General features: G+C 40.3%; 3 protein-coding genes and 1 long non-coding RNA gene across 5 annotated transcripts; 2 read left to right on the top strand and 2 right to left on the bottom strand.

Annotated features, from left to right (window-relative positions):
* Positions 1–10,459: 10,459 nt before the first annotated feature.
* Positions 10,460–28,298, top strand: trmt1 (tRNA methyltransferase 1). Of its 2 annotated transcripts, XM_080879763.1 has the most exons (17): positions 10,460–10,639; positions 10,766–10,822; positions 11,548–11,913; positions 14,288–14,477; positions 16,733–16,920; positions 17,146–17,261; positions 18,004–18,116; positions 20,141–20,289; positions 20,559–20,642; positions 20,946–21,015; positions 23,991–24,125; positions 24,313–24,398; positions 25,534–25,642; positions 25,828–25,904; positions 26,015–26,134; positions 27,198–27,312; positions 28,035–28,298. In XM_080879763.1, the coding sequence occupies exons 3-17, from the start codon at positions 11,561–11,563 to the stop codon at positions 28,107–28,109; spliced, it is 1,980 nt and encodes a 659-aa protein (XP_080735889.1). In that variant the 5' UTR covers positions 10,460–10,639; positions 10,766–10,822; positions 11,548–11,560; the 3' UTR covers positions 28,110–28,298. The 2 variants fall into 2 exon arrangements, with proteins under 2 accessions (XP_080735889.1, XP_080735888.1); XM_080879762.1 differs by lacking the exon at positions 10,766–10,822.
* Positions 28,299–29,280: 982 nt separating this feature from the next.
* On the bottom strand, positions 29,281–42,810 carry man2b1 (mannosidase, alpha, class 2B, member 1). Its single transcript, XM_080879778.1, has 23 exons — positions 42,693–42,810; positions 41,829–41,931; positions 39,907–40,080; positions 39,637–39,830; positions 39,070–39,202; positions 38,818–38,963; positions 38,081–38,280; positions 37,830–37,950; positions 37,233–37,311; positions 36,794–36,903; positions 36,521–36,628; positions 34,654–34,770; positions 34,279–34,461; positions 34,089–34,186; positions 33,883–34,003; positions 33,560–33,678; positions 32,995–33,096; positions 32,712–32,799; positions 32,208–32,288; positions 31,878–32,102; positions 31,108–31,257; positions 30,864–30,966; positions 29,281–29,747 (listed from the first exon to the last, which is right to left on the bottom strand). Exons 1-23 carry the CDS (start codon positions 42,801–42,803, stop codon positions 29,644–29,646), a joined length of 2,970 nt encoding a protein of 989 aa, XP_080735904.1. The 5' UTR covers positions 42,804–42,810; the 3' UTR covers positions 29,281–29,643.
* Positions 42,811–49,716: 6,906 nt separating this feature from the next.
* LOC308395770 lies at positions 49,717–51,301 on the top strand. Its single transcript, XR_013971455.1, has 2 exons — positions 49,717–50,201; positions 51,037–51,301. It is a non-coding gene; the product is annotated as an uncharacterized lncRNA (long non-coding RNA).
* A 43-nt stretch (positions 51,302–51,344) lies between these two features.
* Positions 51,345–53,443, bottom strand: LOC308395768 (uncharacterized protein). The gene is made up of 3 exons (XM_080880758.1): positions 53,309–53,443; positions 52,801–52,977; positions 51,345–51,911 (listed from the first exon to the last, which is right to left on the bottom strand). The coding sequence occupies exons 2-3, from the start codon at positions 52,935–52,937 to the stop codon at positions 51,641–51,643; spliced, it is 408 nt and encodes a 135-aa protein (XP_080736884.1). The 5' UTR covers positions 52,938–52,977; positions 53,309–53,443; the 3' UTR covers positions 51,345–51,640.
* Positions 53,444–67,269: the final 13,826 nt, after the last annotated feature.

Here is a 67,269-nt window from a genome sequence, read left to right as displayed (position 1 = left end):
TACGTATTTTAATGGTTTTACATATGAGCACTGGGAAATGGCTCTAGAGCGCCACCTATGCCTTGTTAAATGCAGCCCTACGACCACATCGTTTCAGCTACATGTATGAAATTTGGCACACATGTGTATCATGCCAAGACGAACAAAAAAGTCTGTGGGCCCATTGACGCAAACCCAACAGGAAGTCCGCCATTTTGGATTGAAGGTGACATTTTGGCTCTGATTTTACCGTTTCCATGCCTTGTACTTTAACGAACTCCTCCTTGGGATTTGGTCGTATAAGCTTCAAATTTGGACAGTGTCAACTACACCCTTGTGCCATGTTAAATTGCGGAGCTTTTGAGTTTTCACAATACTATGAGGCCGTGGCGCCATGGCGAATTTCGATGACTCGCCATGAAAATCTTATTGCCTCTCATTCTGTCATACATGTTCCAATCTGGACCAAAGAGCACACATATGATAAGGCTCCACCCCTGAACATATTTCAACTGCCATATTTGACCTCAAGGACAGCGCCACCTAGTGGGAACAGGAAATGTCATGTTTTACACTTTGGGGTACAGTATAGTGAAGGGTGACATCTGCAGCCTCAAATTTCTCCAGGAAAGCCTTAAGGAGTTGGTCTTGGGTTACAGTGAAAACTGTGAGTTTTCGCGAAAGGGTGTGACCCCAGCAGCATGGCGAACTTTGATGTCACGCCATGAAGAAACAAATTAGTATAACTCAATGAAATCCAGTCTGATCAGTACCAGACTTTACAGGCATGATGTCAGACCCGCCCTGAACAGATTGATGTGCCCATTGTCGGAAATACGGACAGCGCCACCTAGTGGCAACAGGAAATGTCATGGCTTTAATTTTGTTGTACTGATTTTCACAGGTTCATCTTGGCCACCTCAAAAGCGGTGAATATCACCATCAGTCCCTCGTGATGCTTCAGTGCAAAAATTGTGAGTTTAAACTGAACGGCGCACCCTGGTGGCAACGCTGTTCAACATGAAAGATGAAGTGGCTTTTGAGGGTCTTGGCAAGTTTATAGAGGCTTGAAATTTGGCACACACCTCCAAATGGATGAAGGCTTTGTTGGCATGTGATCATTTTCATTGAATAGCGCGAAATTGCTCCACAGCGCCCCCTACAAAATTTCAAAACCACAGCCCCTGCTCTGTGTTCTATGTATGATTCTGAAACCTGGTAAGCTTATAGGAGATATCAAGATGTACAAAAAAGTCTCTTGGTGCAATATCCCAAATCCAACAGGAAGTCAGCCATTTTAATATTAATGTGTAATTTTGGCAACATTTTCCCCTCTTTCCAGGCACCGTTCTTTGACGAACTCCTCCAAGGGATTTCATCATATTGAACCAATCTCCAGTGTGTGGAATCTAAAGACCTTTGTGATGTTAAATTGCGAAGCTTTTTACGTTCAGTGAAACGGGGTGGTTATGGTGGCACTTAGAGTTTGAATCACTCGCCAAAAAGCAGTAATCTGCTGTCACTCAAAAACACAATGTCCAATCTCTCCCAAACGTCTCAGGTGTGATGAGACTCGAGCTAGGAAATGTTTGTTATGCCATTTGTCAGTAATGGTTAGAGCTCCACCTAGTGGGACAACTATAATCATGATTGAATGAGATGAATTGTTAGCTGGTGGTTAAATGCATGAATTCCATCAATGTGACATCAGATCGGAGGTGCTGGTTTTAGGTGTTGGGCGTGGCTCGACGCGCCGGGGGTGCGAGGGCCCTCATAACGCTGCTTGCAGCTTTAATTATTATTATTATTATTATTAGGGCCCGAGCACTGATAGTGCGAAGGCCCTATTGTAATTGCTCTGTTTATTAGGGCCCGAGCACTGACAGTGCGAAGGCCCTATTGTAATTGCTCTGTTTATTATTAGGGCCCGAGCACTGATAGTGCGAAGGCCCTATTGTAATTGCTCTGTTTATTATTATTATTATTATTAGGGCCCGAGCACCGAGAGTGCGAAGGCCCTATTGTATCTGCTCCGTTTCTTATTATTATTATTATTATTATTAGGGCCCGAGCACTGATAGTGCGAAGGCCCTATTGTAATTGCTCTGTTTATTATTATTATTATTATTATTATTATTATTATTATTTCGGCAAATGAATTGGCCGTTTGAGGGCCTAAACATGCTCGAAAACTCATGAAATTTTGCACACGCGTCAGGTCTGGTGAAAATTTACGTATTTTAATGTTCTCAGACATGGCCAGGGAAAATTAGCTCAGTAGCGCCACCTAGAAAATTGAAAAACGCGAGCCCCCGGTATGGGTATGGCCTACAAGTTTGAAAGTCGGTACACCGTTATAACGTTCAGAGTCGAACAAAAAAGTCTATTATGGCAATGTCCTAAACCCAACAGGAAGTCCGCCATTTTGGATTGAAGGTGACATTTTGGCTCTGATTTTACCGTTTCCATGCCTTGTACTTTAACGAACTCCTCCTTGGGATTTGGTCCTATATACTTCAAATTTGGACAGTGTCAACTACACCCTTGTGCCATGTTAAATTGCGGAGCTTTTGAGTTTTCACAATACTATGAGGCCGTGGCGCCATGGCGAATTTCGATGACTCGCCATGAAAATCTTATTGCCTCTCATTTTGTCATACATTTTCTGACCTTGACCAAAGTGAACACATATGATAAGGCTGCACCCCTGAACATATTTCAACTGCCATATTTGACACCAGGGACAGCGCCACCTAGTGGGAACAGGAAATGTCATGTTTTACACTTTGGGGTACAGTATAGTGATGGGTGACATCTGCAGCCTCAAATTTCTCCAGGAAAGCCTTAAGGAGTTGGTCTTGGGTTACAGTGAAAACTGTGAGTTTTCGCCAAAGGGTGTGACCCCAGCAGCATGGCGAACTTTGATGTCACGCCATGAAGAAACAAATTAGTATAACTCAATGAAATCCAGTCTGATCAGTACCAGACTTTACAGGCATGATGTCAGACGCGCCCTGAACAGATTGATGTGCCCATTGTCGGAAATACGGACAGCGCCACCTAGTGGCAACAGGAAATGTCATGGCTTTAATTTTGTTGTACTGATTTTCACAGGTTCATCGTGGCCACCTCAAAAGCGGTGAATATCACCATCAGTCCCTCGTGATGCTTCAGTGCAAAAATTGTGACTTTAAACTGAACGGCGCACCCTGGTGGCAACGCTGTTCACGATGAAAGATGAAGTGGCTTTTGAGGGTCTTGGCAAGTTTATAGAGGCTTGAAATTTGGCACACACCTCCAATGTGACGAAGGCTTTGATGTCATGTGATCATTTTCATTGAATAGCGAGAAATGGCTCCACAGCGCCCCCTACAAAATTTCAAAACCACAGCCCCAGCTCTGTGTTTTATGTATGAATCTGAAACCTGGTAAGCTTATAGGAGATATCAAGATGTACAAAAAAGTCTCTTGGAGCAATATCCCAAATCCAACAGGAAGTCAGCCATTTTAAAATTAATGTGCAATTTTGGCAACATTTTCCCCTCTTTTCAGGCACCCTTCTTTGACGAACTCCTCCAAGGGATTTCATCAGATTGGACCGATCTGCAGTTTGTGGAATCTAAAGACCTTTGTGATGTTAAATTGCGAAGCTTTTTACGTCCAGGGAAACGGGGTGGTTATGGCGGCACTTAGAGTTTGAATCACTCGCCAAAAAGCAGTAATCTGCTGTCACTCAAAAACACAATGTCCAATCTCTCCCAAACGTCTCAGGTGTGATGAGACTCGAGCTTGGAAGTGTTTGTTATGCCATTTGTACATAATGGTTAGAGCGCCACCTAGTGGAACGACTAACTAATCATGAATGAATGAGTTGAAATGTTAGCTGGTGGTTAAATGCATGAATTCCATCAATGTGACATCACATCGGACGTGCTGGTTTTAGGTGTTGGGCGTGGCTCGACGCGCCGGGGGTGCGAGGGCCCTCATAACGCTGCTTGCAGCTTTAATTATTATTATTATTATTATTATTTCGGCAAATGAATTGGCCGTTTGAGGGCCTAAACATGCTCGAAAACTCATGAAATTTTGCACACGCGTCAGGTCTGGTGAAAATTTACGTATTTTAATGTTCTCAGACATGGCCAGGGAAAATTAGCTCAGTAGCGCCACCTAGAAAAATGAAAAACGCGAGCCCCCGGTATGGGTATGGCCTACAAGTTTGAATCTCGGTACACCTATATAACGTTCAGAGTCGAACAAAAAAGTCTATTATGGCAATGTCCTAAACCCAACAGGAAGTCCGCCATTTTGCATTGAAGGTGACATTTTGGCTCTAATTTTGCCATTTCCATGCCTCGAACTTTAACGAACTCCTCCTTGGGATTTGGTCCTATAAGCTTCAAATTTGGACAGTGTCAACTACACCCTTGTGCCATGTTAAATTGCGGAGCTTTTGAGTTTTCACAATACTATGAGGCCGTGGCGCCATGGCGAATTTCGATGACTCGCCATGAAAATCTTATTGCCTCTCATTCTGTCATACATGTTCCGATCTGGACCAAAGAGCACACATATGATAAGGCTCCACCCCTGAACATATTTCAACTGCCATATTTGACATCAAGGACAGCGCCACCTAGTGGGAACAGGAAATGTCATGTTTTACACTTTGGGGTACAGTATAGTGATGGGTGACATCTGCAGCCTCAAATTTCTCCAGGAAAGCCTTAAGGAGTTGGTCTTGGGTTACAGTGAAAACTGTGAGTTTTCGCGAAAGGGTGTGACCCCAGCAGCATGGCGAACTTTGATGTCACGCCATGAAGAAACAAATTAGTATAACTCAATGAAATCCAGTCTGATCAGTACCAGACTTTACAGGCATGATGTCAGACCCGCCCTGAACAGATTGATGTGCCCATTGTCGGAAATACGGACAGCGCCACCTAGTGGCAACAGGAAATGTCATGGCTTTAATTTTGTTGTACTGATTTTCACAGGTTCATCTTGGCCACCTCAAAAGCGGTGAATATCACCGTCAGTCCTTCATGATGCTGCAGTGCGAATATTGTGACTTTATACTGAACGGCGCACCCTGGTGGCAACGCTGTTCACCATGAAAGATGAAGTGGCTTTTGAGGGGCTTGGAAAGTTTAAAAAGTCTTGAAATTTGGCGCACACCTCCAATGTGCAGAAGGCTTTGTTGTTATGTGATCATTTTCATTGAATAGCGCAAAATGGCTCCACAGCGCCCCCTACAAAATTTCAAAATCACAGCCCCTGCTCTGTGTTTTATATATGAGTCTGAAACCTGGTAAGCTTATAGGAGATATCAAGATGTACAAAAAAGTCTCTTGGAGCAATATCCCAAATCCAACAGGAAGTCAGCCATTTTAAAATTAATGTGCAATTTTGGCAACATTTTCCCCTCTTTTCAGGCATCGTTCTTTGACGAACTCCTCCAAGGGATTTCATCAGATTGCACTATTCTTCAGTGTGTGGAATCCAAAGACCTTTGTGTTGTTAAATTGCGAAGCTTTTTACGTTCAGGGAAACGGGGTGGTTATGGCGGCACGTAGACTCTCAATCACTCGCCAAAACGCAGTAATCGGCTGTTACTCAAAAACACAATATCCAATCTCTCCCAAAGGTCGCAGGCGTGATGAGACTCGAGCTCGGAAATGTTTGTTATGCCATTTGTACATAATGGTTAGAGTGCCACCTAGTGGAACGACTAGCTAATCATGAATGAATGAGTTGAAATGTTAGCTGGTGGTTAAATGCATGAATTCCATCAATGTGACATCGATCGGACGTGCTGGTTTTAGGTGTTGGGCGTGGCTCGACGTGCCGGGGGTGCGAGGGCCCTCATAACGCTGCTTGCAGCTTTAATTATTATTATTATTATTATTCCGGCAAATGAATTGGCCGTTTGAGGGCCTAAACATGCTCGAAAACTCATGAAATTTTGCACACGCGTCAGGTCTGGTGAAAATTTACGTATTTTAATGTTCTCAGACATGGCCAGGGAAAATTAGCTCAGTAGCGCCACCTAGAAAAATGAAAAACGCGAGCCCCCGGTATGGGTATGACCTACATGTTTGAAAGTCGGTACACCTATATAATGTTCAGAGTCGAACAAAAAAGTCTATTATGGCAATGTCCTAAACCCAACAGGAAGTCCGCCATTTTGGATTGAAGGTGACATTTTGGGTCTGATTTTACCATTTCCATGCCTTGTACTTTAACGAACTCCTCCTTGGGATTTCGTCCTATAAACTTCAAATTTGGACAGTGTCAACTACACCCTTGTGCCATGTTAAATTGCGGAGCTTTTGAGTTTTCACAATACTATGAGGCCGTGGCGCCATGGCGAATTTTGATGACTCGCCATGAAAATCTTATTGCCTCTCATTCTGTCATACATGTTCCGATCTGGACCAAAGAGCACACATATGATAAGGCTCCACCCCTGAACATATTTCAACTGCCATATTTGACATCAAGGACAGCGCCACCTAGTGGGAACAGGAAATGTCATGTTTTACACTTTGGGGTACAGTATAGTGATGGGTGACATCTGCAGCCTCAAATTTCTCCAGGAAAGCCTTAAGGAGTTGGTCTTGGGTTACAGTGAAAACTGTGACTTTTCGCAAAAGGGTGTGACCCCAGCGGCGTGGCGAACTTTGATGTCACGCCATGAAGAAACAAATTAGTATAACTCAATGAAATCCAGTCTGATGAGTACCAGACTTTACAGGCATGATGTCAGACCCGCCCTGAACAGATTGATGTGCCCATTGTCAGGAATATGAAGAGCGCCACCTAGTGGCAACAGGAAATGTCATGGCTTTAATTTTGTTGTACTGATTTTCACAGGTTCATCGTGGCCACCTCAAAAGCGGTGAATATCACCATCAGTCCCTCGTGATGCTTCAGTGCAAAAATTGTGAGTTTAAACTGAACGGCGCACCCTGGTGGCAACGCTGTTCAACATGAAAGATGAAGTGGCTTTTGAGGGTCTTGGCAAGTTTATAGAGGCTTGAAATTTGGCACACACCTCCAAATGGATGAAGGCTTTGTTGGCATGTGATCATTTTCATTGAATAGCGCAAAATTGCTCCACAGCGCCCCCTACAAAATTTCAAAACCACAGCCCCTGCTCTGTGTTCTATGTATGATTCTGAAACCTGGTAAGCTTATAGGAGATATCAAGATGTACAAAAAAGTCTCTTGGTGCAATATCCCAAATCCAACAGGAAGTCAGCCATTTTAAAATTAATGTGTAATTTTGGCAACATTTTCCCCTCTTTCCAGGCACCGTTCTTTGACGAACTCCTCCAAGGGATTTCATCATATTGAACCAATCTCCAGTGTGTGGAATCTAAAGACCTTTGTGATGTTAAATTGCGAAGCTTTTTACGTTCAGTGAAACGGGGTGGTTATGGTGGCACTTAGAGTTTGAATCACTCGCCAAAAAGCAGTAATCTGCTGTCACTCAAAAACACAATGTCCAGTCTCTCCCAAACGTCAGATCGGAGGTGCTGGTTTTAGGTGTTGGGCTTGGCTCGATGCGCCGGGGGTGCGAGGGCCCTCATAACGCTGCTTGCAGCTTTAATTTTTATTTTTCCTCTTATTTACAGTCAACCATGTCCCATTTTGTGGAAGCTGGCTGCAAACCGCTCAATAAGCAGATGGTAGATATTTGATAGTGAATACGAGAAAGCCTGCTGTATATACAATATATTGCTTTTCAGTGTAACTCATTCGCTCTACTGTTCAAGTTGTAACCTATAAAATATTTGTAGCCAGGTGAAATTCCAAACAGCACAGAAAACAAAAACCATCTTTAGGTAATCAGGTATAACTTACACTTCACCAGGAGAGCTGGAGCTCTGTTTCAGGAATAAAATGGTAACCATTGCTGTACTTATTTTATTTTAATTTCAGGTTGTTGGGTCCCCCGCCCCCCCAAATTGCTTACATTAAAACACAGCGTGAGATCTGTGCCAAAAGCGCACATGCCCTCTCTGCATGTCAGCTAAAGGACAATCTCAGGATTGAGTTTGACAGTGTGTTCATTTAGACTGATGTAACAGGGAAATAAAGGAAATGTTCTTCTACCACACAATATTAAAATAATACAGGTTAACCCAAAATACAAGCTGAATCTAATCTGAGAAACAAGAACCAATTTTACTGTATATAAATAAATAAGATTGTGGGAATTGTATCAGATATTTATATATGGCATAGATGTTGCCCGAGGCAGTGTTTATGCAAAGTTTCATCAAGATTGGGCACTTGTCTAGGATGCAATAGTGAACACACAAACATACATATACTACAATCATCATTATCATAATTATTTATATTATTTATATTATCTTCATTATCATCATTATTAGTAGTAGTATTAGTAGGATTGTTGTACAATGTATTACAATGCAAAATGTGCAATACTGTAATAATTCAGTTCAGCTATTTTATTGTTAGCACACGCAGAAGACTTGTTAATGTAAAAAAAAATATAGTGAGAGAAACTGTACTTAAACCAGTAATGGCTTTAGCAGTTGTTACAGTACTCATATAGCTACAAGCTACAACTGTGGTTTCCCTTCACCAGTGTATGAATGTGAGAGTGAATGAATAGTGGTATTGTAAAGCACTTCGAGGGGTCCCGAAAAGCGCTATATAAATGCAATCCATTATTATTATTATTATCATATAGAATGCTGTAGTGTACATTTCCATACATCTTATGCTTCAGTAGAGCTGTAGGTGTAGCAGAGCACCTTGTTGAAACCTGAAAAAAACATGCAAGTATTTTATCAAAATAATCTTGGCCTCAATGCAGGCTCGTAGTAAGACTCATAAAAGTTGCAATCAGCTGATTTTGAAGGCATTTTCTGTGGCACACATTCAACAACGTGTGGAAGCATTCCTCTGAGATTTTGGTCCATATTTGACATGACAGCATCACACAGTTGCTGCAGATTTGATAGCTGCACATTCATCTTGTCAGCCTCCCATTCCACCAATCCTGAAAGTTGTCTACTGGATTGGGATCTGGTGACTGTGGACACTACTTGAGTACAGTGACGGATCTGAAGGATGGATCCATGCAAAGATGCCTCACACCAGACAGCATTTTTCCAATCTTCGCTTATCTCATTTTTTTTGAGCCCCTGTCAACTGTAACCTCAGTTTCCTGTTCTTAGCTGACAGCAGTACAGTCTGCTGCTGCTGTAGTGCACCTTCTTCAAGGTTTGACATGTTGTGCATTCAGAGATGCTCTTCTGCATACCTTGGTTTTAACAAGTGGTTATTTCATTGCTGTTGCCTTCAGCTTGAAGCAGTCTGGCAATTCTCCTTTGACCTCTGACATCAACAAGGCATTTTCACCCAGAGAACTGGGGCTCACTAGATATTTTGGACATCAAACGTGAGCAGGCTATCTTGACCATATCTACCGGTGTGAATGCACTGAGCTGATGTCATGGGATTGACTGATTCAAAAACTGAATTTACAAGTAGATGAAGAGGTGTAGCTGATAAAGTGTCCAGTGAGTTTATGAATCACAATGTTTTCAGCATGTTTTATGCTTTTAAATAATGAGTACAAAGTGATAGGATTTCTGCAGTGGCAATAAAAGATAATCGAATAAAGGACAAGCATCTGAAATAGGACATAACTGTCTAGGAAGTCGGGCTTATTGTAGGGGAGATCATGCTTGCTAGGAACTGCTGGGTTCTAATGTTCGCCACATTATCTGAATAAAAATGTCGTTTTTATCTACTGGGATATTAACAGACCCGCGTTTGCTGTGTGGTAATTAGATTGCCACAGAAGGACAAAACAGAGACAGTGACACAGTGACCCTCTTCTGGACTGCACTGCTGATATTGTGCAAAAAGCCCTTGTAGTTGGTGCGGCTACAGCTTTCCAGCATTGTTCTCTATAATAAAAATAAGACAGGAAATACATACTCACAGTACCCTGGGTGTGACAGCATTGTCATCTGCAAGAAAATGGCAAGAGCAGCACAAATGCAAGCTTTTAATTGTCTCATCATTGTCACGCAATAACGACCTACATTTCATTAACCGCTCCTGTACAACGCGTACAGCCGCACGGCACTGACCCGAGCTGACCTTATTCTCTCTAAGGCAGTTTTTATCTCCTCACATCATAGGTCTGAGTTAATCCATAGGCTATGTTTAGCCTTTTCATCAGAATGCATCACTAACTTCGGGCACGGTGAGATTAAATTAGATTATTCATGATGTGTTTTCCAGTTTCCTCGCATGTTCACTGCGGGGGAAAGTAGGCCAGTTTGCGCAGCGGCAGAGCGATAGACCCTCTCTCTCATGTGTCCTCACGTTACACTGTTTCCCTTACATTACATGGCTGTAGGCGGAGGTTAGGGGAGGGGGCGGGGAGCAAGCCTTTTTAGCGCTCTATTTTCTGCCCGCGCGGGCCTCCGTAGAGTCGCTCGCTTCAAACATGGCAGCTTCCATGTGTTAATGTGAGAGCGAACCGCAAGCGGTGTGTAACAGAGAGTAAACAGCTAGCACAGGGGTGCCCGTTGCTTTGGAAACAAAATAATAAAACTTCTGAGAAAACAGGAGAGCCAGTGTCCACGCAGAGGAGGTGACACGGGTAAAAGCACTTAACCTTTGCTTATTTAGCCTAGCTAGTCAACATGCTAATTAGTTTGCGGCGATAATGTGTGTTGTATGCAGAAACGTTACCGTAGTAACATCCGTTTCTGCTCCGTTTCAACAGAGCAGAGATTTACTCACTGTTATTTTATTGAACGACTGAACTGTAGAAGCTACAAAGGTGAGTTAAAAGTACATTTTAGAGGATATTTCATATTCAAGTGCTGAAGGAGTCTTAATCCATCAGTGACTGGGCGAACCTGTACTCTGCAGCAGCTGTGTAAGCCATTTAAAAAGTTAAAACTTCTTTGGGGACTCAAAGGATACCATTAACGTTTTGATGAGCACGATAAACTAGTGTGCTAAAATGCATATGAATGTGTTCATTCACACTCCAGTGAAAGGAAAGGCTCGGGTATGTGGCTTTTTGTCACATCACAAATGAAATATGAGTTTCCAAGTTCGGTCAGAAAACCTATTTACCGTTTAAAGCTTTTCTAAGAACACTAAGAAAATTGCACCTCTCACTTTCATTTATTTTTATTAATCAAAAAAAGTGATTAACAGCTGCTTAGCTGCTCATTCAAAGAAATCAGCTAGAGATCATCTGGTTAATGGTTAATGGCAGAACACCCATTGATTCTTCAAAAGCATGAACTCCAGACGAGTCAAGCTCTACTGATGTGGTATTGTCATGGTTGTAGTGTGTGCTGTCTCACACAAAATAACCCATATTTTTTGAGATCTGATGACTGCCAAGGCTGTAGTGTACCATTAAGAATTGCATGTAACTGCTCTTTATTGAAGGTGTGCGTGATTCAAGTCTGTGTTGAGGAAACTGTGAGGTTGTTCTTTTTTTAAGCCAACATATTACTTAAGACATTTTAAATGTGTGTTTCCTTGCAGCCATTGTGGCTTTATGCTGGTGCGGACAGCCCGGCTGTTCCCCTTCATCATCTCCCATCACCTGCATCCCTCTCGCACGCATTCAGCCGGACACGGATTTCGGTGGAGTGCAGCTGCTGCTAGCAGGGGAGTGAGATTCATGGAAACTGAAGTTCCTGCCTCTAACCCTCCAGCTGCATCTGCTGAATCTTCAGCAGATGGCACGGGCCAGTCCGCCACTATCTCTACAGGTGACCAGGAGAAGATGCCTTCTGTGGGACTGTTACCAGGAGAGACAGTGGTTAAAGAGGGAAAGGCAGCCATCTTGTTCCCCAGTGCCAATGAGGTGTTTTATAACCCAGTGCAGGAGTTCAACAGAGATTTAACGTGAGTATGAACTTCGCCTTTATTGCCACTTGCAAAGTATCCACAACTGTCTCCATGTTAAAAGAAAAACTGATGGAACAGTAACAGTCAAAGTGTGATTTAGATAAAATAAGGTGTCTAAATCCAGGTTTTTCCAGGCTCATTGAGATGTGATATAAGCATGTTTTGACTATGTCATTGACACTTTATGAAACATATTAAAAAGAGACAAGGCCCTACTTGTTGGGTCTATATGTCAGAGAGTTGGACAAGCTAAACTCTGTAGGTATGTAATTAAGACTGATTTTTGTAGCTCTGATTAAATCTAATAATAATAATAATAATTGATTGGATTTATATAGCGCTTTTCAAGGCACCCAAAGCGCTTTACAATGCCACTATTCATTCACTCTCGCATTCACACACTGGTGGAAGCAAGCTACAGTTGTAGTCACAGCTGCCCTGGGGCAGCCTGACAGAAGCGAGCCTGCCATATCGCGCCATCGGCCCCTCTCACCAACACCAGTAGGCGGTAGGGTAAAGTGTCTTGACACAACGACCAGGACACAGAGCCCGGGGATCAAACCGGCAACCTTCTGGTTACAGATGCGCTTCCCAACCCCCTGAGTTGCGGTCGCCCCTAGAATGCAGCTCTGTACCCACTCCTGTAACCTGTGCGGTAGCCTTAAGTATACCCTCCTAACATTAACACTAAAGTGACTCAGTGAACTGTGACATGTGCGTTTAGTAGGAATATGTGGTGTAAATAGAGCGTTTTGTTTAGCACAAGGATATTACTTCTGTAAAACAAATTACAGCAGGTGGTAATTGTGTCTAGCATGCCCATTATACTAATAAAATAGTACGTATTCCCCAAACATATGCACTGTGAACATATGCAGTTTCTTTATTTTCATGGCTCAGATGATCCATGCATTGACTCTGTCCTGAAGTCTCACTTCTTCCTGTGTTTCTGTTATAGTAACTCGTGTTTAATTAATTATCCAGAGCAACACAGACACAAACCAGTATATAATCCCAAGTGCAAAAAGTTGGGACCCTGTGTAAAATGTAAATAAAAACACATTGCAGTGCATAAACTGAGACATTTTATTAAATTATTTGCTCATTTTGAATTTTATGGCAATTGCACGTCTTAAACGTTGGGCTGTGGGGAATAAAGGCTGGAAAAGTAAGTGATACTATAAAGGATCACTCGGACAAACATTTTTCAACTAATTAGGTTATTTGGCAACAGGTCAGTAACATGAAGGAGAATCAAAAAAGCATCTTAGAGAGACAGTTTGTCAGAAATAAAGTTGGCCACAGGTTCACCAATCTGAGAAAAATCAAAATCCAAAAATTCTGTAAAATTACAGAAATCTCTGTGCGGACTGGACAAGGCCATAAATCATTACTGGATGCCCTCAGGCAGCACTGCATTAGAAACAGGCATGTTTTGTTTTAGGGGCCAAAGCCCATTTAAAATGGACTGAGCCAAAGTGGAAAACTGTTCATAATGTGCAATTCTGTTTGGGAAAACGTGAACACTGCATCATTTAACATGGTAGTAGAAGAGTCCCGGTGGTGAAGTGGCCTGCCTCGGGGCAGGATTTCACTTTCATCAGACGGTGACGTCCCTGTGGCTTCATCCATCCTTTATGTACAGTAATAATCTGCTTTTCCTGTCATTTCATTAACAAAAGTGTGTTAATTAATAGAAAAAAGTCACAAAAACCCCTGAAATGCTGGTGACTTTCCCTGGTCAGGGAGAAGATTGTTAGAAATCACTTCTACAGTGGCCTCAAAAGTATTTGCATTGTTAAACAATCAACAAACTTCCTGAGCTTTGTTGACCTTTCTTTTTTACAGGATGAATTTTTAAGAACTTGCCATTAAAACAAAAAACAAACAAAAAACGAACCATAACATATATTTTTTACTACTGGCCACATAGTGGCACAATCGAGACCTGCTCTTTGTTCTCAAGAAACCATCTAGATTCATTAAATGTGTCTTTTTGCAAGGTAGTTTTGAGAGACGAACACTTCAGAGCAACACTCAAGACTGAAAACCTAAAACCTTCAGCAGGACACGGCTGCTCTCTTTACAAAGAAAACTCATCACTCAGTTGCTGTTTGACAACCTTGTTTGAGCATCTTTGGAAAGATCGAGCCACAACTACAAGAAACTACAGAGCAGGATTTGTGATTTTTTTTTTTCGCTCTCTAATTTTCTTATTGGTCTTTCATCTGTGTGGACACATCTCCCGTGTCACAGGAGATGTGTCTGAAGGAGAGAGAAAGTCCTGAGAGTTACTGCTCTGCCTGGACCCCGTTCTCATTTTTCTCTCACGTGTGCGTTTATAAGTAAACATTCCCTTTCTTCTTTCCAGATGTGCTGTGATCACAGAGTTTGCGAGAGAGCTGCTGGCTCAGCGAGGGGTGAAGGTGGTGGTGCCAGGCGAACAGGAGAGGGTGGTGGTCTCTCTGTCAGAGGAGACAAACGAGGCCGAGGCACAGACGGAGGAGAAAAACGGATCAGAGGAGCCAGCTGTAACGGCAGCTGCGGGGGAGAGATGTGAGGTATGTAAGAGTGATTTATTTATGTATTTTTTAGTGCAGTGGCACACCAACAGGCTTTTATTGCTATGTATGAATACAAATGCAGGATTTTAATGGTACATGTATCCAGCTTCTAGTTTAGAAGGTTTTGTTCATGCGTACGATCCAGAACCTGATTTATTCACGTGTGGAAGTTAAATTAAATACCATCTGAAGACTTTAGGATGATAATGAACATGAACAAGGCAGAACAAGTGGTGTACTTGTATTTCTATGTGAATGGTTCTGTATCTAAAAGCCAGGTATTATTACTGCCCAGAGGGACCTCCCATGCTAAAATCATATGCACTGGTTCCAGTGGAAAATCCTTCGATAGAGGCCAATTTCACACTTTGGGGGCCACAAGTGGTCGAGAGGCAATTGGATCATTTTCAAGAAACTTCAAAACATGTTATGAAGTTGATATAATCTCATTAGTGTCATTAGACTGAAGGTTTTTGTCTTTGTTTTGTTAATTAGAACAGTTGCTGGTGATCCCAGCTTTCCCTGAATACAGCTCTCACATTTTTTTAATTAGTTTCAGTTCCACTTTGAGTTGATTAATTCTCAATAAGGAAGGAAAAACATGAGAGCAGCGACCAGCTTCAAAATGAAAATGTTTTTTTGGCTACGTTCACACTGCAGGCGAAAGCACATCAAATCCGATTTTTTTTTTTACCCTATGCGACCCATATCCGATCATGGTATGACAGTGTGAACGGCACAAATCCGATATTTTCAAATCCGATCTGGGTCACTTTCGTATGTGGTACTGAATCCGATACATATCCGATGTTTTAGAAAGCGACTGCTGTTTGAACGGTCAGGTCGCATTAAATCCGTCTTTTACGTCACTGACACAAGACAGACGCCAATTATCAGCGCCAGAGAAGCGCCAGAGAAGACATCGCGAACGCTTCTCTGGCCATCCAGTGTAGATGTCAGTGAAACTGTTGGGAAGACAATGTTGGAGAAACGTGAACATTTTATTTGTACTGTATAATCTGCAGATTCTGACAGAAATCTGCAACTATCCTTTGAAGCACCGCTCCTCTCTAAAACAGCAATAAGGATCATTATTAGGTTATTTACATTATTATGTAAATAACAAAATAACTTAAAGCAAAAATTGGGAAATGTAAAGTCCGAACTCTTTATATTAAGGGCCATCAGTCAAACAATACTGTTTGCTCTGGGTCTAAACAGAGCGCGTTGTGTGTGAAGTCTTCTTTTGCGCATGCGGGCCGCTTTGAGCGTTCACACTAGAGCGCGTTTGCTGTCGCATTTTATTTGTAGTGTGAACACGCAGACAAAAAAATCGGATTTGATCAAAAAATCGGAATTGAGCATTAAGACCTGCAGTGTGAACGTAGCCTTTGAGGGAATATGTACACAGAGGGAGCAACGTTTTCACATTTTCTGTTCCAGCAGTTGTGAATTGACCTGAGAAAAATAAAGAGTTGTTCCATATAAGTAAACATAAAATCCTCCTCAGCACTGTTTCTGTGTCTTCCAGTCAGTCTTTGCATTCTTTTGCAGAGTCGATGATCAATCATGAGCTCAGTGAAGAATGTTGTTGTTAAAGAGTTGGATTCTTTTTTTATTGTTATTATCGAGTTATTGGAGACCAAAATGAAGCGAAATGAGAGTAAATCTAGTTGTAACTGTAAACTTGCTCTCTTGTGGGAAAATCTTACTCAAGGTTTAGGAGTGCTTATGGGAATTTTTGAGCATTCTTGTAGAAGTGTATTGTGAGGTGAGACACAGATATTGGATGAGAAGCCCTGGCTAACAGTCTCCACTCTAATTCATCCCGAAGGTGTTCTGTTGAGTTGAGGTCAGGATTCTGTGAAAGCCAGTCAAGTTGTTCCAAACCAAACTCGCTCATCCGTGTCTTTATGGACTTTGCTTTGTGCACTGATGTGCAGTCATGCTGGAACAGGAAGGGGCCATCCCCAAACTGTTCCCACAAATTTGCTTGTTTTTATACACCTGTGGCCTTGGAAGTGATAGGAACACCTGAATTATATCAGAGACTACTACACCATATATTTGGAAGATGTGGTGTATATTCAAAAACGTAAAGCAACTCTTTGATTAAAGAGCTCGTAATTTTTGGCCGGCAATGTGTAATTTTCGTTTTCAGGACTTGTTTCTGTTGCTGCCAAGAGGCCAAAGAGTGCGTGTGTGTGTCTTTGTGGAACGTTAAGTGTGTTTCCCCAAACCTTTTGTGTCAGCGTGGTCTGCGTGTCCTGGAGGGCCTAGCAGCATCTGGTTTGCGCTCGGTGCGTTTTGCTCTGGAGGTCCCAGGCCTGCAGAGCGTCACTGCCAACGACTTCTCTGCTAAGGCGGCGGCTCTGATCGCCAGGAATGCCCAGTACAACGGAGTGAGCCACCTGCTCCAGGCCAGCTGCAGAGATGCCAGGTATGACTAGTCAGCATGTTCTGCTGCTTTACTTCCCACTTTTATCAGCTCCACTGTTCAGTACCATCTTCTTTCCCCCCCATTACTTCTTGTTTCATTGTTCTTCACTTTTGACCTTTGACCTCCTGTTCACATTTCTCATGAGCATCTTTTTTTGTTGCTTTTATCCAAATTTACCATTTAAGATAAATAAATAAAAATTTCTCTCTCGGGTTTTAAACACAGCATGCTGATGTATGACATGCGAGCGAAGAAGGATCGCTATGACGTCATTGATCTGGATCCCTACGGTAGCCCGGCCTCTTTCCTGGATGCTGCCGTTCAGTCTGTCAGTGAAGGAGGTGGGTAGTTCACCGTAGCAGCTCCTCTAGGTTTCATCCCTTTCAGGGATGTGGAAAGTTTCAGATCACTGTTGTAACTGCAAATATTCAACTAGTGCAGAGGCTGCTGACACATGCATGTATGCAGTCTTTTAAAAAGCCAACAGCATGGTGCATGTGTGTGATAGACTAAATGTTAACTGGCTGAAAGTTTCAATTAAATGTGATTTTTATAGCAACAAATCACAACAACAGCCACCTCTAGGTGCTTCATATTCTAAAGTAAAGATCGTACACTAAGGAGCTCGGTAAAGTGCTCCTTGCCAGCTTAATGGCCTGTTGTATGTAGCCCAATAATGGAGGTAGAAGCTGACACCACACGGAGCTGTTTTCAACACTGCGTTGCATCTGAAGTGAATTCAGATTACTTTTCAAAATTCACCATAAAATCAGTTTGGCAGCTGCTCAGAAGTGGGCGAGAGATTGTTAGTGAAATAATTCTTGTTTGGTTTGATCCACTTTAAGTGTCAAAATCACTTTGTTTGTCACAAAGCAGAGAATAGTGTGTGTGTGTGTGTGTGTGTGTGTGTGTGTGTGTGTGTGTGTGTGTGTGTGTGTGTGTGTGTGTGTGTGTGTCTTTTTGTGTATATGTATGATGCCTAATCTACACGGTTAAGCTGCCACTGCAGGTTTATAAATTTCAGTCTTTTAGATTTCTCGTCTTCTCTCTCCCCCCCCCCCCCCCCCCCCCCCCCCCCCCCAGGTCTTTTATGTATAACCTGTACAGACATGGCGGTGATGGCAGGAAACAGTGGAGAAACTTGCTACAGCAAATACGGTTCAGTCTCCATCAAAGCCAAATATTGTCATGAAATGGTGAGGGCACAGAGTATACACACAAACAAACACTCTCCACACTCTGGCTCACTCTCAGAAATGTGAAAATGACACATTGCAGTACATGCACAGTCATGTTTGCATTAGTGTGTAAGCATGCAGAATGTATCTGAGTGAGACGGTGACGCTGTAAGTAATCGTACGTTCAATTTAGCCAAGTGAGTTTTCGTGACGTCAAAAACAAATGATATTTTATTCTTGTTGTGATTGTCTGAGGTTATAATCCTTCAGTGTGCACACTTTGGGAAAAGAAATAGCAGAGCAATGATTGGCTACCTCTCCAGAAGTTCCTCTTCTTGTGGATCATCTCCAGCTCCTCCATTTTGGACCGCAGATGGTGACTCTACTTTCTGTTCAACCTGAAGGCATCAAGCCTGCACTTGCTTCAGGTACAGTGTAAGTTGGACCTCCGGCTAGTAACGGATCACCGGGACAGCCGTCACCAGCTGCAGTCCAAGATGTTGGAGTCAGTTTCGGGATGAGAGACTCAGAATTGACTGTTTTATTACATGTAATTAGAAAACTCCCTGAAAAGCCTTCAGTTGATCCAAAATGATGCAGCGAGAGTACTGACAGGGACTAGAAAGGAAGAACATATTTCTCCTGTTTTGGCTTCTCTTCACTGGCTCCCTGTTAAATCCAGGACATAAAAGATCTTTAATAATCATCCCCCATCTTATCTTAAAAACCTCAGAGTACTGTATCACCCCAGTAGATAACTTCACTCTCAGACTGCAGGCTTACTTGTGGCTCCCTTTCCTGTTGAGATTTGGGAGACAAACACTCTCTACCTTTAAGATTAGGCTTAAAACTTTCCTTTTTGATAAGGGATAAAGTTAGGGTTGGATCAGGTGACCCCGAATCCTCCCTTATATATGCAGCAATAGGCCTTGGCTGCTCGGTGCTTCCCCTGATCCACTGGGTGTTTCTTCTAAACTCATTATGTGTTTAATTATTAGTAATTGATTAATCTTTGGATCACGTTCACAGTATGCCTTTGTCTCGTCTCCCTCCCCTCATCCCAACGGGTCACAGCAGATGGCCCCGCCCCTCCCTGAGCCTGGTTCTGCTGGAGGTTTCTTCCTGTTAAAAGGGAGTTTTTCTTTCCCACCATCACTAAGTGCTTTCTCATGTTTTGTCAGATTTGTGAGTTTTCTCTGTATTATTGCAGGGTCTTTACCTTTATAATATAAGGAGACTGTTGTTGTGATTTGGCACTATATAAATAAAAATGAATTGGATTGAAATGAAATATTAGTAAAATAACAAAATATATGCAAAAAATACAGAAAAAAGTAAAAGACATAAAATATATACCACACAATTCTACATGTTTGAAAAGCAGAAGGATAAATTTTACACTTATTTGATGAGTGAAAGTCACGACTGTTACCTGCCTGTAGGGAAACATGAGACAGGAAGACTGTAGGTGGCTTTTTAAAATAAGGGTGAAGGGCTTATCGAGTCATCTAAGTCAAACATGCAGCTGTCTCAGTGGGATCCAGATGGATAACAATAAATTACACAGTATGCTTGGGCAACCATCCAAAGAGTCATCGTGTAGACAACGCCGTTCTCGTTGAATATTTTCTTTGGCAGAAATACAAGAAAAGAGCAACTGGTGAATGTGTTTGCACCACAGCCAGAACATGTGTGGTGTTCTCATAAAGGTCTTTTCTTCTTTTTCCCACCTTCTCATGTGCTATCATGATCTGATTTCATGCTGCATATAGCACAAGTAGTTTTCCACACAGTAGTGGAATTCACACAATCTCTAGCTGTGAGTGGCAGTAATGGAACATAAATGCAAGGATCATTAAAAAAAACTCATAAATTCTATTTGATTTGATGAAAAAGAAACCCCTCTGCAGCTGAATAAAACTTCTTATCCAACATAATTTCCTCACATCCCTGTAAACAGATCCGAGATGTTTTCCAGATTTTCACAGCAAGAGAAAAAAAAAAGTGCTGAATACGTGCCTCTCTCCATCTTTGAACTCCAGGCTCTGCGTATCATCCTGCACAGTTTGGACCAGAGGGCAGGAGTGTACCAGCGATACATCCAGCCCCTGCTGTCCGTCAGCGTCGACTTTTACATTCGAGTCTTCGTCCGCGTCTTCACAGGACAGGCTACAGTCAAAAACTCAGCCAGGTGCTCGCTCACACACACGCACGCACTGTCTGCTAACAAAGGCTGATCTATCCTGTGTGATGAAAGATGAATGATCCTGAAACTGGGTCACTGCAGGAACAAATGCACAAAGTAACAGCAGCAGGGGGATTTGTGAGGGTAAAAGTAAAGTGCTAATAGAATAATAGAAATCTGGGTACGTGACACTAAAAGATGATATTATGACTGATGTGCTCAGTATTGAAACACAAAATGACACTGCAGTTGAGTCCCGTCTCTCTTTGTTGCAGTAAGCAGGCGCTGGTGTACAACTGTGTCGGCTGCGGGGCTTTCCACTTGCAGAGAATGGGCAGGAGAACAAGCAACGGAAAACAGTGAGACACTAAACACTCTGCTGCTGCTTCTAATGAGGTTCTGTGTGTGATGGTTCAGTCGAGGTGTGCTCATCAGTGAACTGGCGGCTTGAAATAAAGTCCTCAGTTTATGGTGTTTCTGTTTCTTTTTGGATGTAAAAATCTTAGGTTGAACTCAATCAAAAGGTTGACTTCAAGGAGCCATGGATGGATACGTTTGGCTAAATGCTTTACTATTAAATGTGAGGTTTGCTGTTCAGAGAACCCCTCTGTGTTACTTGATGATCACTGCGTGCGGTAAAGTCGATGTCTGTTTGATTTCAGCATGAAGTATTCTGCTGCCACCGGGCCACCGGTTGGACCAGAATGTGAGCACTGCGGACAGAGACATCAGGTGATGCACAAACACGTCACGTCAGTGTGCTAGCATTCGCTCTGGGTTACAGTTTTTGTTTTGGTGGTTATGGCAGAAATGTCCCACTTCTCAAGCATATGATCACTGATACATTCACAGTACTTGGCTGGGCCTCCTCCTTACCACATATTACTGTATGGAGGCGATCAGCTTTTGGCCCTGCTGAGGTGTTACTGAAGCCCAGGTTGCTTTGACAGCTGCCTTCAGCTTGTCGGGTGGATCTTCCTCTTGAAAATACTTCACAGATTCTGTGTGGGGTTTACGCTAATCGAGCACAGTAATAACATGGTTGGCAAACCATTTGGTACTAGTTTTGGCACTGTGGGGAGGTGCTAAGTGCTGCTGGGAAGTGAAATTAGCATTTCTATAAAATGTCTTAGCAGATGGAATAATGAAGTACTCTAAAATCGCCTTCATTGACTTTGCAGCACAAGTTATCAGACTGTGGAAACTGTGGATTCAATTGAAAAACATCAGAATGTCGAGTGTAGTGCTGGTTCATGCAGGACTAACACCAATCACATCAGCTGATCTTATGTTTGTAATACAGAGCACAGTTTTGAAGCTGTTTTGTCCTACCTAGAGTTTGTGGGCATCTGTAGGTTGCCTAGCAACCCAACTCCACCTGTTGTGCTGTGTCCAGTCAAATCAGTGTGGTTGTGTTGTCATTTACAGGGAGTGCAGAATTATTAGGCAAGTTGTATTTTTGAGGAATAGTTTTATTATTGAACAACAACCATGTTCTCAATGAACCCAAAAAACTCATTAATATCAAAGCTGAATGTTTTTGGAAGTAGTTTTTAGTTTTAGCTATTTTAGGGGGATATCTGTGTGTGCAGGTGACTATTACTGTGCATAATAATTAGGCAACTTAACAAAAAACAAATATATACCCATTTCAATTATTTATTTTTACCAGTGAAACCAATATAACATCTCCACATTCACAAATATACATTTCTGACATTCAAAAACAAAACAAAAACAAATCAGCGACCAATATAGCCACCTTTCTTTGCAAGGACACTCAAAAGCCTGCCATCCATGGATTCTGTCAGTGTTTTGATCTGTTCACCATCAACATTGCGTGCAGCAGCAACCACAGCCTCCCAGACACTGTTCAGAGAGGTGTACTGTTTTCCCTCCTTGTAAATCTCACATTTGATGATGGACCACAGGTTCTCAATGGGGTTCAGATCAGGTGAACAAGGTGGCCATGTCATTAGTTTTTCTTCTTTTATACCCTTTCTTGCCAGCCACGCTGTGGAGTACTTGGACGCGTGTGATGGAGCATTGTCCTGCATGAAAATCATGTTTTTCTTGAAGGATGCAGACTTCTTCCTGTACCACTGCTTGAAGAAGGTGTCTTCCAGAAACTGGCAGTAGGACTGGGAGTTGAGCTTGACTCCATCCTCAACCCGAAAAGGCCCCACAAGCTCATCTTTGATGATACCAGCCCAAACCAGTACTCCACCTCCACCTTGCTGGCGTCTGAGTCGGACTGGAGCTCTCTGCCCTTTACCAATCCAGCCACGGGCCCATCCATCTGGCCCATCAAGACTCACTCTCATTTCATCAGTCCATAAAACCTTAGAAAAACCAGTCTTGAGATATTTCTTGGCCCAGTCTTGACGTTTCAGCTTGTGTGTCTTGTTCAGTGGTGGTCGTCTTTCAGCCTTTCTTACCTTGGCCATATCTCTGAGTATTGCACACCTTGTGCTTTTGGGCACTCCAGTGATGTTGCAGCTCTGAAATATGGCCAAACTGGTGGCAAGTGGCATCTTGGCAGCTGCACGCTTGACTTTTCTCAGTTCATGAGCAGTTATTTTGCGCCTTGGTTTTTCCACACGCTTCTTGCGACCCTGTTGACTATTTTGAATGAAACGCTTGATTGTTCGATGATCACGCTTCAGAAGCTTTGCAATTTTCAGACTGCTGCATCCCTCTGCAAGATATCTCACTATTTTTGACTTTTCTGAGCCTGTCAAGTCCTTCTTTTGACCCATTTTGCCAAAGGAAAGGACGTTGCCTAATAATTATGCACACCTGATATAGGGTGTTGATGTCATTAGACCACACCCCTTCTCATTACAGAGATTCACATCACCTAATATGCTTAATTGGTAGTAGGCTTTCGAGCCTATACAGCTTGGAGTAAGACAACATGCATGAAGAGGATGATGTGGACAAAATACTCATTTGCCTAATAATTCTCTACTCCCTGTATGGCTGCTCTGTTCTCTCACCTGGCTTTCCATATGACCGGTCCCAGAGCAGCGCCAAGTGGCCACATAAATGACTGCTGATGGAACAAAACAGTCTGACTGTAGAGGTTCTGACTGAAATGTGATTCTATTGTATTTGGGAACAAATGTAAAGGTAGCTGACTTTTTTTTCTCCATTAAAGTTTTTTTAAAATGACTTTAAAGTCAAGGGTGCAGTGGCCCACTTAAAACCAGAAAAATCCCACAGGGACCTCCCAAAGTTTTCACTCTAATCAAAATACAAGAGAGAAAGATGGATTCATTGAAATTTTCATTCAAGAAACATAAACGACTCTGGCTGTTGGCTATTAATTGCTAATGCTACCCAGTCACATGCACCGTGTTAAAGCAACACACCTGCCAAACAGGGCATCAACTTCAATATAATAGCAGTGAATTTAGGTTGGAGTAATGAGTAATATCACAAACTAACCACCTGCTATTACCAGCTTTAATTCACTTTTTTATTGAAATAAATAAATTTATATAAATGTATTACTGTACATAGATGTAAGTTCAAGCTGACTGCCTGCATTACCCTTGCAACTCACCAGGGGTCCCCAGCACATACTTTGGGAATCACTGACTTAAATGGTTTATATGTCCATAAACTGGCCTGCTTGTTTCTGGTTGTTACTGTGTGGGCATGCATAAAACTCCATTTGAAGCCTCTACCTCTCCTCTTTGCAGCTGGGCGGTCCGATCTGGGCAGAGTCCATCCACGACCTGGAGTTCGTCCAGAAGGTTTTGTCTGCCGTGTTGGGGAACCCTTGCAGGTTTGGGACATCTAAACGCATTGAGGGCGTGCTGAGCATGGTGACTGAGGTACTCATTCCCTTTCTTATATATGCTCTCACTGCTGGAACAGGTGCTATTTAATGGGATTGTCCCGTGGGTGTGGTTGGTGGCGTTAGCCGGCTTTTTGTTGTGTGAGATAGACTGTGATCACGTTTCAGTCGTAGTTTCCTGTCAGACTGAAGCTTCATTGCCTGTGACGTGCTCTGTGTTTCAGGAGTTGGAGGATGTGCCGCTTTATTACACCGTGGACAATCTGAGCAGCACGATGCACTGCAATACTCCATCCCTGCTCCAGTTTAGGTACACACACACACACACACACACACACACACACACACACACACACACACACACACACACACACACACACACACACACAGTTTGCATCAACTGATGGTCTGTATGCATTTCTTAAAGACTTACAACTCATGCTTTCTTAAATTTAGTTGTAGGTCGTAAGCTGCGACCGCACAGGAAGTGATTCACTCGATGCATGTCACTTTGAAGCAGTTGGCAGCGGTTATTTCACCCGCAGTCATTTTTGATCGTGGAGTGTTGTTCACGCGCTCTCTGATTGCCACTTCGCTTCGCTGGTTGATACAGCTTTACTGTGAAAGAACTCTTTGCAAATGTGTAATTGTGTAACTACACACAGACACTGTTAGACACTACTGTCTTTAAAAAAAAGTTTTTATTTGATTAGAGAATTGTCAGTGACAGCAAAATGTATTCTTTAGAAAGGTGTCACACACCCAGAAAGGTTACAAAGCACTGTGTAACACACACACACACACACACACACACACACACACACACACACACACACACACACTTTGCTGATAGAAGGAAGTCAGCAGTAACTTGAAAGAGCATCTCTTTCCACACGACATATCAAACCTTGATATTGAAATCTGACACACGGCTTTGACTGAGGCATACCACCTGTTGTTGCAATCTTTTGTTTGCAAGGGTCAGCCAATCAGAAGAAACAATCCTGAAAGGGGAGAGGGGAAGGCAAGGGAGCTGAAATGGCTTCTTTCAGACAGACGATGAACTCGGCTGCTGCACCAAAGCCCTGGATCAAATTAATAAGAATATTTTGATTATTTTAAACTGTCAAGTATACAAAGCTCCAGTATAATCCTTAAATAAAAAATATGGAGTTGGAAATGAGCATAGCTGCCCCCGCTTTAAAGCTCTCATCCATTTATATCTAACACGGAGTCTGTGGCATCTTCTACCTTGTTGTTTAGGTTATTCTCCTGCTGTGCATGTGTGAATGTCCACATTTGTTTGTTTTCAGTGATTCCAGGAGGAAAAAAAATATCTTACCCGTGGCTTTCCGTTTGTCTGTTTGTAGGGAAAACCTTCCTCCTCTCACATTTCTCACAAACTGAATCATCAGAGCATCCTTCCTCTATCTCACTCTTTTCAGGTCTGCTCTCCTCCATGCTGGCCACAGGGTCTCCCTCTCTCACGCCTGTAAAAACGCCATCAAAACAGACGCCCCTCCTGCAGCCATCTGGGACATCATGCGATGCTGGGTAAACTTTACAGGAGAAAAAGAAAAGCTATTTTTTGTAATCCTGAACACAGCCACACGCTGTTGTTGCTTAAACATTTCCATGTCCTGCTGGAAATGTCGACACTAAATAAAAAGTGAACATGCTTATTCAGAATCGTGTAACACATTTAAAGTCACACATGCATGTTTGATGATCTGCTGCAGGAGAAAATCAACCCTGTAAAGAGGGAGAAATTATCTCCGACCAGCCCCGCATTCAAGATCCTCTCCACTGAGCCCAGGTGAGCCACTTTGAGCCATCAGGAGCACATTTACCGCTTTAAAAGATTCCACTGTCTCTGAAAAATGCACAGCCCTAACCTGCAGATCTGTAATGTTTGTGTGTTTGTAGCTTTGAGGCCTGTTTCACTGTAAGGGAGGACGCCAACCCTCAGTCCCGTAAGCGCCACCTGACCCGGTTCCAGGAGAATCCTCAGGCCTTCTGGGGACCCAAAGCTCGCGCCAAAGCTGGGTAACCATAACAACAAGTTTGTTCGTTTTTTTTAATAGTCCAGAGGTCACAAGTGTCACATGCTGATGTTTCCAAAGCAGCTAAAATGTGTGTCAGTTGAATCAAGAAGTACGGTGGCCTTGAGTGGTCAAACACACTGCAACTTCAGAAAAAACTGCAAAGACGCACAAAACACAACAGAAATACGAGGGCAAACCCAGAACTAAGGTCTCCAAAGCAGTGGTGACGTAGAGAAACTGTTCATACGGCTGTTTGCCACACTGTTGTGATCGGTGCTTCCTCCACTCCCGAACAAGCATGCGCAGCTTCGCTGGGACGCTCCATCTTGGCTTGGCAGCCCTATGAAAATGGAGCTCTCGCTGAACGCTACCGCCAAGTGCGTGCAGGGGGTATTGTTGGTTGACTTTCTGCCACAATAAATGCTGACAGGTACTGTGAAACACTGAAAAAAACTCAGAAGGGCAATTCAGAACCAGAGAAGAGGAATGCTGAGCAAGGGCGTAAGCATTCTCCACGACAACGCGCGACCGCACATCGCTCGTCAAATTGTCACTCTCCTGCAAAACTTTGGTTGGAACTTCATCACCCACCCATCCTACAATCCGGACTAGGCACCCAGTGACTCCCACCTGTTCCTAAAGTTGAAAGAATATTTGTCCAGAAGGTGATTGTGTGGCGCCAGCAAGCGGGTATGACATGGGCATTGTAAAACTGCCACAGCATCTGCAAAAATGCAGCGAGTGAAATGGTGATTATGTAGAAAAATAAATAATTCTTCAACCTTTAAAATGATGTAAATATTTCTAAAACGATAGGTGACCTTACTTTTGAGATTGCCCTCGTAGGAAAAAACCCCAAACCTTAAATACCCTGGATTAGTTTAGTTACTTAAAGTAGTCCTGAGTTTTTCTTTGGAGAGAAAAAAAAGCTGTGTCCATGTTCTTCCAGTGTTCTTTGTTTCTTGCACATGTTGCTCCTTCTATCATCTCCACTTATTTATTTTTTTTATTCTCTTTTCTCTGGTTTCCTGTTAATCTTTCTCCTCATTTGTTCTCTCCTTCAGTGGTGGAATCTCTGCTGACCTGCAAGACAAGAGGAAAAAGTTCCAGAACAAGAGAAAGAACCAGATCACAGACTCTTCTCAGCTCAAGACCTTCCCCTGCAAGAAGTTCAAACAGGTCAGATTTACTAAACACAACCTAAATACACTTTTTTTTTTTTTTTTACATTAAAAACTCTTAAATAGTGCTTTTACCTGCATCCCACTCAACTGAAGGTGAAAATGGTGACTAGCTGGTGAACATAGCATAACATTTTGGTAATGACTTGGTGGAGACCAAAATGATGCTGTTCTTGTGGCTGCTGGGCATTTAAAGCTAAGAGGCCATCTGTGCAAAAGGCTGCCCACCCCAGGCATGGTTCTGCTCAGAGGGGTTTTCTCACAAACTAGGAGTACGTGAAAAGGGTTTCTGCCTGTTTAACATTTAGAACTATGTTTGTGCACAGCACAGTAAAATGAGAGGAAGAGCAGAAAGCATCATTACTGTTGCAGCAGCTGACGGAGTCGCTGCAGGTGAGGATCGCTTCAGCACGTCGGGTTCTTTATCATACTGTTGGCACACTCAAGTCCCTCTGAATTAAAGGCAGGCAATTACCTAAATACTAATTAGTCCCGTAAAGTCTCGATGTCCTGGGCGGAAAATGAAACGGCAGACTCGTGCTGACGAATTAGTCTTCTCCATAGGTTGCTTTGGCAGGTCGCCACACACTGCTGGTTTCCTGCCAGAGAAGCTGCGCGCTGCCTCGGCAGCCACAGCCAAAACATACTGCTGGCTGTTCAGACGTTACTACATCAGAATCCAACAGCTTTCATGAGTATTTCTTTATTTTTGTCTTTCAGGGAACATGTACCCACGGAGACGAGTGCTGCTACTTCCATGACTCGGAGCAGACAAATGAACAGAAAACAGAGTGATGACTCTATATTTTTCCTTTATTTTAAAATAATCTTATTTCTGGAATTTGAATGGATGTTTGAATGTTGCGCAGCAGACTGTTTTGGCTTTTAAAAGTTACTGTACATAACATTTCCATGATTTAGTTCTATACCAGAGGGTTTTTTCTTTTTGACTGTCAGCCTGTGTTCACACCAATAAAGTCATTGCTGTGAGACTGTTTTTGATATTCATTTCATTTCATTTCATTTCATTTCATTTTTATTTATTTCACACTTGGTACTACAAATCAAACAAAACAACCACATCTTCTATCAACAAAACACAACAACCATGTGTGAAAAGGAGCAGGAAGAAGAAAATATTCTTATTAAACCCTGCCCCCTATCTACCATCGAACTTATATCACCGATGGGCACCAAAAATCAGGAACAAACTAATATTGACATTTCTCTCCGGTCGAATCCCAAACCAACATCACATTCATTCGCATTCTTCATACTGAGTTATCGTTTTAAACATATAACACTTTTTAAAACATTGTAGATTTATACAATTCTTTAAATTATAATGAAGTGAATTCCACAGTCTTATACCCCTAACCGTTGTGCTCATTAATCTTTGTGTAGTCCTGGCTAACTGATGTTTAAAATAAAATTTCCTTCTATTCTCTTCTCCCCTTGAACACATCAAAAATACTCTTTGTAACTTAAAAGGCAAAATATTATTTTTAGCCTTAAACATATTCATAAATAACATCAGGTGGACGATTATAATCTGACACACCTTTGTCACTCAAAAGGTCAAATCGTTATGAAAAGCACCTCTTTGTATAGTTTTCTTTACGTTTCCACTACAAAAACAGTTGCTTGTATAGCACCTCAGCAGCCATTTAGCTTCTCACACTAAAAAAAACACCAAAAAACCCTTTTTGATCATCCGAGGCTTCACATCGCTGCGTGGTTGAAGACACGCTGGAGACAGCAGGCACAGATGACGGTCACTGGAAAAGGTCTGCAGCAGCAACAGCACAACATCTGTTCTGATGTCAGATTATCAGCAGTTAAATGCTGCTTCACTGATTATACACAAGATTTGTGGCACAAACACGAGGGCAGGACAGTAAGGAGGATTGATTTTTATTATTAGCTGCTTCTTGATAAGTAGAAAAATCTAAGTATACACAACATGGCAGAAATGCAAAGATTATACTTTATTGCACATATCACTTTGTGGGAGACGATATTCTGTTACTGCAACAGCACAAAAAATCCCCACAAATATAAATGTTCTCAAAAATGTTAAAGGCAGCTTTAACAAATTCAATCTTATTCAGACATTCTGTATCAAAGGCTGAAGGCATCCTGAAATGACTTTTGCCCAGGTCAGTCCGGGCTACAGCTGTGATCCGATTTTAAGTCGTAGGCAGCGTGAATACAACTTCTCATTCATTTTTCCCCTAAAAATCCACACTTTATTAAATCAGCAACGTAAACAAGCCACAGGAATGTCAATATACGATAATTCATCCTATAAAATCTCATGTGTGATTGGCTATCTAAGGTTGACTTTGAGAAGAAACGTTCGGATCTCCATTGGCCTTAAGGTCACCTCCCACGTGGACGGGTCTTGAAATGTCTTCAGCAGTGGCTTTTCTCCTGGAAAACAGACACATTATGTGAGCACAATCACAAACGACACAAAGTGTTTTTGGTTGGTTAATCTTTAAACACACCAGCAGTGTGAATGTGTGTGTGAATGGGTGGATGACTGGATATGTAAAGCGCTTTGGGGTCCTTAGGGACTAGTAAAGCGCTATATAAATACAGGCCATTTACCATTTACCAGTGACACGGGTCAGTGATCAGCAACCAAGTCTCCTCACAAGGAACAAAATAACATGTTGAGCTCCAGAAACACCTTGTAGTATACATTACATTATGAAGCATATCAATCTGTTTATGACGCTTTATGGCTCCCTGCTGGCTTAATTAGCACCTGCAGGGAAACTGTTAAGTCGATGACTACAATCAGAGATTTCTATCAGCCCAGCGCTCCTTCAGTGCATGGTCACCTGCCAGATGTTGAAAAATCCAGATGTTGCCAGTCTTTATATTACTATATAAAATATTATAAATAATGTAATGAAATTGTGACAACACTAAACGAAGGCCAAAATCTGCAAATATCAGGGAATCCTCACTATGGAAGTGTGATTGAAGAGCAGTGTACTACAAAGCCAGAATAACGGATTACTGAATTATGTTAAGTGCAGTATATGTTTGCAAATAAGTTTCGTATTGAAGCCATACATTAAAAAAAAAAACACTGACTGAAGCGCAGACTGTGCACTTCATTGTCACTGGATTATAAATGTATTCAGTTGATGATGCAGAAAATGTGTAAATGTTTATATACTTTATTTTGCTGCTGCTACATTTCTTTCACACAGCTGGAACTGCAGCTACGAGCGCACAGAACATGCATCATTTAATCTATTAAATTATTTTCACTTTGATCTGACAACGAACCAAAGTGATTTCCACAGAAGTTCATACCTGGTCTCTGAGATTTTACCACCGACCTCCAAAATGCACAAAGCTCAAAGCAGCTGAGTTGGAATCCATATTAAAATAAGCCCGAGGAGACGACATTCATTGAAATTTAGCCAAATTTAAATCGAGTCAGACTGGAGAACACATCCAGCTTTGAATCTAGGGTGACGTTCAAAACTGCAGTGGTGAACTAACTGACACAACACTGGTGTCCTGTACCTTTCTCAGGAGTCCAGTCAAAACGTTTCATTTCATCTTTCCACTGATTGGCCGACAGGTTCAACTCAGCCACACCCAGAACCTCCAGAGTTGAAAACAGCTTCTGCACAGACAGGAAAGACGATGGGATTAGTTACAGCAAAACGACATTCCACTGCATTGCAAACGAGAAACGACTGAATGACAGATGACCGTACGGTCGCTTTGAGTGTAACAAGGTTTAAACTGTTTCTGAATGTCTGACCTGCAGGTTGACTGTGACTGGCTGAGAGCTCACTTTGCTCTCTGAGCTCTGGTACTGATGCTCCAGTCTCAGCAGCACTGAGTCTTCATCCCACTGACTGAGTGTCAGCAGGTGGACAGCAGGGGGCAGTGCAGCCAGGAGCCCTGAGAACTAAAAGACAAAGACCCCTCACTCACAGAAACCATGCCTTTTAAAAAAAAAAAAAAGATTTAATGTATTCCAACCACATTTTCTATAAAATTACTACATAAAGTTGATATGAATTTCGACCAATCGCTGGCTCTGAAAACATGTCAGCAGCAGTTGCCGCTAAAGGCAACACAGCTTAGCTCAGTTCCCCTGAGAGCGAGTGAAACCATGTCTAAAAAATGCAAATATGTACACAGCAGGACAGAAATGGGTTATAACCAGCAGCATAGACAGTTGGAGACAATGACTCAAAACAAGCAGCAGACTCTCACAGGAACAGCCTGCAGTTTGTACAGTGCAGGTCACAGCACTGTACAAAGCTTTTCTTAAGCTTACACACAGGAGTTTAAGGTGTTTGAACAGGAACCTGCAAGATGGAGGCCAGCTGGTTCTTGCACTGCTAATATTTCAAACACAGATCACATCACCGTGACTTCTGAAACCCGATTAGTGAAGTGTGTTAATAACACGTCTTTAAAATACATGCAGTATTTGTACAAGTACTGTACGAATGTGCATGTGATTGGGTGAATGAGTAGAAAGGCACTATACAAGTACCAGTCCGTTTACCATTTACATACCTCCAGCTGAGTGTTTGGCTTCAGATCTCCATCAGTAAACGTAAGCAGCGGCTGCAACACCATCCCCTCTGCGAGGGGGTGGTGCGTGTCGGCAGCAGTCTGCGGGGGATCGAGGGTGAGGAGGAGGCGGCCGCGGACCACCAGCCCGTCTGGGAAGATGCCAGAGATCTCGTTGAGAGGTTCACCAACACCACGGAAATCATCGTGGAGCAGCCGGCGGTGGAGCTGAGGGTGAGGAGGTTGGATAGAGAGACTTTAATAAGAACTCCTTGTGTGCGCTTAGATGGGGTCAACATGCTAATGGTGATGAGCTACGACTTTATGCCTCACCATGATCTCCAGTGAACCATTCTGGATGCTGCCTCCACCCTGAGAGCGATCCGTTACCACAGTGAGTTGGTCCACATCATCCTGAAGACACACAAGTGAAAGGAAAACATCACTTGTGATAATTCATAATAATGGATTGGATTTATATAGCGCTTTTCAAGTCACCCAAAGCGCTTTACAATGCCACTATTCATCCACTCTCACACACTGGTGGAGGCAAGCTACGGTTGTAGCCACAGCTCCCCTGGGGCAGAGTGACAGAGGCGAGGCTGCCATATCGCGCCATCGGCCCCTCTGGCCAACACCAGTAGGCGGTAGGATAAAGTGTCTTGCCCAAGGACACAAAGACCAGGACAGAGAGCCCGGGGATCGAACCGGCGACCTTCCGGTTACAGATACGCTTCCCAATCCCCTGAGCCACGATCGCCCCGTACTGTCATAGAACTGACAGTCAATGCTTTTTGTTGCCTGTCTCTCCAAATGGAAGCTAACAAACACACAAACCTTGATATAAGCACGAGAGTTGATTGGGTAGTAGTTTCCAGCAATGGGCTCTGACTGTTTCAGGTTCCAGGTGGGCCGGAAGTCTTTCCTGTTTGGGGGGGATGGGACACACACACACTAAGTGTACAGAATTGGATTCTTTTAATGTAAAACTATCACATAACTGTACAGCTGTCTTACTTTGTATATAATCTGTAAAATATCAAAATCCAAAACAACTGCAACAACTTTAAAAGGTTAAAGTGCATTTTCCATCATCAAAAAACAAAAAGCAAACTCTTACTTCCTCTGCAGAACTTCTCTGCCGTTGGAATCAGTGTAGAAATATTCAGAGGTTTTGATGCTGGTGTCCAGACGAGTGATCACCTCCTTCCCCAGGCTGTCACTAAAAGGTCAAGACAGCAAGTGTGACGTGGGTTAAAGGTGGGTGGTGTGGGGAGCATTTTGGCCAAGATTCCTCACTTTTCCTTGAATTTATTTCTCTCGCTCACAAAAAAAAAAAAAAAAAATGGCTAAAATAGACCTGAAATTATGAGCTAAATCTATTCCCCAGTGGGTGTGCATGGAATCTTATGGTCTAAAATTCCCTCTTTCCATGTATTTATAATCTGACATGGGGAAAAAGATAACAGCGATCTAAGCCAATCACTTGCTATGATATGAGGAAATATTTAGAAGGGCAAAGCTCTGCCACAATATTGCCCCATATGAGGTTTTTCTCCCCTGAAAGATCAGTTGACATTAAGGCACTGAGCTTTTAGAAAGGTTGAAGAGAACAGAAATTTCAACAACCACTTATCTCTAAAAACATCTCCATTACATATGTAGTGTGCACGTGTTAAACTCACTCTATCGGCACAGGTCCCACAGTCCACTCGAGCTCCAGAGCTCTGCTGTCAGCATAGAGACGAACCACCTGAGACACCCAGGGAGCAAACCACTGCCTCACCTCCTGCACCACTGACGTCTGAGGATGAGAGCATTGCAGTACAAAATTAGACGCTGCATATTAGCCTCTAAACAGGGAGGTAAAACATGTTGGCACGTTCATTCTGACACCCACACATATAAAATGACAGCAGCCTATAATTTAGAAGTAAACTGAATAACAGTGTAAAAACAAAGCTTTGATACTAGGAATCTACGTCTGGATATGAGCAAACATCTCTACCTTAATGATCTCCGTCTTGGCCGTCCGGCTGATGATGAAAGGTGTGGAAGAGTTGGGTCTGAAGATGTAGGCTCCAGAAGGCTGCCTGCTCTCTACGTTGTTACCGGCACTGGCGTTGTACCTGGGACGTTTTAACAACACATCATTTGGAAGCTCAACTTAAAAAAAAAAAGCGTGTTCATTTTGTTATTTTTAGAAACACTAACCAGTAGAAATTCTGTGTCAGTTTGATGATCTGTTTGGTCTCCTGATTGTTGAGGCTGCTTATCAGGCCTGTCTCAGGGTCAAAGGTCACTTGTAGGAACTAGAGTGCACGAAAACAAACAAAAACAGTTCCTTTTTCAGAAGATTTTGTTTATTTATTTGAATATTTTGGACTTTCTTCTGTGTTCTGACCTTATTCTGGATCACTGGGGGTGCGCGCTGCTGTGCAGGTGCAGGTGGAGGTCCGTCCTGGATCAGGGCCACCGTGTACGTGGTGTAGCCCAGAGGAGGTGCCTGAACCTGGAACACCAGCTCATTGACTGCAAAGCCTCGTTGTCTTCTAACTTCGTGAGTGGCCTGTGACACGTGAACCACCTTCAACGCAAACACATTATCGAGTGTTATCTTTGTTTATATTGAACATGTTGAGTGATACAAAAAAACCAGTGCTGTGAAAAAGTATCGCAGACTTCATTCTCTGAGATGAGATCCATCTATATCTTGTGTCTGACAACTGCACAGCTTGTTTTGGATCATCTCATACTTGCTGCTGGCACACATACTGACCTGGCAGTCCACCGCTTTGCCACTAGCATCTGACACGCTGTACGCTGTTCCATTGACCGGCAGCCTGACGGGCCAAGTGACGGGCCGAGCGAGAGGGTTGTACACATTGACTGAGAACTGAATGACAGACAAAAAGACAAGCGAGAGAAAGGCAGCGTCAGCATTCAGTCTTATCTGTAATTACACAGAATGTATTTACAATAACTGTAGCCCAGGTTTTTTAGGCTGTACACCTTGAATACACTGTTTGTTCCGAGGATAAATCTCAGAGGGTCAGAGTGTTCAGAATTACATTTAAGATGACAAATTGTGGGTTTTTTTTATTATGTTACCGGTGGATGGTTGTTAAACATGGTTTAAATGACAGGATCAGTACATGTACAAGTAAGACTTATGAGCCAAACCTTCAGATTTTAAATGCTCACTTTCAGACAGGATAGTGACTCGGGCACGCAGCTGTGACTCTACCCACTTGCTGTTCAAATGTCTTGATGCATCCTCAGTCATCCAGGTAAGGAACTCTTAAAAATTAATTCTGTTCATCTGGACGTAGAGTTTTCAGTGGGAGAAACATTTCGTCACTCATCCAAGTGACTTCTTCCGTTTCGGCTGACCGCAGGTTTCACTGATCACATTAACTGGGTGGACCATCACATTAGGTTCACCTGGGAGGTTATGGCAGGTTAGCCTTCTTAGACTGTGAGATTTACACCAGTAAAGGGGGACATTTAAAGTTGATGTGTACTGTAAACAAATGCTCACGGGTGAGTATTTAAGGTTTGACTCTCATCATCCACTGGAGCACAAACTGGGTGTCATCAGGACGCTACAACAGACACAGCGGCCAGGGAAGTAGAAGAACATCACATCATGAAGGCCGTGAGTAAATATGGTTATCCCAGCTGGACTCTTGTCAAAGCTTGGAGGCGCCAATCAATTCAGGAGAGAAGCAAAACTGCTGCCTAAGCGAAAACCCTAAGCGATCCCGTATGTGTCAGGAGAAGCAGAACATTTGAGATACATTTTTTTCTAAACACCGGGTCTCTGAGGCTTTTAAACCCCAAAACACACAATGCAAAAATTGATCCACCCCAAGGATCGGGTCCCCCGACACAAACAGAGTAACATAGTGTACGCTGTTAAGTGCCAGGAGGATTGCCAGGATTTATACATCGGGGAAACCAAACAACCTCTGGCGAAGCAGATGGCTCAACACAGAAGAGCCACCTTGTCAGGCCAGGACTCCACAGTCTATTTACACCTACAGGCCAGTGGACACTCTTTCAATGATGTACACATCCTGGACAGGGAGGAACGCTGGTTTGAGCAAGCAGGCCAGGAGGGGGCCTAAGGGTACATCTTTCACCATCTTACAATGCTGTGACTGCAGCCATTCCCCAACTTTCTGTGAATGGTACTCATGGTTGTTGATCAGTGATTGTTGATCAATGGTCATGACAATTTGCATATTAATGATCAAGAAACTGACCTCACAGCAGATTGCACAATGACTGAAACCAGCCCACTGAAGGAACAAATGTACTGTTTATAAGATTGGGGAAACCTGCGTCAGCTGAGTCTGAAGAATTCACTTGGATGAGTGACGAAACGTTTCTCCCACTGAAAACGTCACATTCAGATGAACAGAATCAACCTTTTTGGGATTGCTGTTCAAACCTTTTGCCAGTGGGTGGTAATCAGACAGATGACTTAAATAGGACTCTAAATTGGGCTGCACCAGTGCAAAGATTACTAAGGATTTCACTGTAAATCATGCAAATCTACTTTAGTCAATTCCAAAAAATAAAGATGAGTTGGAAATGAGTAAAGCGGGTCCCCTTCAAAGTCTATTTTCTGTGTTTTTTACCTTCTTGCTGGATTCAGTGAGAGGACACACGCTGACGTTGAGGTTATCACAGTAGATTCGCTCAGCAGACAAGCCGCTGAGAGCAGCCAGACTGTTACTGACTAAAACCTGAAAGAGAGACAACAGTTAGACAAGAAACCTGTGCAAGAAAGTTTGGACTGAAGAACACTTTCTGCTAAAGACATGATAATATATTTTCCTGTACAGAAAATGACAAATTTAGCACAAGTAACTTCTGTTGGGTAAGATAATGTACTGTGAAGCCTGGAGTACCTGACAGTGTTGCCAGCCGTTAGCAAGCTTCCTGGCGTAGTCATTTGCTACGTGTTGCTTTTCTGTGCCCGACACAGCGTCATGGTGCTGAGCCACAGCCATGGCTTTCTCTACCAATGAAAGCAGCCGTCACTCAAGCTCTTGTCTGACATCCAATTGGTCTTAGTAACACAAATACAACTTTTAAAAAGTGTCCATATTCTTAACCGGTTCACCAATTCACAGTTGTGGGGAGGCTGGAGCCCATCCCAGCTCTCCTACATCCTGGACAGGTCCATCACAGGAGTAGCACTTGAAGACAGCCAACCATTTATGGTCATGCTATTACATGTTAACCTAATACGTAAGTCTTTAGACTGTGGCAGGAAGCCAGAGTACCTACAGTATGCCTATGCAGAACCCACTAAGGAGACACAAAAAAGATTCAATCAAATCTTACTCATGGTCTGGCTTTCACCTTCCCCAAAGGGTCCTTTCCTGGAAGCTGGACCACCAAATACCTCCAGCTGGTTACAAGTCTATTAAGAGGGAAAAAATGAACACAATTTAAACATATTAAAATAAACACAATTTAAAAAGTCTCACAGGTATAAATTTTCCACCATTAAACCTATATTTCCACATCTTAAGGTAGTTCTATAGACGCAGGATACCAGTGATAGCTTTATTAAGTGCCAGCTAACAGTGTGCTTCATGCTATATATTAGCATTTATTTGCTTACAGTTCATGTTAGGAGTTAGATAAACTTTGTTTTCACAGAACAAAATTTAAAGCTTGTTAGTGTAATGTGACAATGTTATACTTATCTAGCATATGTCATGCTAACATTCTTAAAGTTTGAATGTTAGCATGCTAACTACCATCTACACTAAAACAATTAAATTTTTCTGAAAGCTCTAAAGTTGTGGGACAGGACTTACAGTTACAGAGGTAATTCTAGAAAAGCAGAAATTTGAATGTTGTGATGTCGTCGACACAAAGTGTAATGCTGAGCACACTGTAAAATCGCCCCGCACAAAGTAAATCTCAGAGTACCTGCAGGTTGCTGTTGCTGATCCTCTCATATCGCTTCAGCGCTGGTCTGCTTGTAAAGTAGCCAGTCCAGAAATCATGAGCGTCGTCTGCATAGGGGAAGAAATCATCTGTCTTCAATGGCCTGGATAGAAAACCAATGGATTTAGCTGACATTAAAATGCAAAAGACGACACTTTTTACAATAGAGTTTAACACCAACAGTGCTGCTAGAACAAGAAAACATTATCCTGCCCCTTTAAAGTTCACAGTACCAGGTGAGGTTTGCTCGGTGCAGCTCCTGCAGGTAACAGGACGGTGTAGAGTAGAGCACGTTGACTTTGCTGCCATTTGCCTGCCGGGCATTTACATAGTGGATCAGCTTGTCCAGGTTCTTGTACCACAGGTTGGCATTCTCATATTGAAAGTCTGAGCCCATGGTCATGATGATGTGGTTGGTCTTATAGACCGTAGACTAAAAAAGGAAGAGGAAATAATGCTTAACAGATTAAACTAAACAAAAAGGAAGAAAAGGGAAGAGTGAAATTAAACAATTCACACATCTCTTCAATCACACACACCTCACACTATTCAAAGCACATTTATATGATGGCTAAAGTGGTGAATGTGGATTATTAAAGGAGGACATTGCATTACACTATCTGTAGATGTCTTTATTATTGTGATCATGACAGGTTCATAAAATAAAACCAGACAGGTTGAGAAAAGATTTATGGGGACCTGCATGAAGATATGCTGACATTACTTGAAACAAGAGGTTCCTACTGAAATTTTACATGTCATGTTAGCTAGTCACAGCTGTATATGGGCTGGGATAAAAAGCACAGTATCCCTTCTGCTTCCTCTTTTTCTAAATCAGAAAGCGTTGTTTGATGTCTTTTGATTTAACATGAGCATTTTTTTCGTAGTGTTAGTTAAACATGCGGTGTTAAGAACACCACGTGACTGATAAATCAGTGTCTCTGTGCGCCAGTGTGGAGTTGTGTCCAACCTGACTGTTGGCGATGACAAGGAAGCGTCCCACCACATCATCAACATTATAGTCTTCAAGATCAGGATCGTCTCTGATAGGTGGGTCACTGCAGAGCTGGTCCCAGCAGAAGCCCTCAGGAGGGTTGTAGCCATTAGGAAGGATCCCTGTTGGTTAACGGGGGCAAACGGTTAAAAAAATAATGTGACACCGTCCTGTTGCTGAGTCCAGAAGTCATTAACATAAAGGGATGAAGAAAGAAACTTTGCATACCAGTAAAGAGGTCAGCCATTGGAGGAGTGAGGCTGTCGGAGGCTCTCCATAGAAGCTCCTGCTCCTTATTCCTCATCCTGCGAGCCCGGTCTTGATAATCTAGACGACCAAAGAAGAAGCCATCGAATCCCATCTGCAGCAAAAGACAGACAGTTAATGGTTAAAGGAAAGTCAAATGGAAAGCCAGTGAACTAAATTGTGCCTTCATGTAATAATGCAGCATTCTGGAAATAAGCCCATTTGATTCATTGCAGAGCAGCAAATCTGATAATGACGATACAGCCAAAAATTTGTAATGAGAAAACGGAGAGTCTTTCTCGACGTGAGTGCTACCTTAACTCTAATTAGCCTCAACTCTCTTCTTTAACTGATAAATTCTCCCATTTTAAGTCTCACTAGAAATCAGGCCTTCCTTAAGGTGACCAATTATGCTCATCCTTCTATTCTGCCCTATACTGCTGATATTAAACATGGCCAACGTTTGAAAGTGTGACAGTGAATGAGCTGAGCAATTCTGAAGTGTGACTCGTGCAAAACTCGAAGAATAAACATAAAGAGCTATGCTACCTGTGCAAACATGGAGGCGTGTTCCCGGGCGTGGCCAAAGGGGTCGATGTGCCAGGCGACGCGGGGACGGCCACAGGCTCCAAAAGTCTCATTAAGGAACCTCAGACCAATGGTCATCTGGTCTATGACGGCGCTGTAGTGTGTGGCAGCCTCGTCGCTCATACACCAACCACCATTCACAAATTCCAGACGGCCTGCGGGAGGAGCAGCTTTTGGTAAGGATGCACTGAAACACTTAACGCAGCTGTATAGTACTGAATGGGTATTTACCTTCATTAACCAGCTGTTTGACTGTCTGCTGCATGCTGGAGCTCTGACTCTTCCACCAGCGGTAGAAAAAGGCCGTCTCCACATAGATGAACCTCCTGTCTGGATTCTTCAACAACTGATCCACAACTGAGTCCAGGATGTACTGAACACCAGCGTGCTGGATGTCATTACGATCTACGCACACAAATGTGCACAGATTTAGGACAAAAGAGACATTATTTTGTAACACAGAAGTCAATGCTTCAAGAAGTGGTCAGAATTTAGTTGCTGTGTGTCACAGTTTGAAAAATATTTATTTACACTAACGTATCTTAACAGCAAGAAAGTATATGTGCTCATCTGCATTCATGCATATGCCCAAACAAACCACCCTCAGTGCAGATGAGTTCTGCTTACATATTAACCCAGACTGGAAATCAATATCAGATGATGGTCACCTGCACAACACCTGGCCTTACAACTTACTATAAACAACATGTGACATTAAAATAAGCAAGCTCGACAATCAATTGCACTAAAAGCATAAAACTCTAAAGCAATGAAGAAGTAAACTGTTGCAGTAAACAGTACATTATGAGGCAGTGTGAAATACACGACAGAGTATAAAATGAAACGAAGGTGTTTTAATATCGTCTTCTGATACATTTCAACAGTGGCTCGGGCCACTTCGGGGGTGGGGTGCCCTCGGCCTCTCGGCCTGGGGCTCGGTCACTCTGGCGCAGCTGGCTGCCGGCGGAGCTCCCGGGCACGTCACTGCAACCCCCCCTGGCTTCTGCTCCACAGCTGCTGAGTGACCCCTCATCTGGGGCTCTCCTCAGCTCTTTCTGGGATAGTGGCACAGCTGCCCCTCCGTTGGTCTTCCTTGGTCTCTTGTGCTCTGAGGGCCTCTGAATGTCTGGAGTCTTGATCTCCTCCATACCTGCTTCATGCCCTGGAGGACGGGGCTGTGGCCCCCCACACCCTCTAGCAGATCATTACATGAAGGAACCTTTTAAAAACAAGCGCGTCCATGCTCACAGGTGTACACACGGGTGCTCACACACACAAACTACACCCTTTTTGGCTCCTACCTCAAGGCACACTGTGCGCTGTCGATCTTACGTGCTGCACAATAATGTTTAACATTTAGTATTTACTGTTATATTGCCATAGATCATCATGATGTTGTTTATTCTATTGCTCTAGTCTTCTTCTGCTTGTTTTCTTTTTTCTTTCTCAACAGGTGATCCAGGAAAAGAAAAAGAGAAAAAAAAAGGTGATGAAGCAGATTTTCATTGTCTTTTCTCTCTATCTCTTTTCTCCTTTTTCTTTCCCTCTCCTTCTGTTAACTTTCTTCTGAACTTTTCTTCTTGTTTTTCTTTCCCGTCCCCGAGTCCAGTCTGGCCTGATTACAATATCTTAGAATAAAAATAACTAATAAAGATCAAATAAACTATGACAATCAAGTGGGCCAGTATAGCAAAAGGCCCACTTGGGAAAGTAAATCTGTTGGGCATTTTTCTTGGCCTTCAGACAATAATTCTGATTGCTACAGTGCCAGACAGGACACAAAAAAAAGAAAAAAAAAAAGATACATTTCCACATTTCGCACAGCCCCAACAACAGAGAGTAGTTCGAACATGAGTGATGGCTGTCACTCCAGTTCACATTCAAATCAAATCCAGAGATCATGTCCATGAACCACCATTAAAACACATCATAGGGCTTTAAAGCAGGAGGATAACACTGCTGGTCACAAGACCCACAATCACTTGTAGCAGCAATCAGGAAGATATTTAGTACCAGTCAATAGAGCAGATTTACTTGCATCAGCAGAACTACTAGAGTAAATAGAAACATATGCAAACATTTGACAGAGTAAACACAGAGCAGGAGGTTGGCTAATAGCTTCACAGTGTTTTTTCTGTATGTGTCACACTGACCTCCATAGAAGTACTGGTCCACAGTCTTGAGCCAGCCAACGTCATCATGTGTGTGCGGGACCAGGTGGACATTCAACATGCCCGGCTTGGTGGCATGACATGACTGCACACAGACACACACTCTATGAATACAGCTGTACTGCTCTGTCGGAAGAGTCATAATGTCGACAAATATTAACTCCAAAAAGTGATCGTCTGCCAAAAACTGATTTCTGGTATTTACCAAAAAAAGGATTGCTCGCATTTAAACTGCTATACATAACTTGTTAGTCTATAATATGTGAAACCTATATCAAATGTATCCCTCATGAATGATATAAGTCATCTTGAGCCACAAACAACATTCCTGTAACAAAGTAGAAGCTGCAATCAGTTTTTGGCAGTGACTTTTATATATCCTTTATTTATGCAGTTAAAAGAAGCTTGTTGACATTAAAAATGTGTTTTAAAGAAGAATCTGGCCAAGAGGACAGCAGATATTGAAAGACATCTAACAATAGTTCTGTAAACATATTTTAAGTGGACAAAAATGATGGAATTGGTTGTAATGTAAGTGCAATAAGACAGAGTTGAAAAAGATGTAACTGTAAAATGTTATATCTAGCCCCTTTGTAAAGCCTGTTGACCGAAGTCTATTTGCCAACATAGGTAAAGATATTACACATAAAAACACAGGTAGACATTGGAAATCAGTTTTTGGCAGGCGGGCACTTTTTGGCACAACACCAGCACTTCCTTGTATGTGAGCACAGTCATGTGAGTGAAACAGAAAGTAGCGCTAACAGCTCCATTGAGCTTTTTGACATGTACCTTAACCCTAACACATGTAAATAAAATACAAAAGCGCGACATAAAGTAGCTAACCTCGTATCCGCAGGTTGGAACGTCTGTTTTCTTCTCGCCGACAGGAAAACTTAAAACCACGCTGAGGATAAACAGGAGAGCTGTAGCCAGCTGCTGCGACCTGCCCGCCATGTTGGAAAACAACCCGAAAATCATGTGACATCTGTTTATGTTGAGCTGGGTCACGTGACCGTCACCCTGTCTACCGCATGGCTGTGGAAGCTGGAGAGCACTGAATTGTTTTCCCTCCAATCTGACTTGAAGGCACTGGGGAAAAGTAAGCGACAAACCGCGGAATGAGAGGACTCAGCGAAAATAAACACAAGTTAACATGACAAAGACTGACATTACATTACAGTGATATATATATATATATATATATATATATATATATATATATATATATATATACATACTCTCAGTGTACTCTCAGTGGCAAGGGAACAATAAGAGAACAGCACCACCAAGGCTGGAGACGGAGCAATACTGGAAGAGCATATGGGAGAAGGATGCAACCCATAACGGCAATGCTCAGTGGCTAGAGGATCTGAGGGCAGACCACAGCGACCTCCCTGAACAGGGTCCAGTAACCATCACAGTGGCAGATATCCAAGAAAGGGTCTCCAGTATGAAGAGTTGGACAGCACCAGGGCCCGACATGGTTCACGCCTACTGGCTGAAGAAGCTAACTGCACTCCACGAGCGTCTGGCAGCACAAATGAACCAGCTGCTAGTTAACGAGAGACACCCGGAATGGCTAACTGAAGGCCGGACGGTCCTGATCCCCAAGGACCCCAAGAAGGGACCGGTCCCCTCCAACTACCGACCAATAACCTGCCTCAGTACTACATGGAAGCTCCTGTCAGGCATCATATCGGCTAAGATGAACAGGCACATGGGTCAATACATGAGTGGGACACAGAAAGGAATTGGCAAGAATACCAGAGGCGCAAAACACCAGCTACTGGTAGACAGAACAATCAGCCGAGACTGCAAGACCAGACTGACCAACCTGTGCACTGCCTGGATTGATTACAAGAAGGCCTATGACTCAATGCCCCACAGCTGGATACTGGAATGCCTAGAATTGTACAAGATCAATGGGACCCTAAGAGCCTTCATCAGGAACTCAATGGGGATGTGGCGTACAACACTAGAGGCCAACTCCAAGCCCATAGCACAAGTCACCATCAAGTGCGGGATCTACCAAGGAGATGCTCTGTCCCCACTGCTGTTCTGCATAGGCCTGAACCCCCTCAGTGAGATCATTAACAAGACTGGCTACGGATACCGACTACGGAACGGAGCAGTTGTCAGCCACCTCCTGTACATGGATGACATCAAGCTGTATGCCAAGAGTGAACGAGACATCGATTCACTGATCCACACTACCAGGCTATACAGCAATGACATTGGAATGTCGTTCGGACTGGAGAAGTGTAGTCGGATGGTAACAAAGAGAGGGAAGGTAGTCAGAACTGAGGGGATTGAACTACCAGAAGGCAACATTGCAGATATAGAGGACAGTTACAAGTACTTGGGGATCCCGCAGGCGAATGGGAACCATGAAGAGGCCGCTAGAAAAGCTGCAACCACCAAGTACCTGCAGAGGGTCAGGCAAGTCCTGAGGAGTCAGCTGAATGGTAAGAACAAGATCCGGGCCATCAACACGTACGCCCTGCCCGTGATCAGGTACCCTGCTGGGGTAATAGGCTGGCCAAAGGAGGAGATAGAAGCCACTGACATAAAGACAAGAAAGCTCCTTACCATGCATGGAGGGTTTCACCCCAAGTCCAGCACCCTGAGGCTGTACGCTAAGCGGAAGGAAGGGGGCCGGGGACTGGTGAGTGTCAGCACCACAGTCCAGGATGAGACAACAAACATCCAAGAATACATTGGGAAGATGGCCCCAACTGACCGAGTGCTCAGTGAATACCTCAGGCAGCAGAAACCCAAGAAAGAGGAGGGAGACGAGGAACCATCATGGAAGGACAGGGCCCTGCACGGTATGTACCACCGGCAGATAGAGGAGGTGGCTGATATCCAGAAATCCTACCAGTGGCTGGACAAAGCTGGACTGAAAGACAGCACAGAGGCACTAATCATGGCAGCACAAGAACAAGCTCTGAGCACAAGATCCATAGAGGCTGGGGTCTATCACACCAGGCAAGACCCCAGGTGCAGGCTGTGTAAAGATGCCCCAGAGACAATCCAGCACATAACAGCAGGGTGCAAGATGCTAGCAGGCAAGGCATACATGGAACGCCATAACCAAGTGGCCGGCATAGTGTACAGGAACATCTGTGCCGAGTATAACCTGGAAGTCCCGAGGTCAAAATGGGAGATGCCCCCAAGGGTGGTGGAGAATGACCGAGCTAAGATCCTGTGGGACTTCCAGATACAGACGGACAAAATGGTGGTGGCTAACCAACCGGACATAGTGGTGGTAGACAAACAGAAGAAGACGGCCGTAGTGATCGATGTAGCGGTTCCGAATGACAGCAATATCAGGAAGAAGGAACACGAGAAGCTGGAGAAATACCAAGGGCTCAGAGAAGAGCTCGAGAGGATGTGGAGGGTGAAGGTAACGGTGGTCCCCGTGGTAATCGGAGCACTAGGTGCGGTGACCCCCAAGATAGGCGAGTGGCTCCAGCAGATCCCGGGAACAACATCGGAGATCTCTGTCCAGAAGAGTGCAGTCCTGGGAACAGCTAAGATACTGCGCAGGACCCTCAAGCTCCCAGGCCTCTGGTAGAGGACCCGAGCTTGAAGGATAAACCGCCCGCAGGGGGCGTGCTGAGTGTTTTTTATATATATATATATATATATATAACTTAATTTTTACCTTTCTTTGTTTATTATCATATAAACAGTACAGTGATTACATGCATTATATACAGTGATATATATATATATATATATCACTGTATATAATGCATGTAATCACTGTACTGTTTATATGATAATAAACAAAGAAAGGTAAAAATTAAGTTAGTTAAATATATCAATTAATTTGCAGACATGACCTTTTTGTACCCTTCCTGCCACTAAGCAAGAGTTCTAGCATTTGCAGCCCAATAATAAAACTAAAAACATGGCAGACCAAATCCAGCCTCAAGTTTAGACTTAGATAGATCAACTTTTGATATCCTATGATTTTTATAGCCCCAAACAAATGGTAATACTACTGACTCGATCATTTGAAAAATTGCTTATTCAAAAAGATAGGTACGTTTAAAAACAGACATAAGAATTTAGGGAGAGAAACCATTTTGATTGCATTTATGCGACTCATCATGCAAATAGGGAGAGCCCTCCATTTCTCAATGTCCTTTTACAGTTTTTTCAACTTGTTCAAGATAATTCAACTTAAAGATCAATTTAGGATCATTGGGCAAAAGAACACCAAGGTATTTAAGTCTGTCTGTAATTTTCTTTCTTTCTTTCTTTTTAAATTATAAATATGTATTTATTTGATTTGATTTTCGGTTGTTACAGACAGGACAGACATGACTGGGGGATAAGACAGGGAGAAAGAATGAAAGAAAGAGAGGGGGAGAAAGAAAAATAGAGGGGAGAAGAGATGGTGAGAAAGGTACGCAAGATCGACAGCGCACAATGTGCTTTGAGGTAGCAGCCAAGAAAGGTGTAGTTTGTGTCTGTGAAAACCCGTGTGTTCGCCTGTGTGCACACCTGTGTGGATCAGCATGCTTGTATTCAAAAGGTTTCTCCATGTAACGATCTGTGGGGTGTGTGGAGTGTGGGGAGCCATAGCCCAGTCCCCCAGGGCATGAAGCATGTATGGAGGAGATCCAGGCCCCAGACATCCAGAGGCCCCAGAATATGAGGACCCAAGGAGGACCACCAGGGGGGCAACCGTGCCACCCTCCTGGGAAGAGCTGAGGAGAGCCCTAAACAAGAGATCACCCAGCAGCCACAGAGCAGAGGCCAGAGGGAGTTGCAGTGGCCAGCACCTCCTCCCAGCCCCCCTACCCAGACGGTTAACAGAAGATCCCAGACATCCCTCCACCTGCTCATATGTAGTGTTGCTGCGTCCTGTTCTTAAGTGCATTTAATTATTATTGTCTGTAATTTTAAAAAGCAAAGTTTTCAAGAAATCAACATCCAGGTTTGCAGTTAAAGCCACAAACTCACTCTTCTACCAGTTAATTGCATAACAAACAACCTCACCAGATCTAATAGTACAGGAACAGATCGCTCAGGATTTGACAGGACCAAAACTGCATATATATTCCACAATCACATAGGGATGGGTGTGTGTGTGTGTGTGTGTGTGTGTGTGTGTGTGTGTGTGTGTGTGTGTGTGTGTGTGTGTGGGGTGGGGGGGGGGGGGGGGGGCTCGTGTTTACTGATGTTTGTTGCATTTGAAATTATCTGACAGTTAAAATGTTTTATTATTTGTATTGCTCAAAATGACAGCGTGTAATCTGTTTGTATTTAATTAAATATTTGAGTTTAGGGTTTAATGGGGTTTTTTGATTTTCTTCTTTAGTGTTTAGTTTATTAACAAACTAGATTGTACTGCATCGGTTGTGATTTATGATTGTGTTTGTTTTGTTACCCCTCATGTGTCACAATGGTCTGATCAGCCATTATATATACCCTTGTATGTTATTTCATGTTTAGGTCAATTATGTATGTTTGGGCAGTCATTTGGTCAGTTAAGTTTGCAGTGTTTGCCTGAGTTCAGTTTTGTTTCTTTGACCTCTTTTATGAGCTCAACATTTATTACTCTTGTAAATATAATTTTTGGGGTTAAATAAATGGAAACTATATTTTTCTAATAATTCCTGGGACTCCTGTTTTTCAACTCGGTCCATCACACACACTCTAGATCTTGTTTTAACATACGACATAGAAACTGAACATTTAACAGATAGCTCGTAAGCTGGAGATGAAATGGTGTGCAAAAATGTAATAGCTCATCATTTAGCCTGCTTTATTAAAAAAGCTAGAACATCTTACTATTCATTACTGATTGAAGAAAATAAGAACAACCCTGAGTTTCACTTCAGCACTGTAGCCAGACTGACCAAAAAGTCAGAGTACCATTTAGCCAACCATTCCCATTCCTAGCCTCCATTTCTTGATGGTTTTGAGATAGAACAGGCTTCAGACTGACCTCCTAGTGTCCTTCTACCGTGCCACTATCGAGAGTGCGCTGGACAGGCTCGGTCGTTGTGTCCTTGGGCAAGACACTTCAACTGTTGCCTATTGGTGGTGGTCAGAAGGCCCGGTGGCGCCAGTGTCCGGCAGCCTCGCTTCTGTCAGTGCGTCCCAGGGTGGCTGTGGCTACAATGTAGCTTGCCATCACCAGTGTGTGAATGGGTGGATGACTGGATGTGTAAAGCGCTTTGGGGTCCGAAAAGCGCTATGCAAATACAGGCCTTTTACCATTTCACCCCTATTTATTTTATTATATAACTGCCCTTGTATACACCCACAATGTTTCTGTTTCAATGTTTCTTACGCATACACCATGTATATAGTTGGTTATTTTTTTCCCTCGTTGTACATTGTTTTCTCTTCTTTACTTTCATTGCATCTCCAGCCCACATCTCCAGCCACTGTACTTAAGGGAAGTTGGGACAATGTAAAAGACTTTCTTTAGGCAATTGCATTTGAATTACCTAAATTCATGACAGGCATTCAAGCAGTAATGCCTGGACTGAGAAACAAACACACCAAGCTTCTGTGTTGTTTGAGCCAGAGACTGGACTTGTGGATGAACAATACAAACATTTTATGTTTATTATGTCAGTAATGTAACTTGCAATAAAAAGTTATGGGAAGCTTAGACTTAGTTTCAGAATAATTACATCTGATACTTTGTTTTATTGAAAAGGTTATTAAAGTTTTAAATTGTATGACAAATAAAATAATAAATTACTAAAAAAACACCAGCTACAATATTGGTAATATGTGTGTTGTTCAGCAGAACAGTGTCCAGTATGTTAGTTGATATACTTTATTTACATTTGAAAACAAAAGTTGGCATTACAAGGAGCGTTTTTAATTCTTAATTTTTAAATAAACATGCTGTTATGATATTTTGATACCACGGTAAGCATTTACGGGATATTGTTTTATACAGGAAAACTGTTACTCAATAAGGCTCATCTACTAGTTGTTTTTCTCTTTCTCTGTGACCCAAGAATTAATGTGTAGGACTCACAAGCTGGTACCCCAAGGTCGAAAACACCACAGAGATGAGACCACTTCCTTACTCCCATCCTCCCTTCCTTATCTCTTAGAAAAAGGCTCGTTAAAGGCTAGGTGGTTTGTCTCAGAATTCACTAATGAAAGAACTCTGTATTTTATGTCTAGGAGTGTATTTTGCTGGGATGATCATAAATTATAGCTGAACTGATAAACTACACAAGGGATACTTTGCTCAGAAGGCAGGAAGACGTTTCCTTATTTAGTCTGTACCGGTTTGAACTGGGAAAGCTGACACACGAACCTTTTTTCTCTATATAAACTGCTGTGTATCAAATAAACCTTTGAGTTGATTCTGGGAAAGCAATCTGAACAGTTTCTGTATCACTTTGTTCTCCTAGCTGCTCCCGATATCGTAACTAACCCCGCTGAACGGCATACCTGAGTGTTACTTTGAATAATTAGGAGTCTTATAAGGAAAGGACAAACTCTGCTTATCGCTCACGCCACGGAGGAAACCCGGGAAGGCAATTTCCTTCACATGCAGTGTTTATATTAAGTGTTGAATTAGAAAAAGATTCAAGGATATTATGTCAGACAATGGCAGTAAGAAACATAGTGTTAAAATAGCTGTATATAGCATTATCTCTTTGATCTGAAGATTAATCTGGAGAAGAGGTCAAAGGTCAGTTATCGTTATGGGGTCTTGCTATATGCTATGACACAAACATAACACAGTTGTAAATATCATAGTTTCTAGGCTCTAAGGCTTTTTGTCAGTTTAATAGTGAGCTTTACAAGATTGATGTTCGTGCTCAAGGTTGGCACAGTTCGCTTATGACCACTACGGTGTGTTCACACCGAACGCGATGGACGCGAATAGAGCGTCAGGTTTACATGTAAAGTCAATGGAAAGGCGCGATGACGCGCGATTGCGGGTCCCGCGAAAATTCGGAAGCAGATTTGCGTCGCGAAAACGCGAAAACGCGTGAAACGCGCGTCAGTGTAGCGCGTCTGGCGCGTTTGACTCGCGAATAAAACCACGCGCGTGAGTTTTTGTGTTGCATTTTGTGCATACGCGCGTTTCGCGTCTACCGCTCGAGTTGGAAAAATCTGAACTCCAGCGTCAAATCGCGCCGCGACAACCAATCAGGAGCCTGGTGATGTGGCTGTTACCTAGGTCAAAGGGGCAGATCCAGCCAAAGCCTTTCATACTTCAATGGAGGGGAAGGCTAATCAATGCGGTAGCAAACAACTCGGAGCTGTACAACACCAGCTGCTTTCAGTACCGAGACAGGAATAAAAAGGACCGAGCTTGGAGGAAGATATGTGAAGAGATCGGGCAACCTGGTAAGTTCATTCATTTCTCTTTTGAAAGTTTTCACTGACCCGGGGAAGCCGCACAAAAGCTAGCAAGCCACCGCTATTTTCCCACTGACGTACAAATACCGTTCTGCTTTTATGCATGTTATCATTTAGGAATATATTTTATTGTTTATTAATAAACAGCACACAGTGGTCCCGCTGTTCATCCGTCACTGCTTTGCTTTTTCGCTGATTTTTTATTGCACAGTACAGCATTGCATTCTGCAGCCTGATTGACAAATCTCCTGCGCTTGCCAAATTTATCACGTTTGGTTTTGATAACCATCGCGTCCAATAGAAAAAACAGCACAAAAACACCCATAACTATGAGCCTCATTCGGAAATAGACACCTGCACCGTGAGGGAAAAAGGCGCACGAAAGTGGCGGGCAGATGAAGACAAACCGCGGCATAATAATACTTTTACGTTTTGCAATCTACAAAGGTTTGCACTTTGAGAATCAATTGTGAGAACTGTGACCAGGGGCTAGTTATTCTGAGAACCCCTGCAATAAATGAGGGACCACTGTCTACTCTACGATTATTATATCGAACCTGTTAACATTTAATACTGTATTGATAGAACCAACTGATTCTGCAGCAGAGCATCCCCAGTCCCTGAGCTCCTGCTGCTGCACCCACAGATATGTACAGCAAGCACTGATACCTTTTTAGTCGGTGGGATTCCCTTGTGATCACCTTTACTAAATATCTACAACCAATCTGATTATATCCTGTTATTGTTTTTTTTTTTTTTCAATGTTGAAATTAAAATCTAGTAGCAGCCTTCTCATTTCTTTGTGTTTTGTGCTGTTTTACAGGCCCACAGAGGAGGACGGCTCCGAGGCAGATGAGGGACGGGTCCCAGGACGGTCCATCGGCGGTGGAGCTGGCCATCCTGGAGTCCCTGAAGAGGCCACACCAGTCTCCAATGGAGCATTTCCTCCTCAGCCTTGTTCCTGCTCTGGAGAGCAGCTGGTCCTTTTTATTCCTGTCTCTCTGTAAATTCTTATATTTTATATATTTATGTTTAATGTTTTTCTGTTTGAGACTTTTAATATTATTTCAAATAAATGTTTATAATGACTAATGTCTCAGTTCTACTACACAGCAAATGTTGGCACACGACTTGACACATGTAGAATTTATTTCATATTATACTAATGACAAAATATACTGATACAGTGGGATGCAGAAGTTTGGGCAACCTTGTTAATAGACATTATTTTCCTGTATAAATTGTTGGTTGTTACAATAAAAAATGTCAGTTAAATATCATACAGGAGACACACACAGTGATATTTGAGAAGTGAAAAGAAGTTTACTGGATTTACAGAAAGTGTGCAATAATTGTTTAAACAAAATCAAGCAGGTGCATCAATTTGGGCACCACAAAAAAGAAATGAAATGAATATTTAGTGTATATCAATGTGTGTGTCTCCTATATGATATATGGGGTGCCTTTGTCTGGATGTGCTTCCCATCCAGAGCTGCACAGCACAGAGGAAAGTTCCAGCGCTCCTGGAATCCCTCTGTGATGGAGCGCCAGTCTCCAGGTGAAGGCACAGCCATGAAGTCGTCCACTAGACAGTCCCAGATGGACGTCGCTGCCTGGGGGGTGATCTGGCTCACCGTGGACACACCGACTCTGAAACTGAACGCGATGGTCCTGAAGGAGTCCCCGGTGACAAGGAACCTGGACAAAATTGTTCAAAATCAGTATTATGTGTACTGCAGTTACAAAATACATCATTCAAATTCCAAAATACTTTTGTGATGTCAGATTTAAATCACAAAACATGAATCTTACATAAAACCTTTTGTAATTATAAGGATAATTACAAAATGTATATTAGATAATATCTAAAACAGTTGTGTTTTGTTTTAACTTTAACATATCATAATTTGATTGGTAGCAACTTTCACAACTACAGTGAGCCAATCACTCATAATTCCTAAACATGTCAATCAGGTAGGAATGAAGTAAGACATTAATAGAAATAAAGAGTTGTATGTTGACATGTAGCCCTTTCCTTGCTTAAATCATTAATATTTTTGAAAAATTAATCTGTGATAAGACATAGCTTATCAAGATAGAACCATGTAACTAGAGATGAACCAAACTGTTCACAGTTTTATCTAACTCTGTTTTAATAAAGGCTGTGACCCCTGCTATAGAGTCTGACAGCTGCAGGGATTATATACAAATATTCAACTATCCCAGAATTAAACCAGGTCTAAATAAAAAGGAGTGAGTATCACTACAAGGTTAACTCAGTGGTCCTAATGCTACAGTTTGATATCAGCAAACACCGAGCGCATACATTGATGTGACACCACAGCCATGCTATCATTCAAACACTGATAACAGCATAAATCGAATTAAATCGGGACTTGATGAGACCTTCTGAGTATCACTAGAAATATTATAAAGAGTCGTCTCTGTACCACAGTTTGCTTTCAGTAAACACCGACAGCATTCACTGTTAGCATAGCACATCCATGTTAGCAGTGTATAACTGGATGGATTAGCATATTAGCACAGATATCAATAAAGGACTACCGTATTAAATAGTTTTACTAACCTCAGGCAGACGGACAGGCGCTCTGCAGGTGGGATTGAGCGTCTGTAGTTGGTGTCTAGGCGGGCAATGCTGGGACCGACGAGGGAAAGCAGGTCCTCAAACTGGCCGACGGTGATAGCGCTGGAATCGGCCGTCATCCAGGCGCAGCTCCTGGAGCAAGTGGTGAAACTCACCAAACTTGATAAATTTGTTAATACTTTTAGCTAAATTTTATATCCATAAATGTAAGTTTACTAACAAAACACCATATTTCTGTCATTATTTTAAGGATGTGGAAATGTACATACAATCAATATCAGACTCCACCAACAAAAAGGCTCTCAAAACAATTTATGTATGTGAATTTTTGCGTGTATTCTTATAATTGTTACCTTTTTCTTTTACCCCTGGCTTTGTGTGTTCATGTTCTGTTGTTTTGTATACTTCATCTGTTCGTATGTTGTATACTCATTGTTTGTTAAATAAAGTTTATTTAAAAAAAAAACAAAAAAACAAAAAAAAAACTCACCAAACTGCTCATGCCTCTGGAGGACCTGATGGACCCAGGTACGGCGAGGACGTCTTTTACGCTGCTGCTCTGCTCTCCACAGTACATAGAGAAGGGAGACTCTCTCTTCAAGCGCTAGCTCGATAGCTGCCATCTTGCAAAGATACCGGTCTGGCACAACTCCCTCCCACATTCCTCCCACATTTGATTTTTCTTGGACACGCGTTGAGACGCGAATGTACACGCGTCAAATTAGGGGCGTTTGGGGCGTTTTATTCGCGTCCATCGCGTTCGGCTAATTAGCGCGGCTAGCATTTTAATATCTGTTAAATGGTGTCATTGCTAACATATACCTGTTTTACAGCATGGTGAGTAGCGAGAACGCTAAGTTATTGTTAGCTTTGATAAGAAAAATGTGAAGATGTAATATTACCATGAGCTATATGCTAATGTTATTCACTCAAGCAAACATCTCAGTTACTGATTTGCTGCTTTCTAATATCTATGTTTATTTCTGGATATACCTATACCTACGTGCTTATATTACATCCCATATAAAGGGTGACAACGGCAGTAACTATAAATGACCATAAATTAACTGTAAATTACATTGCAGTGAGCTCCATTCTTATAGTTTTATTACGTGCACACGCAGTTGGCAACCGTAACCAAGGCGAGTGTTTAAATGCACTTCCACAACGTTCCATTCGTTCTTTTGTGCTGGCTCGTGAACTTGTCTTGACCTGCTCCAAACTCAGCTTGTGGAAAGATAACTTTTGGAGAATATTTCTACAGAAAGCGGAATTTACTAGAAAGCGACAGTACAAACGACTCGAAGAAGTCGTTTGTACTGTCGCTTTATGACGTGTTTCATAACAGCAAAGCTGGCTGGCTCGTCGTGGATCCGGACTCATTGAAAGTCACCTGGCTGGTACGTTTCAAAGATTCTTCAATTATTTTAAGAGTCACTAGACAACTATAATAATTTAACAAGTTCCAGTGTGAATATCAAATTTTAATGTGATCAAAATATGTGTATTCCAAGATTTTTCCCGGTAAATTGCGTGTATGCTTTAAATTTTGCGGGACAGCTGTAGAATTCATTAATGAGTGGCGGATGAATGTGAAAAAAGGTGTTACTTTGATTGAAGGCTTCAAATTTGACACTGCCCCCCAATAAAATGGTTAAACTAGCTTAACGGACAAAGATTCTTAAAATACTCCCCAAAAAAAGAATAAAAATAAAATCAGTTTCTATGGTAACAGCATTTCGTCACAATGATAGAACATGCAGGTGAACACACCAGATCCCCTGTAGCTCCTGACATCATTTTCTTCTCTGGATCAAAAGCTTCATTAGGTAAACTATAACGTTTTTTCCCAGCTACATAACGCAGTGATAAAAAAAATAATCAAAATAAAATAATATAAAAATAATATTGAAAACATTAAGCATAGTCAAAATAATCATGAAGTCAAACCTTTATGTGTGTGTTTTATTTTGTGTTTTATTTTAAAAATATGTGCTTGGAGTTCCACTGCCTTTGTTTGTATTGGGAACATTTAGGACATGAAATTGGTACATTAAACTTCTGATGCTGTTTCAAAATGTGTTACATTGTTAATGAAAGAATCGTAATAAATAAATAAATAAATAAGAGAATGAGCTGCCTAGTTAGTTATACATTTCCTGTAGTATAATTATGTAACAAGCTATTTATGTCCAGTTATTTAAAAATGAGTACCTATTATCCATTACCGACTCCAACGTAGTGTTTGCATAAAGGTTTAAAAAGGACAAATAAAACAAAATGAATGTATACAAAATAAAATAGTGTTACCATAAAAGTGTAGTGTGCACAGAGTGAGCTGCCTTGGGGGAGGTTTGGTGCTCTTCTATTAAAAATGGATGCTTCACTTAATGATGTGAACTTAGTTGACATCTTTTGATCTCACATGAAAAAGTCGAAGTGTCACTCAGTCTGACATAAATGTAGCCTAAAATGCTCTTCTGTCATCATCTGCTCAAACTAACAGATGTAGGTCTGTTGCTTTAGCACTGGCTGTTTATTACATTCCTAATGTTATTTTAAACTTGTTTCCTTACAGACTGTCTTGACTATGTGGTTGAGCGTCCTGCAGAAGAAGGCCTTCCTCAAGTCATCAGGATCCTGGATGACAGTCTCCTGAACGCCATCTCTTCTGATGAAGCACAGGACACTGATGCCCAGCGTGTCGGTGACGGTGAGTATATCCCTCCCTCAGTCTTCCCCTTTTCTCATAAAGAACTGGATGCTGATGCGTGTCAGCGAAGTGCAAGATGAAAAAACCCTCCCTGAAAATGAGGAATCAATGCTGGAAAGTCATTTTATTACTTTTAGGTCTGTTTGTTGCAAATCTCTTTCACTTGTCTTTATGTCTTGTAATATTTAAGTGTGTATTTATGTCTTGTATTGCTGGTAAGTAACTTTCTTGCACTGAGGTCTGTTTATTGCAAATATCTTTGACTTGTTTTTATGTTCTATAATGTTTATATGTGTATGTATGTCTTGCATTGCTGGTAAGTAACTTTCTTACACTGAGGTCTGTTTGTTGCAAATATCTTTGACTTGTTTTTATGTCTTATAATGTTTATGTGTGTATTTATGTTTTGTATTGCTGGTAAGTAACTTTCTTACACTGAGGTCTGTTTATTGCAAATATCTTTGATCTGTTTTTTTATGTCTTATAATGTTTATGTGTGTAAGTATGTCTTGTAATGTTTATGTATGTATTTATGTCTTGTATTGCTGGTAAGTAACTTTCTTACACTGAGGTCTGTTTATTGCAAATATCTTTGACTTGTTTTTATGTCTCATAATGTTTATCTCTGTATTTATGTCTTGTATTGCTGGTAAGTAACTTTCTTGCACTGAGGTCTGTTTATTGCAAATATCTTTGACTTGTTTTTATGTCTTATAATGTTTATGTGTATTTATGTCTTGTATCGCCGGTAAGTAACTTTCTTGCACTGAGGTCTGGTTGTTGCAAATATCTTTGACTTGTTTTTATGTCTTATAATGTTTATGTGTGTATTTATGTCTTGTATTGCTGGTAAGTAACTTTCTTGCACTGAGGTCTGGTTGTTGCAAATATGTTTGACTTGTTTTTATGTCTTATAATGTTTGTGTGTGTATTTATGTCTTGCATTTCTGGTAAGTAACTGTCTTGCACTGAGGTCTGTTTATTGCAAATATGTTTGACTTGTTTTTATGTCTTATAATGTTTGTGTGTGTATTTATGTCTTATAATGTTTATGTGTGCATGTATGTCTTGTATTTCTGGTAAGTAACTTTCTTGCACTGAGGTCTCTTTATTGCAAATATCTTTGACTTGTTTTTTTGTCTTATAATGTTTATGTGTGTATTTATGTCTTGTAATGTTTATGTGTGTATTTATGTCTTGTAATGTTTATGTGTGTATTTATGTTTTGTATTGCTGGTAAGTAACTTTCTTACACTGAGGTCTGTTTATTGCAAATATCTTTGATCTGTTTTTTTATGTCTTATAATGTTTATGTGTGTAAGTATGTCTTGTAATGTTTATGTGTGTATTTATGTTTTGTATTGCTGGTAAGTAACTTTCTTACACTGAGGTCTGTTTATTGCAAATATCTTTGATCTGTTTTTTTATGTCTTATAGTGTTTATGTGTGTATTTATGTCTTGTATTGCTGGTAAGTAACTTTCTTACACTGAGGTCTGTTTATTGCAAATATCTTTGACTTGTTTTTATGTCCTATAATGTTTATGTGTGTATTTATGTCTTGTATTGCTGGTAAGTAACTTTCTTGCACTGAGGTCTGGTTGTTGCAAATATGTTTGACTTGTTTTTATGTCTTATAATGTTTGTGTGTGTATTTATGTCTTGCATTTCTGGTAAGTAACTGTCTTGCACTGAGGTCTGTTTATTGCAAATATGTTTGACTTGTTTTTTTGTCTTATAATGTTTATGTGTGTATTTATGTCTTGTAATGTTTATGTGTGTATTTATGTCTTGTAATGTTTATGTGTGTATTTATGTCTTGTAATGTTTATGTGTGTATTTATGTTTTGTATTGCTGGTAAGTAACTTTCTTACACTGAGGTCTGTTTATTGCAAATATCTTTGACTTGTTTTTATGTCTTATAATGTTTATGTGTATTTATGTCTTGTATCGCCGGTAAGTAACTTTCTTGCACTGAGGTCTGGTTGTTGCAAATATCTTTGACTTGTTTTTATGTCTTATAATGTTTATTTGTGTATTTATGTCTTGTATCGCCGGTAAGTAACTTTCTTGCACTGAGGTCTGGTTGTTGCAAATATGTTTGACTTGTTTTTATGTCTTATAATGTTTGTGTGTGTTTATATGTCTTATAATGTTTGTGTGTGTATTTATGTCTTATAATGTTTATGTGTGCATGTATGTCTTGTATTTCTGGTAAGTAACTTTCTTGCACTGAGGTCTCTTTATTGCAAATATCTTTGACTTGTTTTTATGTCTCATAATGTTTATCTCTGTATTTATGTCTTGTATTGCTGGTAAGTAACTTTCTTGCACTGAGGTCTGTTTGTTGCAAATATCTTTGATTTGTTTTTATGTCTTATAATGTTTATGTGTGTATTTATGTCTTATAATGTTTATGTGTGTATTTAATTCTTGTATTGCTGGTAAGTAACTTTCTTGCACTGAGGTCTGATTATTGCACATATCTTTGACTTGTTTTTATGTCTTATAATGTTTATGTGTGTATTTATGTCTTGTATTTCTGGTAAGTAACTTTCTTGCACTGAGGTCTGGTTGTTGCAAATATCTTTGACTTGTTTTTATGTCTTATAATGTTTATGTGTGTATTTATGTCTTGTATTTCTGGTAAGTAACTTTCTTGCACTGAGGTCTGATTATTGCACATATCTTTGACTTGTTTTTATGTCTTATAATGTTTATGTGTGTATTTATGTCTTGTATTGCCGGTAAGTAACTTTCTTGCACTGAGGTCTGTTTATTGCAAATATCTTTGACTTGTTTTTATGTCTTATAATGTTTATGTGCGCATGTATGTCTTGTATTGCTGTTAAGTAACTTTCTTGCACTGTCTGTTTATTGCAAGTATCTTTGATCTGTTTTTTTGTCTTGTAATGTTTATGTGTGTATTTATGTCTTGTATTGCTGGTAAGTAACTTTCTTGCACTGAGGTCTGTTTATTGCAAATATCTTTGACTTGTTTTTATGTCTTATAATGTTTATGTGTATTTATGTCTTGTATCGCCGGTAAGTAACTTTCTTGCACTGAGGTCTGGTTATTGCAAATATCTTTGACTTGTTTTTATGTCTTATAATGTTTATTTGTGTATTTATGTCTTGTATCGCCGGTAAGTAACTTTCTTGCACTGAGGTCTGGTTGTTGCAAATATGTTTGACTTGTTTTTTTGTCTTATAATGTTTATGTGTGTATTTATGTCTTGTAATGTTTATGTGTGTATTTATGTTTTGTATTGCTGGTAAGTAACTTTCTTACACTGAGGTCTGTTTATTGCAAATATCTTTGATCTGTTTTTTTATGTCTTATAATGTTTATGTGTGTAAGTATGTCTTGTAATGTTTATGTATGTATTTATGTCTTGTATTGCTGGTAAGTAACTTTCTTACACTGAGGTCTGTTTATTGCAAATATCTTTGACTTGTTTTTATGTCTTATAATGTTTATGTGTGTATTTATGTCTTGTATTGCTGGTAAGTAACTTTCTTGCACTGAGGTCTGGTTGTTGCAAATATGTTTGACTTGTTTTTATGTCTTATAATGTTTGTGTGTGTATTTATGTCTTGCATTTCTGGTAAGTAACTTTCTTGCACTGAGGTCTGGTTGTTGCAAATATGTTTGACTTGTTTTTATGTCTTATAATGTTTGTGTGTGTATTTATGTCTTGCATTTCTGGTAAGTAACTGTCTTACACTGAGGTCTGTTTATTGCAAATATCTTTGACTTGTTTTTATGTCTTATAATGTTTATGTGTGTATTTATGTCTTGTATTGCTGGTAAGTAACTTTCTTGCACTGAGGTCTGGTTGTTGCAAATATGTTTGACTTGTTTTTATGTCTTATAATGTTTATGTGTGTATTTATGTCTTGTATTTCTGGTAAGTAACTTTCTTGCACTGAGGTCTGGTTGTTGCACATATCTTTGACTTGTTTTTATGTCTTATAATGTTTATGTGTGTATTTATGTCTTGTATTTCTGGTAAGTAACTTTCTTGCACTGAGGTCTGATTATTGCACATATCTTTGACTTGTTTTTATGTCTTATAATGTTTATGTGTGTATTTATGTCTTGTATTGCCGGTAAGTAACTTTCTTGCACTGAGCCTGTTTGTTGCAAACATCTTTGACTTGTTTTTATGTCTTATAATGTTTATGTGCGCATGTATGTCTTGTATTGCTGTTAAGTAACTTTCTTGCACTGTCTGTTTATTGCAAGTATCTTTGATCTGTTTTTTTGTCTTGTAATGTTTATGTGTGTATTTATGTCTTGTATTGCTGGTAAGTAACTTTCTTGCACTGAGGTCTGTTTATTGCAAATATCTTTGACTTGTTTTTATGTCTTATAATGTTTATGTGTATTTATGTCTTGTATCGCCGGTAAGTAACTTTCTTGCACTGAGGTCTGGTTATTGCAAATATCTTTGACTTGTTTTTATGTCTTATAATGTTTATTTGTGTATTTATGTCTTGTATCGCCGGTAAGTAACTTTCTTGCACTGAGGTCTGGTTGTTGCAAATATGTTTGACTTGTTTTTTTGTCTTATAATGTTTATGTGTGTATTTATGTCTTGTAATGTTTATGTGTGTATTTATGTCTTGTAATGTTTATGTGTGTATTTATGTCTTGTAATGTTTATGTGTGTATTTATGTTTTGTATTGCTGGTAAGTAACTTTCTTACACTGAGGTCTGTTTATTGCAAATATCTTTGATCTGTTTTTTTATGTCTTATAATGTTTATGTGTGTAAGTATGTCTTGTAATGTTTATGTATGTATTTATGTCTTGTATTGCTGGTAAGTAACTTTCTTACACTGAGGTCTGTTTATTGCAAATATCTTTGACTTGTTTTTATGTCTTATAATGTTTATGTGTGTATTTATGTCTTGTATTGCTGGTAAGTAACTTTCTTGCACTGAGGTCTGTTTATTGCAAATATCTTTGATCTGTTTTTTTATGTCTTATAATGTTTATGTGTGTAAGTATGTCTTGTAATGTTTATGTATGTATTTATGTCTTGTATTGCTGGTAAGTAACTTTCTTACACTGAGGTCTGTTTATTGCAAATATCTTTGACTTGTTTTTATGTCTTATAATGTTTATGTGTGTATTTATGTCTTGTATTGCTGGTAAGTAACTTTCTTGCACTGAGGTCTGTTTATTGCAAATATGTTTGACTTGTTTTTATGTCTTATAATGTTTGTGTGTGTATTTATGTCTTGCATTTCTGGTAAGTAACTGTCTTGCACTGAGGTCTGGTTATTGCAAATATCTTTGACTTGTTTTTATGTCTTATAATGTTTATTTGTGTATTTATGTCTTGTATCGCCGGTAAGTAACTTTCTTGCACTGAGGTCTGTTTATTGCAAATATGTTTGACTTGTTTTTTTGTCTTATAATGTTTATGTGTGTATTTATGTCTTGTAATGTTTATGTGTGTATTTATGTCTTGTAATGTTTATGTGTGTATTTATGTCTTGTAATGTTTATGTGTGTATTTATGTTTTGTATTGCTGGTAAGTAACTTTCTTACACTGAGGTCTGTTTATTGCAAATATCTTTGATCTGTTTTTTTATGTCTTATAATGTTTATGTGTGTAAGTATGTCTTGTAATGTTTATGTATGTATTTATGTCTTGTATTGCTGGTAAGTAACTTTCTTACACTGAGGTCTGTTTATTGCAAATATCTTTGACTTGTTTTTATGTCTTATAATGTTTATGTGTATTTATGTCTTGTATCGCCGGTAAGTAACTTTCTTGCACTGAGGTCTGGTTGTTGCAAATATGTTTGACTTGTTTTTATGTCTTATAATGTTTGTGTGTGTATTTATGTCTCGCATTTCTGGTAAGTAACTGTCTTGCACTGAGGTCTGGTTGTTGCAAATATGTTTGACTTGTTTTTATGTCTTATAATGTTTGTGTGTGTTTATATGTCTTATAATGTTTGTGTGTGTATTTATGTCTTATAATGTTTATGTGTGCATGTATGTCTTGTATTTCTGGTAAGTAACTTTCTTGCACTGAGGTCTCTTTATTGCAAATATCTTTGACTTGTTTTTATGTCTCATAATGTTTATCTCTGTATTTATGTCTTGTATTGCTGGTAAGTAACTTTCTTGCACTGAGGTCTGATTATTGCACATATCTTTGACTTGTTTTTATGTCTTATAATGTTTATGTGTGTATTTATGTCTTGTATTTCTGGTAAGTAACTTTCTTGCACTGAGGTCTGGTTGTTGCAAATATCTTTGACTTGTTTTTATGTCTTATAATGTTTATGTGTGTATTTATGTCTTGTATTGCTGGTAAGTAACTTTCTTGCACTGAGGTCTGATTATTGCACATATCTTTGACTTGTTTTTATGTCTTATAATGTTTATGTGTGTATTTATGTCTTGTATTGCCGGTAAGTAACTTTCTTGCACTGAGCCTGTTTGTTGCAAACATCTTTGACTTGTTTTTATGTCTTATAATGTTTATGTGCGCATGTATGTCTTGTATTGCTGTTAAGTAACTTTCTTGCACTGTCTGTTTATTGCAAGTATCTTTGATCTGTTTTTTTGTCTTGTAATGTTTATGTGTGTATTTATGTCTTGTATTGCTGGTAAGTAACTTTCTTGCACTGAGGTCTGTTTATTGCAAATATCTTTGACTTGTTTTTATGTCTTATAATGTTTATGTGTATTTATGTCTTGTATCGCCGGTAAGTAACTTTCTTGCACTGAGGTCTGGTTGTTGCAAATATCTTTGACTTGTTTTTATGTCTTATAATGTTTATTTGTGTATTTATGTCTTGTATCGCCGGTAAGTAACTTTCTTTCACTGAGGTCTGTTTTTTTGCAAATATCTTTGATCTGTTTTTTTGTCTTGTAGTGTTTATGTGTGTATTTATGTCTTATAATGTTTATGTGTGCATGTATGTCTTGTGTTGCTGGTAAGTAACTTTCTTGCACTGAGGTCTGTTTATTGCACATATCTTTGACTTGTTTTTATGTCTTATAATGTTTATGTGTGTATTTATGTCTTATAATGTTTATATGTGCATGTATGTCTTGTGTTGCTGGTAAGTAACTTTCTTGCACTGAGGTCTGTTTATTGCAAATATCTTTGACCTGTTTTTTTGTCTTGTAATATTTATGTGTGTATTTTTGTCTTTTATTGCTGGTAAGTAACTTCCTTGCACTAAGGTCTGGTTATTGCAAATATCTTTGACTTGTTTTTATGTCTTATAATGTTTATATGTGTATTTATGTCTTGTATTGCCGGTAAGTAACTTTCTTGCACTGAGGTCTGTTTATTGCAAATATCTTTGACCTGTTTTTTTGTCTTGTAATGTTTATGTGTGTATTTATGTCTTGTATTGCTGGTAAGTAACTTTCTTACACTGAGGTCTGGTTATTGCACATATCTTTGACTTGTTTTTATGTCTTATAATGTTTATATGTGTATTTATGTCTTGTATTGCTGGTAAGTAACTTTCTTACACTGAGGTCTGGTTATTGCAAATATCTTTGACTTGTTTTTATGTCTTATAATGTTTATGTGTGTATTTATGTCTTGTATTGCTGGTAAGTAACTTTCTTGCACTGAGGTCTGTTTATTGCAAATATCTTTGACTTGTTTTTATGTCTTATAATGTTTATATGTGTATTTATGTCTTGTATTGCTGGTAAGTAACTTTCTTACACTGAGGTCTGTTTATTGCAAATATCTTTGACTTGTTGTTATGTCTTATAATGTTTATATGTGTATTTATGTCTTGTATTGCTGGTAAGTAACTTTCTTACACTGAGGTCTGTTTATTGCAAATATCTTTGACTTGTTTTTATGTCTTATAATGTTTATATGTGTATTTATGTCTTGTATTGCTGGTAAGTAACTTTCTTACACTGAGGTCTGTTTATTGCAAATATCTTTGACTTGTTGTTATGTCTTATAATGTTTATATGTGTATTTATGTCTTGTATTGCTGGTAAGTAACTTTCTTACACTGAGGTCTGTTTATTGCAAATATCTTTGACTTGTTTTTATGTCTTATAATGTTTATATGTGTATTTATGTCTTGTATTGCTGGTAAGTAACTTTCTTACACTGAGGTCTGTTTATTGCAAATATCTTTGACTTGTTGTTATGTCTTATAATGTTTATGTGTGTATGTATGTCTTATAATGTTTATGTGTGTATTTATGTCTTGTATTGCTGGTAAGTAACTTTCTTGCACTGAGGTCTGTTTATTGCACATATCTTTGACTTGTTTTTATGTCTTATAATGTTTATGTGTGTATTTATGTCTTGTATTGCTGGTAAGTAACTTTCTTGCACTGAGGTCTGATTATTGCACATATCTTTGACTTGTTTTTATGTCTTATAATGTTTATGTGTGTATTTATGTCTTGTATTTCTGGTAAGTAACTTTCTTGCACTGAGGTCTGCTTGTTGCAAAAATCTTTGACTTGTTTTTATGTCTTATAATGTTTATGTGTGTATTTATGTCTTGTATTGCTGGAAAGTAACTTTCTTGCACTGAGGTCTGATTATTGCACATATGTTTGACTTGTTTTTATGTCTTATAATGTTTATGTGTGTATTTATGTCTTGTATTGCCGGTAAGTAACTTTCTTGCACTGAGCCTGTTTGTTGCAAACATCTTTGACTTGTTTTTATGTCTTATAATGTTTGTGTGTGTTTATATGTCTTGTAATGTTTATGTGTATTTATGTCTTATAATGTTTATGTGTGTATTTATGTCTTGTATTGCCGGTAAGTAACTTTCTTGCACTGAGGTCTGTTTATTGCAAATATCTTTGACTTGTTTTTTTGTCATATAATGTTTATGTGTGTATTTATGTCTTATAATGTTTATGTGTGTATTTATGTTTTGTATTGCTGGTAAGTAACTTTCTTACACTGAGGTCTGTTTATTGCAAATATCTTTGATCTGTTTTTTTATGTCTTATAATGTTTATGTGTGTAAGTATGTCTTGTAATGTTTATGTATGTATTTATGTCTTGTATTGCTGGTAAGTAACTTTCTTGCACTGAGGTCTGATTATTGCACATATCTTTGACTTGTTTTTATGTCTTATAATGTTTATGTGTGTATTTATGTCTTGTATTTCTGGTAAGTAACTTTCTTGCACTGAGGTCTGGTTGTTGCAAATATCTTTGACTTGTTTTTATGTCTTATAATGTTTATTTGTGTATTTATGTCTTGTATCGCCGGTAAGTAACTTTCTTGCACTGAGGTCTGGTTGTTGCAAATATCTTTGACTTGTTTTTATGTCTTATAATGTTTATGTGTGTATTTATTTCTTATAATGTTTATGTGTGCATGTATGTCTTGTGTTGCTGGTAAGTAACTTTCTTTCACTGAGGTCTGTTTTTTGCAAATATCTTTGATCTGTTTTTTTGTCTTGTAGTGTTTATGTGTGTATTTATTTCTTATAATGTTTATGTGTGCATGTATGTCTTGTGTTGCTGGTAAGTAACTTTCTTGCACTGAGGTCTGTTTATTGCAAATATCTTTGACTTGTTTTTATGTCTTATAATGTTTATGTGTGTATTTATGTCTTATAATGTTTATATGTGCATGTATGTCTTGTATTGCTGGTAAGTAACTTTCTTGCACTGAGGTCTGTTTATTGCAAATATCTTTGACCTGTTTTTTTGTCTTGTAATATTTATGTGTGTATTTTTGTCTTTTATTGCTGGTAAGTAACTTCCTTGCACTAAGGTCTGTTTATTGCAAATATCTTTGACTTGTTTTTATGTCTTATAATGTTTATATGTGTATTTATGTCTTGTATTGCCGGTAAGTAACTTTCTTGCACTGAGGTCTGTTTATTGCAAATATCTTTGACCTGTTTTTTTGTCTTGTAATGTTTATGTGTGTATTTATGTCTTGTATTGCTGGTGAGTAACTTCCTTGCACTAAGGTCTGGTTATTGCAAATATCTTTGACTTGTTTTTATGTCTTATAATGTTTGTGTGTGTATTTATATCTTGTATTGCTGGTAAGTAACTTTCTTGCACTGAGGTCTGTTTATTGCAAATATCTTTGACTTGTTTTTTTGTCTTATAATGTTTATGTGTGTATTTATGTCTTATAATGTTTATGTGTGTATTTATGTCTAGTATTGCTGTTAAGTAACTTTCTTGCACTGAGGTCTGTTTTTTGCAAATATCTTTGATCTGTTTTTTTGTCTTGTAGTGTTTATGTGTGTATTTATGTCTTATAATGTTTATGTGTGCATGTATGTCTTGTGTTGCTGGTAAGTAACTTTCTTGCACTGAGGTCTGTTTATTGCAAATATCTTTGACTTGTTTTTATGTCTTATAATGTTTATATGTGTATTTATGTCTTATAATGTTTATATGTGCATGTATGTCTTGTATTGCTGGTAAGTAACTTTCTTGCACTGAGGTCTGTTTATTGCAAATATCTTTGACTTGTTTTTTTGTCTTATAATGTTTATGTGTGTATTTATGTCTTATAATGTTTATGTGTGCATGTATGTCTTGTATTGCTGGTAAGTAACTTTCTTGCACTGAGGTCTGTTTATTGCAAATATCTTTGACTTGTTTTTATGTCTTATAATGTTTATGTGTGTATTTATGTCTTATAATGTTTATGTGTGTATTTATGTCTTATAATGTTTATGTGTGCATGTATGTCTTGTATTGCTGGTAAGTAACTTTCTTGCACTGAGGTCTGTTTATTGCAAATATCTTTGACTTGTTTTTATGTCTTATAATGTTTATGTGTGTATTTATGTCTTGTATTGCTGGTAAGTAACTTTCTTACACTGAGGTCTGTTTATTGCAAATATCTTTGACTTGTTTTTTTGTCTTATTATGTTTATGTGCGCGTGTATGTCTTTTATTGCTTGTAAGTAACTTTCTTGCACTGAGGTCTGTTTATTGCAAATATCTTTGACTTGTTTTTTTGTCTTATAATGTTTATGTGTGTATTTATGTCTTATAATGTTTATGTGTGTATTTATGTCTAGTATTGCTGTTAAGTAACTTTCTTGCACTGAGGTCTGTTTATTGCAAATATCTTTGACTTGTTTTTTTGTCTTATAATGTTTATGTGTGTATTTATGTCTTATAATGTTTATGTGTGCATGTATGTCTTGTGTTGCTGGTAAGTAACTTTCTTGCACTGAGGTCTGATTATTGCACATATCTTTGACTTGTTTTTATGTCTTATAATGTTTATGTGTGTATTTATGTCTTGTATTGCTGGTAAGTAACTTTCTTGCACTGAGGTCTGTTTATTGCAAATATCTTTGACTTGTTTTTATGTCTTATAATGTTTATGTGTGTATTTATGTCTTGTATTGCTGGTAAGTAACTTTCTTGCACTGAGGTCTGATTATTGCACATATCTTTGACTTGTTTTTATGTCTTATAATGTTTATGTGTGTATTTATGTCTTGTATTTCTGGTAAGTAACTTTCTTGCACTGAGGTCTGCTTGTTGCAAAAATCTTTGACTTGTTTTTATGTCTTATAATGTTTATGTGTGTATTTATGTCTTGTATTGCTGGAAAGTAACTTTCTTGCACTGAGGTCTGATTATTGCACATATGTTTGACTTGTTTTTATGTCTTATAATGTTTATGTGTGTATTTATGTCTTGTATTGCCGGTAAGTAACTTTCTTGCACTGAGCCTGTTTGTTGCAAACATCTTTGACTTGTTT

Source organism: Rhamphochromis sp. 'chilingali' (genome assembly GCF_963969265.1).
Source record: "Rhamphochromis sp. 'chilingali' genome assembly, chromosome: 4".
NCBI lineage: Eukaryota > Metazoa > Chordata > Actinopteri > Cichliformes > Cichlidae > Rhamphochromis > Rhamphochromis sp. 'chilingali'.
The sequence above is the reverse complement of the archived record's forward strand: the minus strand, read 5'-3'. Positions and strand labels throughout refer to the sequence as shown.

What these genes read in the sequence shown, in the direction of transcription:
- trmt1 (XM_080879762.1), top strand. Translation starts at nt 11,561, where the DNA reads ATGCTGGTGCGGACAGCCCGGCTGTTCCCCTTCATCATCTCCCATCAC. An exon ending in AGAACAAGCAACGGAAAACA is followed by an intron (nt 20,643 to 20,945) that starts GTGAGACACTAA and finishes GTTTGATTTCAG; the next exon opens with CATGAAGTATTCTGCTGCCA. An exon ending in CCATCCCTGCTCCAGTTTAG is followed by an intron (nt 24,399 to 25,533) that starts GTACACACACAC and finishes CACTCTTTTCAG; the next exon opens with GTCTGCTCTCCTCCATGCTG.
- man2b1 (XM_080879778.1), bottom strand. Translation starts at nt 42,803, where the DNA reads ATGGCGGGCAGGTCGCAGCAGCTGGCTACAGCTCTCCTGTTTATCCTC. An exon ending in TTCCAACCTGCGGATACGAG is followed by an intron (nt 41,932 to 42,692) that starts GTTAGCTACTTT and finishes GTCTGTGTGCAG; the next exon opens with TCATGTCATGCCACCAAGCC. An exon ending in TTGTCATCGCCAACAGTCAG is followed by an intron (nt 38,281 to 38,817) that starts GTTGGACACAAC and finishes TTCCTTTTTTAG; the next exon opens with TCTACGGTCTATAAGACCAA.
- LOC308395768 (XM_080880758.1), bottom strand. Translation starts at nt 52,937, where the DNA reads ATGACGGCCGATTCCAGCGCTATCACCGTCGGCCAGTTTGAGGACCTG. An exon ending in CGCCTGTCCGTCTGCCTGAG is followed by an intron (nt 51,912 to 52,800) that starts GTTAGTAAAACT and finishes AATTTTGTCCAG; the next exon opens with GTTCCTTGTCACCGGGGACT.